General features: G+C 42.3%; 1 long non-coding RNA gene across 1 annotated transcript; it reads right to left on the reverse strand.

Moving 5' to 3' along the window:
• Nucleotides 1–20,343: 20,343 nt before the first annotated feature.
• Nucleotides 20,344–50,103, reverse strand: LOC126456787 (uncharacterized). The gene is made up of 2 exons (XR_007585389.1): nucleotides 49,938–50,103; nucleotides 20,344–26,761 (listed from the first exon to the last, which is right to left on the reverse strand). It is a non-coding gene; the product is annotated as an uncharacterized LOC126456787 (long non-coding RNA).
• Between the last annotated feature and the right edge of the window lie 21,986 nt (nucleotides 50,104–72,089).

The following is a 72,089-nucleotide window of genomic DNA, read 5'->3' on the forward strand; positions in this document are numbered from 1 at the left end:
AGAAAGAGATAATCCAAAAGTAAAGCAAACAGGTGCACTTTCACACAATCTTCGTTATCTTTTTTTTATTTAATAAGATAACTTTTAGGGTGTTGTGTCCGTTCGGTGGGCGAGAGAACACTACTTTAGGAGAGGTGGGAAGGATCCTGGGTGGGATGTCCCTCACTTAAAGGTATGGTGAGAGATGATAAAAACTCTATCGATGAATTTGGTTACAGTCAGTTCAGTTCTTACAGTCGAGGATGATACTGTGTGATGAGTGGAGCACTTGTTTGTAGCTGATACTTGCAAATGATGGGAGGATTGGGTATGTGTAATGATACGGCATGGGAAATCTGTTTGTGGAATAGTTTTGGGGAGGGTGGTACTGCCTGTCTGCGAAGGCCTTCGTGAGACCTTCTGCATATTGGAGAGGGGAGTTTCGTCTGAGCTCGTTAGAAGGCTCGTGCCTCTGGCTGTTTCTTGCCGGCGCGGCAGCCTCGCTGCTTTCTGTTTCCCGTATCTGCATCCTCGGGCTGCGGAGCCGCCTCATCCAGCTTTAATCCGGGCGGCCACCCCCGTAGGCACAGCCCCCGCCGCTACTCGTCGTCCCGCCCGGTCTCTTGTCGCCGCTGTGAAGAGCGAGGGCTGAGAGCGGGCGGCGCCCGGGGGCGCGCGCTGACAATGTCCCGCATCCCCTCGTGGCAGCCGTAGCGCCGCCGCGGCGGCCATTGTTGAGAAACTCGTCCTCCAGGAGAGCTGCTCCTCTTTGTCTGTGAACGCGCCCTTATCACCCGCCGCCTGGGCACGTCGCGCGTGCGGACAGCCGGCGGTGGCGCGCTAATCACTGTCCTCTCCCCCCCCCCCCCCCTCCCCCGACCAGTCACAGGATCTCTAGTCCAGTTATACTGCATTTATTTTATAATGGACTTCAGTTATGAATGAAAATAAGGAACAAAGCCTAGCAGATGCATCTGAATTTAACAGAGCTTTGAAAGACTTCAAATCAAATAAGGAAAATACGACAGACAACATGTAATATTTCTGGCTTATTCAGCCATCATATTAGGCTCCAGGAAGCTATTCCCAGGGCAGTCGAGATGCAGGAAGCATAGAGATGACGCAATGTGGGGTGAGGTACCGGTGACAGATTCAGTACCATTCCCATGAGAAAGACAGCCTGCATGATGCTGCTGCTCTGTGATTGGCTGCTGTGTTCGGCGGTAGGGCGCCAAAACGTTAAACTTTAGTTGCTATTATTAATTAAACCTGTTGTGTACATAGTTCCGCATAGTCAGCGCGTACAAAACTTTCCCAGTAGAGCGCGCCCCGCTAAGCACAACAGCGCAGGCGCAGCGCTCATCCGTCTCCGCACTACGAGATGGCGCTGTCTTAGAGACGGACCAAATTCTGCTTCCGCCGATCCGCGTATTAATATGTAACGCAGCCAATGAGATTGCTGCTAACGTAGAACGTTTTCTCCTCGCGGATCACACTTGCGCAGTGATACCTGAACGCGCGAGGTATTATAACGAGTGTACAGACCTCTGATTAGTCAGTCTGCATTAGTCTGCATTAGTCTATAGTCAAGTTTCAGTCTGCGCCTAATAAGATTATCATATTCCTGCACGTAGCCATGAAGATAAATGAATAGACACTTTGTCAAGTATCAGAGATATGTGAGAATAAGATTAACGTACCAAGACCAAAGGAACTTCAGATTGTCAATTGTAAACAGCATCTAGAATCAAGTTAAGTAATGTTCATGATTGTTATTATTTTAATAAATGTGTGTGAAAATTAATCAAGTTCTGTTTAAAGTTGGTCACCGTCAATCTGCTACTCTAAGCGTGCAAGTGGCATTTCTATCGTCTGACTTAACGGCAGAAGATAAACACGCCACAATAGGACCACGAGACATATTGCTGACACTCGTTAGAGCGACAAGTCAAATAATCTGATGGTGTGTGTACCGAAGGTCTTACAGTACACACACCACAAAACCTGTCATCCAAATTACTTCATTTTTTAAAATAAACATCTCTCAACAACCAGCTATCAATGAGTCATTTCCAAATTATTAAAGTATTACTAAAACAAAAGACTGAGGATATTACTGCCGATGCACTTCGATGGCGTTCGGGTCACGCCTTGCTGGCTTGGCACGCGAAGTGTCTCGGGCGGTCCAGCTCTCCAGTTCTGACCGTTCCAGTAAACAGACATGTTGTCTGTTATAGCAGTATTTGTTTCATGCAATTTTATTTACTACAGTTCCGACCGTCGCTAGGTACAGACATCTTGTCTGTAATAGAAGTATTTGATTCATGTAATTTTATTCTACAGTTCTGACAGTTCCAGTAGATAGACATGTTGTCTGTGGCAGGATGTATTTCATGTTATTTTAGCCAGATATAATGACTGTGGAAAGATATGTTCAATATGTTGTGATCAAGAATAGTTTCTCGTGTCTATATCAATAAAAACGCGAGTGGCATCCCAAATGAGTTATAGTTTATTCGTAGCAGCAGTTCCTTCTGAAGTTAATTTCAGCCTGAAGAAAAAGAATCCACGACCTGCGTGCTGTTTTCTGCGCTGGCGACATCATCATCATGAAGGCAGCAGATTAGTGAAGTGTACAAGAACTTATGTATTCCACACAGGGCGGTGGAAACAACTAGGCACCTCACGTGTACTGCATGCACAATACAAATGTGCTCAGTGACACGTTATCTGCAGTAATGCAGAGGAGGTAAAGAAGGATGAAAGTATTAACACTATCTCACTTTTATTCCTTTTTCCTTGCCGTAAACATCCAGCGGAATTCGTAAAATCATTGGGGAAAGTGGCAACAAAACGATTATTCATGTTGGCCCGTAGGATGTATGACACTGGCTATATGGTATCATCCACACATTTCCCAAGATTGCTAGGGACGACAGCTTAACAGCTCACGCATCCAAGTTTCCGAGAAGAATAATATACAGATGAATGAAAAATAAAATTGGGGATGTGTTAGGTAAAGGCACAGAGAGGCAATTCTGATGTTGTGGTTGATAATGGAAGCAAGATTGAAGAAAAATCAAGCCACATTCATAAGATTTGTCGACCTAGGAAAAACGTTCGACAATGCAAAATTGCGTAAGATGTTCGAAATTTTGAGAAAAATAGCGGAGAGCTGTAGGGAAAGACGGATAATATACAACATGAACTAGAGCCAAGAGAGAACAATAAGAGTGGAAGACCAAGAATGAAGTACTCGGATTAAAAAGGGTTTAAGACACGGATGTAATCTTTCGCCCCTAGTGTTCAATTTATACGTCGAAGAAGCGACGATGGAAACAAAAGAAAGATTCAAGAGTGGGACTAAAATTCAGGGTGAAAGAATAGAAAAGATAAGATTCGCTGATGACATTCCTATCCTTAGTGCAAGTGAAAAAGAATTACAAGATGTGTTGAATGAACAGGCTAATGAGTGCAGAATATGGACTAAGAGTAAATAGGAGAAACATGGAAGTGATGAGAAATAACGGTTCAAATGGCTCTGAGCACTATGGGACTTAACATCTGAGGCGATCAGTCCCCTAGAACTTAGAACTACTTAAACCTAACTAACCTAAGGACATTACACACATCCACGCCCGAGGCAGGATTCGAACCTGGGACCGGAGCGCTCGTGCGCCTAGAAGTAACGGAAATGAGAACAGTGGGAAGCATTATATCATAACCGATGAAATTAAGGAATTCTGCTATCTAGGCGGCAAAATAATCCATGACAGACGGAGCAAAGAGAACGTAAAAGGCAGACCAGCAGTGGAAGAAAGGGCACACCTGCCCAAGACAACCCAGATAGCAACAAACGGAGGTCATAATTTGAGGAAGAATTTTCTAAGAATGTACATTTGGACTTTTTGAAAACCGGAACAGAAGATAATCGAAGCATTTGAGATGTGGCGGTACAAAATAATGTTGAAAATTAGCTGGACTGTTAAGGTAAGGAGTGGGATGGTACTCTCCACAATCGGCGAAGAAAGGACTATATGGAATACTCTGACGAGAAGAACGGTCAGGGTGATAGGACATCAGTTAAAACATCACGGAACAACTTTCATGGTATTAGAGGGTGCTGTAGAAGGTAAAAACTCTAGAGGAAGACAGAGATTGGGATACATCCAACAAATAATTGAAGATGTAGATTGCAAAGGGCTACTCTCAGATGAAAAGGTTGGTACAGGAGAGGAATTCGTGTCGAGCCGCATAAGACCTGTCAAAAGACAGCAGACTCAAAAATATGCTCTTCAAGTTCTTTGCTTTCTGTGCTTTTAGAGGAGGTATAAAAAAAAAGGTCAGTATACATGGTCTCTAAAATGCATACGTTAAGACCAAAGACCACTTCAGTCGAAGAGGTATGGTTTCACACTAGTGAAGATGAACAAATTATGGATTTTAAATTATGGATTTTAAATTATGGATTTTAGACCCCATGTTATTGGACTCTTTCTTTCTTGGTTTGACCCATGCCACATCCTCCCAAAATATGGAAAGCAAAATCTTTGCAATAGTATCGAAGATGGACAAGTGTTCATAGCTCTTAAGGTATGCATTTCAGAGCCCATGTTTACTAGACGTTATTTTCTTGTTTTGGTGTAAGGAACCTGTCTCTAACGCTTGTCGCTGTTTTTTTGCGGCACCCGTGAGTATCTGGCTACTTATTAATTTCCGATGCCTGACGTCCCTAATTAGCCAGACTACTGCAAATATTAATTTCCTATAGGCATCTGTAAAAAAAGGGGGGATGGGCGTCTTACAAGCAGTGCAAGTGAATCGTCTGGAAGAGAGAGCCGAGAGCACAGAGAAAACAAAACTTTGGGCTAATATCTGCTTTAGAGGAAGGGATACAAAAAGAAACTACAGCAAAAAGTGCTTATACTGTTTAAAAAGCTTATAACAAAGCAGTATAACAAAAGTAGCGAAACCAGAAGCCAGTAAGCTAGGGAATTGCTAGTATTAAATTACAAATTGTAAATATTAGAAAAAAATCTCCATTTTCTTCTTTTTGCTTAGCGTTTGTCCTGCTTACCGGCGGGGTATGCTGTTTTGACTCTCTGTCGCCATTTTTTTTCGATGTTGTGCCAAATCAGGCTGCAGACCTGAGATCCTCAACCAGCCGTTTACCTTTTACTCTCAGACTAAAACCAGTCTCTGCCGCTGTTGTTGCGTCTGCTCTAAGAACATGTCCATACCGTAGTAGACAGCTTTCTGTCATCTTGTCTACTATTGGTGCTAACTCCACATAACTTACAAATTTCATCATTTCTCACATGACAGCGCAGTGTTAATCCAGATGACCACTGTGACACGTCTTTTAGAATCGTTACACAATTTAAGAAAGGACACTTCCTGGCAGATTAAAACTGCGTACCGAATCGAGACTCGAATTCGGGACCTTTGCCTTTCGGGGGCAAGTGCTCTAGCAACTGAGCTACCCAAGAACGACGTAGGCCCCGTCCCCACAGCTTTAATTCCGCCAGTACCTCGTCTCCTACCTTCCTCCTTTCATTCTGGAATTTAAGAAAGATTCTCATTTGTCAAGTCATTTTCCGTTCATATGAACAAAATAAATGTAAAACTTCCTGGCAGATTAAAACTGTGTGCCGGACCGAGACTCGAACTCGGGACCTTTGCCTTTCGCGGGCAAGTGCTCTACAATCTGAGTTACCCAAGCACGACCCGCGCCCCGTCTTCACGGCTTCACTTCCGTCCGTAACTCGTCTCCTACTTACCAAACTTCACAGAAGCTCTCCGAACCAGGTTTACAGATGGCGGTAATATCGCATACACTAACAATAAAAGGGCGGCGCACTGACGGAGCTGTCATTTGTTCTCAGATGATTCATGTGGAAAAGTTTCCGACGTGATTGCGGCCGCACGACGCGAATTAACAGACTTCGGATGCGTAATGGTAGTTGGAACTACACGTATGAGACATTCCATTTCGGAAATCGTTAGGGAATTCAATATTCCACAACCCACAGTGTCAAGGGTGTGCCAAGAATACCGAATTTCATGCATTATCTCTCACCGCGGACAACACAGTCGACGACGGCGTTCACTTAACGACCGAGAGCAGCGGCGTTTGCGTAGAGTTGTCAGAAGTAAAGCTGGCAGAAGTAAAGCTGTGAGTACCGGGCGTGAGTCGTGCTTCGATAGCTCAGATGTTAGAGCACTTGCCCGCGAAAGGCAAAGGTCCCGAGTTCGAGTCTCGGTCGGGCACACAGTTTTAATCTGCCAGGAAGTTTCATATCAGCGCACACTCCGCTGCAGAGTGAAAATCTCATTCTGGAGAGTTGTCAGTGCTAACAGACAAGCAACATTACTTGAAACAACTGCAGAAATCGATGCGGGATGTACGAAGAACCTATCTGTTAGGACAGTGAGGCGTTATTTGGCGTTTATGGGCTATGGCAGCAGACGACTGTCAAAGGTGCCTTTGGTAACAGCATGAGATCACCTGCAATGCCTCTCCTGGGCTCGTGACGACATCGGTTGGACTCTTAGACGACTGAAAGCCGTGGTCCGATCAGATAAGCCCAGATTTCAGTTGGTAAGAGCTGACAGTAGGGTTCGGGCGTGGCGCATATCCGACGAAGCCATGGACACAAGTTGTCAACAATCACTGTACAAGCTGATGTGGCTCCATAATGGAGTGGGCTCTATTTACATGGAATGGACTGGGTTCTCTGGTCAATCTGGACCAGTCATTGACTGGAAATGGTTACATTCGGCTACTTGGGAGATCATTTGCAGCCATCCATGTACTTCATGTTCCCTAACACGTCACCAGACCACAATTGTTCATGACTTGTTTGATGAAGATTCTGGACAGTTGGAGCAAATGGTCTGACCACCAAGATCGCCTGACTTGAAACCCATCGAATATTTAAGGAACACAGTGGAGAGGTCAGTTCATGCATAATCTGCTGCACTGGCGACGCTTTCGCAATATGGACGGCTGTAGAAGAACATTGGCTCAATATTTCTGAGGGTACTTTCAATGACTTGTGGAGTCCAGGCCGTGTCGAGCTGCTGCACTACACGTGGCAAAAGGAGATCCTAAACGGCATAAGGACGTATCCCACGACGCCACCTCAGCGAATATCAGCATGTATTCTAGACAAGCAGATGTACGGTGCACTGCAGTCATGGACTGTGCGGCTGGTCCCGGCGGAGGTTCGAGTCCTCCCTCGGGCATGGGTGTGTGTGTTTGTCCTTAGGATAATTTAGGTTAAGTAGTGTGTAAGCTTAGGGACTGATGACCTTAGCAGTTGAGTCCCATAAGATTTCACACACATTTTTGAGATGTGCGGTACATGGTAAAGGATGCTTAGAATCAATAACAACTATTCCCCGTTCCATTCCATTTGCGCATGGAGCACTTCGTACGACCACACCCGATGTTACTTTATTTTCAAATTTTTCATCGTTCAGTAGAACGTATTATGTTCTGCAGTCAAAATTGCCTAAGTTCTCCTTATGACCGTACCTTCGTTCCACGTCTACATTTGATAGTTCATGAGACACCTTTTGGAAATCTAAAAAGAGTTACGAGGGTAAGTCAATTATTATCGGCAATTTAGTTATATTTCTGTTTATTTTTGTAGTACTGTCGTTTTACGTCGATGACGCATGCTTTGTTTATTTGTTGTTATATCTTTGCAATTTTCAAGCTGATAGGTTAGTTTCGTTATCGCTGCCGTGGTGTTAATCATTGCTGCTCCGCTGTCTATTTGCACCAAAGAAGAGCAACGTTCAGTGATCCGTTTTTTGTGGTCAGGAGGCGTATCAGGAGCCGGAATTCATCAAAGACTTTCGGTACAGTACGGGAACAGTGTTTTTCCACAACGGAGTGTCTACGAATGGATTGAAAAATTCCGAAACGTTCACCCAAGCGTTACTCACGGTGAAGGAGCCGGACGACAGTTTACCGCCACAAATGAAGAAACCATTGAGAATTCACGTGAAATGATTCTCTTAGACAGACGATAACTATTGACGAAGTGGCGCATCGTCTGCAAATTAGTCACGGTTCTGCCTACGAAATAATCCACAACAGACTTGGGTTTCATGACGTTTGTGCAAGATGGGTCCCAAAACAACTCAAACAGTTGCATAAACATACACATTTGGATCGCTATGGTAATAAAGGGGACAACTTCTTAGACAGGATCATTAATGGTGACGAAACGTGGATCCATCATCACGACCCGGAAAGTAAACGGCAGAGTATGGAAAGGAAACACCCAAATTCGCCATGCAAGAAAAAGTTCAAGACCCAACCGTCCGCAGGAAAACTGATGCTTACGGTTTTTTGGGACGCACGATCTCCAGTGCTGGAACATTATGGGGAAAGGGGCATAACAATGAACAGTGTACATTACAGTGAGATGCTTACTGCCAGGTTGAGGCCTGCAATTTGAAGCAAACGCCGAGGATTGCTGTCAAAAGGTGTTGTGTTGTTGCACGAAAATGCCCGTGCGTATACTGCTGCCCACACTACTGAAACGCCCCAGAAACTCAAATATGGAGTGCTGGATCATTCTCCATATAGTTCCGATATTGCCCCTTCTGACTATCACTTGTTTGGCCCACTCAAACAGGCATTAAGGGGCCGTCGATTTGCCTCGGACGAAGCAGTGAAAGAAGCGATTGCGATTTGGACTACAAGTTAAAATGTAATACACAGCAAAATTAACCAAACTCAAACTGAAATCATTACATTTGCTTGACATCTGCTTCTACTCCACGTAATTTTTTTAAATGTGTGTAGTGCCTGTATGTGAGTGTGTTTGACTACAGTTCAATGTAAGTCACTGTGCATAAAAGAAAATTACTGGCAGCAAAGACTGATGCAAAAGGCTATGGTAAAAATTATCAGTACGTTATAATATTTTTCGGTGTTATCAGAATTATCCCAGAATCTTTTCCTATGGGAACTTTAAAACTGCTAGTACCATCATTTATTTTCCAGCAGGTATTCGTGGAATGATTCTGATTCACACTGGTTACAACCATGTAACACACTGTTGAACCATCTCCTTCTCTTCTCTTATAAGGGATGTGGTTTGTGCTGCACTTACGACACTTCCTTCAATTAAAATCTATCTCATTAACAATGTCTTTTTAAATTCTTTGCATTGTCGAAGCATTACCTCTGACGTCAATTTGTTTATACATTATTGTAACTAGTTTTTGTGATGTCGGGTGTTTCCTATTCATACATATTTCAAACACAGAGCACTTTAAAATATTGTTGTCAAAACCATCCATTTGTATTACACGTTTCTAGTGAAAACGTATTTTTCTGAGGTTTCCACAGGTCTCACAATTTAGTTTATTATTCTCTATACAGATCTCTTGCCTACGCCTACTTCTGTAGTCCGTCCTTGAGTCTTCAGAATGTCAAAGCAGTTTAGCTTTCTGGTTCACATTTTAAAAAGTTGTAAATGCGGTACATAAACCTCCTCGTCTGCTTGTGTAGCATCTACATATACACAATTACTCTTCAGTTCCAATTAAGTGCTTGGCGGAGGGTTAATCACACCATCTTCAAGCTATTTCTCTACCGTTCCGCTCTCGAACAGTGCACAGCAGAAACGAACACTTAAATCTTTCCTTGCGACCTCAGATTTCAATTGTTTTATTATGATGACCATTCCTCCATTTGTGGCTAGGTGTCAACAACATATTTTCAAACTCTGTGGAGAAAGTTCGTGATTGAAATTTCATGACAAGAGCCTGCCGCAACGAAAACCGACTTTTTTGTAATGGCTGCCACCCCAATTCACGTATCCTATCCTTGGCACTCTTTCTATTTTCCGCGATAGTGCAAAACGAGCTGCCCTTCTTTGAACTTTTTCGATGTCCTCCGTCAAAGGATCCCACACCGGACAGCAGTACTCCAGAAGAGGACTGACGAGTGTAGTGTAACTCCTTAGTAGAGCTATTGCGTTTTCTAAGTATTCTGCAGATTAAGTAGTCTTTGCTTTACTTTCCTCACACCATTTTCTCTGTGATCGTTTCAATTTAAGTTTTTCATAGTTGTAATCCCTAAGTATTTAGTTGAATTTACGGCCTTTAGATTTGTGTGTTTTACCCAGTAACCGAAATTTAGCGGATTCATTTTAGTACTCACGACAATGACTTCACACGCTTCATTATTTACAGTCAATTTCCACCTTTTGCGTGAAACAGATACCTTGTGCGATTCGTTTTGTTCATCAGATGACTTTATAAGACGATAACTCACAGCATCATCTGCAAACAGTCTAAGAGGACTGCTCAGATTGTCTCTTAAATCGTTCGTGTACATCAGAAATAGCAGGGCATGTACCGCATTCTTGGGGAACGCCAGATATCACTTCCGTTTTACTCGATGATTTTGCGTCAAATACTAGGTACTGTAACATTTCTGACAGGAGATCATGAAACTAGTCGCACAACTGAAAAAACACTCCATGGGCACACAAATTGATTAGAAGTTCCTTGTGAGGAACTTCATGTTTATTGCTGTTGCCTGACATATTTATTTGAAATCATACTAAAACTACAATCGATTGCTAATGACTGGAAACATGTTGCCTGGTCGGACGAGTCTCGTTTCAAATTGTATCGAGCGGACAGACGTGTACGGCTATGGAGACAATGGTTCAAAATGGCTCTGAGCTCTATGGGACTCAACTGCTGTGGTCATAAGTCCCCTAGAACTTAGAACTACTTAAACCTAACTAACCTAAGGACAGCACACAACACCCAGCCATCACGAGGTAGAGAAAATCCCTGACCCCGCCGGGAATCGAACCCGGGAACCCGGGCGTGGGAAGCTATGGAGACAACCTCATGGATCCATGGATCCTGCATGTCAGCAAGGGACTGTTCAAGCTGGTGGAGGCTCTGTAATGGTGTGGGGCGTGTGCAATTGGAGCGATATAGGACCCCTGATACGTCTAGGTGTGAGTCTGAAAGGTAACGTAAGCATCTTGCCTGATCACCGGCATCCATTCATGTCCATTATGCATTCCGACGGACTTGGGCGGGCAATTCCAGCAGGACAATGGGACACCCCAATGGTCCATAATTGCTAGAGAGTGGCTCCAGGAACACTCTTCCGAGTTTAAACACTTCCGCTGGGTACCAAACTCGCCAGACTTGAACATTATTGGGCGTATCTGGAATGCCTTGCGACTTGCTGCTCGGAAGAGATCTCCGCCCCCTCGTATTCTTACGAATTTATGGACAGCCCTGCAGGATTAATGGCCTCAGCTCCCTCCAGCACTACTTCAGATATTGGTCGAGTCCATGTCATGCCGTTTTGCGGCATTTCTGCGTGCTCGAGGGGGCCCTACACGATATTAGGCAGGTTAACCAGTTTCTTTGGCTCTTCAGTGTATAAAAGCTACCATTCTACTATCCAAACTCCTCTTGATAGTTTTGAACATCCGGCTCTCCAAACTAGAACTGCGCCAAATCTTTAATTGACGTCTCTATTAAATTGTAAACAGCCTGCTAAAATTTACTACGAACCTTTTTTTTTATTGATGAGTCCAAAATAGGCGACATAATGTTTCAATGCAGATAGCACTGAAATACTATTTTAATTCACTTCTTTAACTCCCTTTGAAACTCTTATTGTCTTCTTCGTGTTTTGTGGTGGCGGTGTTGCAGAACTATTTATTAACAAACTGGCCACCTTAGGAAGTTGCAGACTCATTGTGTGTGAGTTAAATAATTTATTGCTTGTTTCTGGTAGACATTTTAAGTAATGCACGACAGTCAAATTATAACTGCAGTTACAAAAAACACATATTTGCAAACTTTTATGCCTCTATATAATTTCGAGATCTGTGATCTAGTTAAGTGTATGTAAATAGACTTACTTTGCATTTTTGTAACCTAATTGAGCCCACCATACCCCGACAGAGACGTGATAGAAACATTACAGGAGTTGAGGGTGTGTTGACTGCAAAACTTTTTCGTGTACTATGCAGCTAACAGAATAACACTAACTTGGTACTGGCGAGTGTTCCTTTATAACTTGCAAAATTATGACAGAAAGGTTTGTAACATTTTACATTTTTAAACACGCTCCGACAATTCGTCACCAGGCGACTGGAATGTCAGATTTCTCAGCGCCCAACTACCTGACCACCTGCTTGTGGTTTACTGCATTTCAAAGAAACGGAATACGTATAACATGGCTGACTAAATCCTCATGTTGTGGATGTGATGCGACAGCACTTGGAGATTTAAACCATTTGTTTATTTCCTTGTGTGTATGTTTGTGTGTGCCTGTATGTATGTATGTGTATGTGTGAGTTTGTGTGTGTGTGTGTGTGTGTGTGTGTGTGTGTGAATTTCTCGGAAATACTTTATGTTTTTATTTACACTTCCCCTTTTAATAATTTTGCGACCTTTATCCACACTCATTTAAATTTTAGCACCCTCCCAACCATATCATAATGACAGAAAGGTTTGTAACATTTTACATTTTTAAACACGCTCCGACAATTCGTCACGAGGCGACTGGAATATCAGATTTCTCAGCGCGCAACTACCTGACCACCTGCTTGTGGTTTACTGCATTTCAAAGAAATGGAATACGTATAACATGGCTGACTAAATCCTCATGTTGTGGATGTGATGCGACAGCACTTGGAGATTTAAACCATTTGTTTATTTCCTTGTGTGTATGTTTGTGTGTGTCTGTATGTATGTGTATGTGTGTGTGTGTGTGTGTGTGTGTGTGTGTGTGTGTGTGTGTGTGAATTTCTCGGAAGTACTTTATGTTTTTATTTACACTTCCCCTTTTAATAATTTTGCGACCTTTATCTACACTCATTAAATTTTAGTACCCTCACAACCATATCATAATCATCATCGTCATATGCTGACCCTTTTATTAAAATTTGCCCGACAGTTACCAACCGCTGTCGACCATACCGACGGAAAAAAGTCGCAACACCAAGAAGGATTTGTGTGACATAAACGAAGGTTGGTATGCGTTTTTCTACATGTGAAATATGGTGTCTATTCAAATTTCACTCCAGTCGCGTAAGAGTGGCGTTAATAGCCCAGACTATGAGTACGCAAAACAAGTTTGCTTTAAATACACGCTGTAACGGTCGTAGTGTTAGTTACCTTTGATACTGAATGTGGTGAGATGATGTTGGTCAAATATATCTTTAAGGCGACGAAGGCGCCCTTATCAACCGGTCACTGAGTTTGAACGAGGTCACGTAATACGGCTACGAGAAGCAGGGTGTTCCTTCTGCGATACTGCATAAATACTTGTTAAGAATGTAGACACTGTGCATGGATGGTCACGAGGATGTATGGTCGCAAGAAGACCGAGCTTTGGACGGCCACGCGGCAATACCGAGACGGAAGACCGTCGTATTGGGCGTAAGGCTCTGTCGCACCGTACTGCGTCTGCAACAGCAGCAGCTGGCCCACAGTGACGAACAGTTACAAATCGGTCACTTCCTGGACAGTCTTGAGCCAGACGCCCAAACTTCAGTGGTGTCAAGCGAGAGCATATTAGAGGGCAGGGTGGAGGTCTGTTGTGTTTTCTGGTGAGAGCTGGTTCTGTCTCGGTGCCAGTGATGGCCGTCTGCTGGTTAGAGGGAGGCCAGTTGAGAACCTGCACCCACCGTGTCTGCACCTAACACGCTAGACCAACTCCTCGAGTTTTTGTCTGGGGTGCTATTTTGAATGACAGCAGGAGCACTCTCTTGGTTATCCCATGCACCCTGAATGCATAATTGTACGTCAGTCTGGTGATTCAACCAGTTTTGCTACCATTCATGAACAGCATCCCAGGGGGTATTTTCCAACAGGATAATGCACGCCAACATACTGCTGTTGTAACCCAATACGCTTTACAGCGTTTTGGCATGTTGCCTTGGCCTACTCGATCAACAGACCTGTCTCCGACTGAGCACGAATGGGGCATCATCAGACGACAAGTTCAGATTGTTCTCATGTTGACCAACCAAGTGCAACAGGCGTAATTTCTGTCCCACAAATTGACATTTGGTACCTGTACAACACAATGCATGCAAGTCTGCATGCTTGCATTTCCATTCTAGCTTATCTCGCTCTTACATTAACGTGTGATTCTGCAGTGTTAATCACTTATATACGTACGTTACCTATGCAAATGTATTAACGAAATTTCATTAATCTACATTAATTTTTTTTGGTGTTGCGATTTTTTTCCATCAGTGTATTTGTAAGAGAAAGATATATGAGGGTGTGTAAGGCGATGTATTTATTTGATCACAGCTGTAGCATAAACATTAAAGACAACCTTAAGAAACCTTGCAATATTTAGAAGGCTGTATGACCAGCATAATCAAATGCCACATGAAATAAATAAGTTATGACACACATATATCATTCGCCCAGTTATTACCACAGAGAGGTCGCTGCTGTGAAAATCTATAACAAAGAGAGCCGCATGGATCATGCATGGCCTGAATAAAGTCTCCTTGCTGGTCTCAGGTCATTTAGTCTCTGGCTGCAGAAGATAAAGCTTGAATTACACATGACCTCTTAGTAGATGGATAGTTAGCAGTGTTATGAATCAGGATATCTTGGTTTCATGTTTAAAATGTAATTGTATACTGTTTGAAAATAGACTAACACTTCACTATTTGAGATACATAGGTTAAAAATAGTTTGATTCATTGCAGCAATGAGAGACACGGGTGGGTGGTTCCAGTGCACAATATTATACAGTAGTTCCAGTCATATTCGACCAATTGGACTCTGCCATTTTCTTTAGCCTATAGAAGTATACCAAGGGTAGTGGAATGTGGTTGAACTACATCAGGTGATGTTGATGGAATTAGCCTAGAAACTAACTAAACTCTGTCTGAACAGGCCTTGGAAGGCCCAACGGCACCGACCGGCCGCCATGTCATCCTCAGCTCACAGGTGTCACTGGATGCGGATATGGAGGTGCATGTGGTCAGCAAACCGCTCTCCCGGCCATATGTCAGTTTAAGAGACAGGAGCCGCTGCTTCTTAATCAAGTAGCTCCTCAGTTTGCCTCACAAGGGCTGAGTGCACCCTGCTTGCCAACAGCACTCGGCAGACTAGATGTTTACCCATCCAAATGCTAACCCAGCCCAACAGCACCGAACTTCAGTGATCCGACGGGAACTGGTGTTACCATTGCAGCAAGGCCATTACCAGGTTAGAAACTGAGGCACTAAAACTAGTAAACGGTTTTTGCTATGTGGGCAGCAAAGCGACGATAATACACGAAAGGAGGAACTAAAATGCAAAAAAAATGGTTCAAATGGCTCTGAGCACTATGGGACTCAACTGCTGAGGTCATTAGTCCCCTAGAACTCAGAACTAGTTAAGCCTAACTAACCTAAGGACATCACAAACATCCATGCCCGAGGCAGGATTCGAACCTGCGACCGTAGCGGTCTTGCAGTTCCAGACTGCAGCGCCTTTAACCGCACGGCCACTTCGGCCGGCGAACTAAAATGCAGAGTGATGACAATAAGAAAAGCTTAATTATCTAATATAAATTAAAGACTTTTCTGGTAGTATTTATCTGGCGTAGGACATTAGATGGAAGTGTAATGTGAGCAATAAACTAAACTGTCAAGCAGAGAACAGAAACATTAGAATTATGGAGTTATAGAAGAGAGCTGATTAGAAGAGTTCAATGGATATTTAATGATGAGTACTGAGTCCAAACGAGGAGGACCAAATGTTCTGTGTTATTGCCAAGAGATGACAGTGTCACACCAGAGTCGGCAATGTGAATCAGTGCCAGACGTTAGTGAGGGCTCTTTGTCATTTGCAACAACTAATGGTAGTCACTCTAGAAGACGCACCCCCTCTCTCAGTATAGCAGCACCCTCACACTGAGTTCAATATAGTGTCAAGCATGCAGTTTATCACATCCAAAGGAGTCAACATCACAGTGTAGTTTCTGATGAACTTGCATTTTAGAAAATGTTGAACACTGCATCTTAACAGTTCGTTTAGTAGTGAATCATGTAATATTTTGGTAGTCCATAACAGTCGTAAATTACTAGTACTCATATATCAAAGAAGTGTGCCAAAAATTAAGTAAATGTTTTTCATTGATGTAACAAAGTGAAATAATATTTCATGCATTTTAGTTTGATGAGCCTCCTCCCAAAGCAATAAAAGAACACACATTCATACTGGACGAAAGTAGTTTCTTCTGGACATAACATTGAAGAGCATAGCACAATACGAGTGGAAGAAGAAACAGAATGGTAGGACATATCCAGAGGCATAAAGGACATTAATTTGTTAATAAGAGGCCGTGAGGAGTGTAAACATTAGAGAAAGATCAAGGTTTGAAAACTGTAAGCAGGTTCATGTTGTTATTCTGAAATTAAGAGATGTGAATTGGGTTAGACAAGAATAGAGAGCTGCATCAGATCAGTCTTTGGACTGAAGCATACCCCTGCAAGAAAAATACATACTCAAAAGTTTTGTTCGTGCTACAAGAGATTATAACGAAACTGAACTTAGAGTGTCCAGATACATTACTAAGCGACAGGATTTATAACAGACATTAATCGAAGTCAGTTTTTAAATTAGATAAAGGAATAATAACCGAAAGGCAAAGCCACCGTAAAACGATGAATAAAAGGTGCAGAAGACAGAATGGCTACTGTCGAAATCTTGTTTCAGAAGCCCTGGAGTTGAACATGGTACTGAAAAACAGGCTTTCAGTTCTGACTGACTCCAAGTAATCATTTCCCCCACATATCCCAATACTTTAAGATGTAGCCTCGAATGCTACAAGACATTTGGAAGTGGTACTTTCGCTTTCCGCTTTCTGTGATACATGAATACGATGGCCAGTTCAAACCATCTTAGTCTACATCAAGAATTGTGGGAAACAGCACTCATTCGTATTTTTAGCAAAATACTAATATAAACTGAAATATGAACGTTGGAAGTTGATACTACGACCATTACATGTGGGAAAATTGACATACCACCATCAAACAATAATAGCAAAAATCATCATCACAAATTCCTACTGCACTTGACCAAACACAGGTGTTCCACAAAACACCTGCAGTTCGTTCCCTTTTCTGTGATGCCCTTTATTTATCTTTCTACTTTTCCCTTCTTCTAACAATCCCCTTTCAGTCCAGGTTTGTAGGTGTTCAGTACTTTTTCTAGCTGTTAACATCCAGCTGAACACCAAAACTTTAACGACACATCTTATGTTTCTTAGCGAATTCTGTAAATGCTTCAATTTTTCTTTTCTTTGTTTCTAGACTGACTGTAGATTAATCTATGGAGCACACCATATAAAAAGGTTACCCATATGATCAAGTTAACCTCGTTCTATCAGTGTGAAGAAATAATGATCAACTACTACTAGTTGACAGTACTTCACCAAAGTACTTTTGACAGTACCAGCAAATGACAGGCACGTTGAGGACACTGACAATCATGAGATGATGAGGAAACAGCTGACTCAAAGGTCAGACACTTTCGTGTTGTCAATCCAATTGATCATAAAGAGGTTCTAGAGATCCTCAGCACATTGAAAATTATTATGAAATCATATTGCGACGACATTAACTTAGCTAATGACTGCTTTGCCCAAGGAAAATTCCCAAACACATCAATATCAGCAGGGCTCATAACCCTCAAGGATGAGGAGAATGAAGAACCTACCCAGGCAAAATATTATTATAGACCCATCTGCCTACTAAATGTTCTTCAAAAACATTTGGGCAAAATACCAAACAAGAGGCTTTCCATTCACGGGAGCGAAACTGGAATGAATGTCACTCTGTACAGTTTCAGAAAGGACAAACCTACTGAGAATGCTATTGATCGTGCTGTAGAGCTGGTACTGAATTCATAGTCCCCGTATTTCGTCATTACTATTTTTCACATATGCTGTGCCTTTGATGCCTCTGACGCATTTTAACTATCCAGAGGCAACTTTCCAAAAAGCTTATAGACTACTGTATGCACAGCAAGGTTGCTGTGTTGGATCCCAAGAGAAATATGACAAAAATAATCACTGAAGGCTGTCCTCAGTTCTCAGTCTTTGAGCCCATAATTTAGGACATTACTCACAAACCCTTTTTGAATAGCCTACAAGAAAATCCTGAAGCTTTGGTTGTAGTGGCATATTATGACGATCTCCTGATATTAGCCCAAAGTAACACCAGAGTACAACTAGAAAAAATGAGGTAGTTCTTTTAGACACAGTTCAGCAGTAGCGCAGAGTATTGAACTTCTTGAGACCATTCAGAAGTCATGTTAAAAGTCTGATTAAGTAACAACCTTTAATCTGCATAAGTCTGATCTGTATCTCAGGGTACAGTTACATGGTAATTGCACAACAAAAATTATGTCTGCCTCCAAACTGTTTCCATCTCTGTCATGAGGTGATACTAGTGGCCATAGTGAGCTGTAGAATAAGCATACAGTGCACATAGGCTGGTGACTGAGAAATATCGGTGGTGTGGGTGCAGCAGTCAGTTCTAATGTGTTGCTGAGGTGCTTTTGGCACAACGTTAACTGACTTGGCACAATGTCAACTGATGCTTTGAAAGCAGTGTTTGGTGTCCTGCGTCTTGATTTGTGTATCACAGAAAGAGCTGACATGTGCTGAATAATGTAAAAATGGCTACATACTGTAGTAAATGAAATACTTTGGACTCAAAAAGGTAATCACATCTCCCACAGAGATTATGTTATGGATTTGTAGCAAAAGAGATGGGTTTCATCTGTCACTGGAAGGTGGACACATCATATCTTCCCAAACAGGTCACGTTCAGCCAACTAGTGGTCTTGTAAACTGTTGATCAGGACATAGTCTATCCTCTTCATACATAGAATCTACAAAAAAAAAGGGCACCCCGGCTGTGATCGTGTAGGTACACCACTGGAGGTACAACTGAACATCTTAGTCCAGATTATGAGCCATTGATAGCATATGCACTTTCAGGGCGTATGTATCTACAAAGCAGTGTATTATGAGCTGAAATTTGGCTTGTTCACTGAAGGAACGTTGTTCTCACAGACATCCTAAACTGTCATTTGCTCAGGGCATAAGGACGTGATATCTGTGAAGGAGGGACTGGAATGGAGTCATAGATAGTCAGCTTGCCAACAAGGTTGCCTTCAGGTCTAAAGTAGAGTCTGAATGGGACATCTGACTTCATTGCCTCACCTATCATATGGGAAGAGAAATTCAAGATACTCCAGTACACCACCAACTATCTTTGGATCTGTGTGGCTCCTAAAGCTAGTGTGAAAAGGAAACTGGATGTACAATATCCTACCCAACGTCATAGTACTTATCACCACTCCCATATATTCTTGACTTAGCGACAGATTCCTTTCTTTCACTCTCCTATCTGTTTCCTCTCTATCACTTTTTATTGGTATTTCTTCTCTTCCATTATTTACTTTAGTTTTCTTCAGTAAAATAAGCTGGAATGTAGTTTTGCTGGTAGTTACCATGAATATATCAGAAGCAGCTTATAACTAGCTCTTATGATAAGTTTAAAGGAATACACACAGTCAAAAGAATGACCGGCAGTTGTCAGGATTACTTACTCTAATAAATGACAAGAAAATGTGTGTTACTCGTACAATTTGTCTCAAAAAGTAATGTACAAAAAATTACCCACTTAATAGAAATAAGTGGCTGGTCTGTCCCTTGTAGTCTTTAACAAGCATTTTCTGGAAGTCGCTTCTGCTTACTTGACATCAATAATTTGCCAAAGACAATTGGTTATGTGTATTTTTAGTTGGTTGGCTATAACATTTGGTGATCTTCCATGTTTTAAACCCACAGGGGATAGAAATTACATTTCTGCTGATGATTTTGAGCTTCTCTTTTTCACTGTGATAACAATAATGATACTCATAATTTTCTAGAACACTTTGCTGTGTCATTTACATAAAAGTGCAACTTGTATGATTTGTGTACCATATTCTATGACGCTACAGGGCAACTACTAATGTAAAAACCATTCAGCATCAAGCTAAGGTGCTTCTCTATAATTCTTTCACAAGCTATTATCTTCTGTGTGTAGTATAGCATAAATGTTTTGCGTGAGTTGTTTATTAAAATGTGACTCTTGGCACTGACTCCATACATACACCAGTACATTGTCAAATGTCCAACATCAGCACAACAAATGCAATTTTCCACACCACCTATGAACTAAAGCATCTTCAGAGAACTCTGTCCTACAATACATGTTAATATTCTCTACACTAAACACTACAGCAGGAAACCATCATCCATTAAAATTACAGATATCCCAGATAAGTATCTTTATTTCTGAAAATGTACAGCAGAAAATTTACATAGATCCATTACTGTTAAAATACATCATTATTGTTTTTCTTATGTTTTATCAACATTGTACTTCGCAGGTATTGGAACAGGCTGCTTCTCCTTGATACTGTCATTGATGGACTTCACAGATGAATATTAGATATAATGTTAGAATAAAAACAATAATTCATTAACACAAACATAGAGCTTTATTCATTGTTCTACCCTTCAAATTCTAAATGTAAATTTCGCCGATAAAGGTACTGCCGTTATCTGTTTAATGCATACTGATACGACTGCACATGAATATAAAACATAAGGACTTATCTGATGTATGGAGCTGTACACACAACGTGAATGCACAGAGTAGCTACATCACTATACTGTCACTTTTTTCGACAAAATCTGCTGTCCAAATACAGATTTTGTTTACTATGTCAGTGAACAGTAATTCGAGTATCATTGGGCCAAATTATTCTGGAAGACACCATTCAGAAACTTAATGTTCCATCATTAGTTACAAAAATATATTCGACTCTTAAATTTACTTTGAAAGACACGGTACTACCATTCTCACAAGCAATCTTCGATTCTTTCCTCATGACGTCATTCATTCTGAAAACGAAACCAAAACTTCCTACTAATAATGAGATCGGGGCACATTAATCAGGTGTACTAACTCACTTGCCCATTTTTAAAAAAATTACATTCGTTTACGACATAAAGCCAAATATCGAGCCATTGGCATTTTTTTACAGGTTCTTAAGTCTACAATACACATAAAGTTATTTCTTAATCTAGTATGTCAGTATTCGAAAACACAATGCAAGCAATGATGAAAAGCAGTAGCGAAATGTTACACAAAAAAATCAATTTATCACTTTATGACACATGTATGACGAAATGATGTTGTTTCTATTTTATTACAACAGGTACAAGATTGCTTATTCTATAGTCCGCTCGACCTGAGGAATTTGCAACTCAAAGTAGATAAACAAAAGTTAGTAAGTGATATCGTAAATGATGAATATATGATGGCATTCTCTTACTTAAAGCACCTATGCAGCTAAATTCAGCTTATCCATTACAATATTCTATACACTACATACTTCATAACATCGTTCTCAGATATGCTTCAAATTAAACTTAACTAAACTTTTAAAAATCACAAAAAAACAACAAAATTTATTATATCACAATCATAACCATCATCTCATATGACCTGCTTCAGTACTGAAATGTAAATAAATGGAGCTTGTGACTGTACAAATATTATTCTTACTTGCGCGAAAATCAACAGCACTACAATTCTACTATTACACAAACCATTTTGTACCAAAGGAAATGATCTAATTTTGCACTTTCGGTGTTAATCAGTCTTCGTTCTCGTTTACGCATCATGTAATCACTGCCGGCCACCATCAAAACAAAGAAAGATGATTATGTTTGTATACAAACAATGAATGTAAAGATAGCAACATTACACAGTAGTATATTGAAAATAAATAAGCTAATTCATCATATAATGTGGAAGAGAATTTCGACAGTAGCCAGTGCAGAAATAGGTGAGGTGTGAAGAAAGATTTTCCAACCTTGAAAAAAACAAATAGACTGTGACAGTCTCAGTCTTATCATTTTTTCTGATTCTATCAGGTCATGGAACAATTAAATCAAAAAGTAGAAATCTTCAAAAGATAATTACACAAACAGTTTAGGAAATGCACTGAAAATATTTCTACATACCTCACCTCTTCTGGATGTTTGCTGAGGATGAACCACAAGAACCATTCTGAGAAGAGTGCCCACATTTTCTACAATGTGCTTCAAGCTTGTAATAAAAAGCCTAATAATTTAGTGATGCTTGCAAGGAAGCAAAGTATTTAAAATGTCGTTAAAAGAAAGAACTTTTGATGTATCACTTTATATTCCAAACAACTACTAATGTGACACATTTATTACAACTACATACAATTCGTTATATTGCTCATTTGAGAATTCATCATGATACTGCAGTGCATATCGACCTGAGGAACTGACAAGATGAGTACGATCTTTGATATGAAAGTCTAGACAGAACCACTACTCAAGCCACTCATTTTTACATTGGTCATCAACAATTAGCATACTACCACTGATAAAGTTTTTTAACAACATAAGTCCAAAATTCAAACTTTAATGGAAGTACAGTTACAACAGCAAAATTTCTCCACACAATAAGGAAAAAACATACAAATTTACTGTGTTGTTTGATGATGTTATCAAAATACTGAGAAAATTGCAGTTTATTTTGTGACAGTTGAAAGTAATACTTTATAAGGTTTACTGTAAATTGTAAATGGAAACACGTGAAACACTAGCCTCTCTCTGGGAAATCTTCTGAAATAAACTCAGAAAACAAGGGAAGAGTAGATAGAAAATTGCTCACATAGAACACAATTTCTGTTTAACCCGTAAGCATATGATGAATTGATTCCATTCCTTAGCCAAGATCGATTTAGCTTTGTAGATGAAAAGGAAAATGCAAAGAGAAAATTTCTGCTTGAGTGATTCCATGATTTTCAACTTCTTTGCTCAATAATTATAAAGCTAAGGTCTGTTGGAGTAACTGTTTGGATAGACTTCATTTGTAAATAAAAATACATTACTTACACACAGAGAGCTCTGACAAAATGAAATGAGAAATGCCTCTGATATACATGGCGACTAATCACAGTTAGCTGAGTATGTCACAATATTGTTTTATAAATTGAATGACTCATACATAATGTAAATTGCAATGGTGTACAGTATGACATTCGTTGAAGAAATTCCTTCCATTGTCTTTGCAGTCATTTTATATTATAAGCAGAAGCAGGAAAGTGCCTCAAATAGGAGTAATGTAGGATGCAGAGCAGCGTAACATTTCCTCACTGCACTCTCAGAAATCATTCGCTGTTATTCCCAAGAAGAGCGATGTTATGCTAGATGTCTGCTCCATACTTCCTGCTTCTTTCGAAAGCTGCTCCAGTGATGCACTGCCAGTATTATGATGAGAAGAATCTATGGTAAAGTCGTCACTGTCCAAACTGAATTGACGACCCAAAAAGAATCTGACTGGGAAAAAATTGTGTCCACCTCACCACTGAAACAGTTGTTACATCTGCAGCTGTAACAGCTGGCACAGAGGTGAAGGGAGCAGAAAGCAATAAATTTCAGTTGTATAACTTAATGGCATGACACATCACAGAAAATGGGCCTACAGGACAGGGAGCAAGGGAAAAGTAGAAAGATTATAAAAACGTCTGGGTACTGAAATATTTGCTCGCAGCTCATTCCAGTGCTACTCTGTCGTTTTATGACCGTAGAGAACCTTCGTTTATACAAGCTAAAATTATTTAGTTACGTATTATTAGAGCGTGATCGATCACAAATATTACTTTAAAATTAATCTATGGTAGCTGTACAAGTATACGATGGGATGATGAAAAATACGTCTTAATTTAAACAGATTCTATCTTTGTACTGTTGGTGTGTTATTACAGTCTTTAAAGCTATCGGCACTAGACTCACAGAACATTATTATCACTATTTAAAAAAACATGGACTTGTTCCTAAATCGTTCTCAGTCTATATCATATGCGGTAGTTAATGAGGTGAGATAAATGAGTGCTGTGCTTAATGTGTGGTCTTGCAAAGTGAGCGAGTAAATTAAATTCTTACGCTTCTGTAAAATATAAGCTTTTTTTGTTTGTTTGAGAGTTTTCCTTTGTACTGATGACAGAAGCCATGCCACAGAAAAAATATGAAGAGTTGAGATTTTGCCAATTGTACGTGATTGTCCTATCAGATAGCCTTCTCTGATCTTCTCTTTCTGAGTTACAGGTACTTAAAGTGACGAGCAGTTCTACTATTACGTTTCTTTTCCATTGTTAAACATGCTCGTAATGAAAAATTCACTTTCTTTTGCGCCCACTATAGACTATGTTGTACAGACAACTCATTTTTACAAGAGTGTGGTAAAATTTCACTTCTGATAGTACAATTAGATATTTCCAGTTACATCTATTTTGAAAACACTACATTTTTCTCCTACATCGATGCTTTGCCTACATTGCTTAAGATGTTGCTTTTATTATTGAGCCTCAGTAAACCATTACAGAATCCACACTTGAGAAATGTTCCACTGAACACACATATAGAGTACAGTTTATACCACTTGCTGAAACAATCTTGCCTCAAAATAGCCTCTTCGTTGTGCAGAACAATAAGCGAACTTAAAGCTACTAATACGAGAAACTGACGAGTTTGGCACATTGAACATATCGCGTCACAAACACACAGTTAATGTTCTGTACATTAAAATTTCTGTTGCCCTGGCACTCATGAATCTTGAAGAAACATTTCTGCATCACAAACAGAAACAACGTTGGTCACAATTACTGGTTGATGCACTCAATCATGATGTCACCTGGACTGTTGGTGGGTAGTGAAGTAGCCTCTTATTACAATAGCCTCTCTCTTGATAGCCTCTTGATGTTGCGTATTATTAGATACTGAACTAATTTTCGTGTCATGTTGTAGCCTCTTCATAGTTTTGTCACCTGAATTCAAGTAGTAACTTACATATAATAAGATGGGTGTGGCAAGAGTGGCATATTGAACAGTCTCAGAAACAGAGGGTGTGGGTGACCTCATGTATTATCAGCAATGACGTTCCCTTTGGGTGATACAGAGCGTAAGACTTCAATTAAAATGCAATATTCTTGTCATTACTCTTGAGAGATGATATACACATATCAGAGCAGTGGCAATACCAGTGTGTTTGGGTGTAGCGTGATACAAGGGAAACTCTTCTTTAAAGGTCCTCTCCTTGCTGGCCCTGTTTAGCTTCTGAAGAAATTTCTCTTTACGTCATATGCTGCGGTAGTACCTACTTTGACGTATTTTAAATTAAAAACGAATTCACTCGGTTTTCTTTATCAGGCACAGTGTAGCATTTAAAGAAGTCATTTGAGTAGGATTAAAATGATATTACAGATGTAATTAACACTCTGAAGACTGAACCAACGAGCAGATCCACTTCAGCCCTGTCTACACCCATTACTTCGTCCATATCTTGCTTTCCTCGTCACGAATGGAGACTTGGATTTGTTCAATGGACAAGGGGTTGAACGCAGCACAAGCTGAGGAACGTGCATGAATACACAAACAGTCCCTGACCCTTTCCTGTAGCTACATGGATTCCTCAGTAAAGGTAAACTGTCTGCTATGTCGGTCTCTTATTGTTGTTATTGGGCCCATTCAAAGAGATCTCTATTTTTCTTCTTCTTCTTCTTCTTCTTCTGAGCCAATGTGCACTATGTAGCGAAGCCACTTTCAAGTGTAGAGATCGCATTTATATTCCACACACAGCCAAATCGTCTTATTGGTATCCTCATGCATTTCTCATTATGTGACTGTATAGGTGAATTATATGTCAAGTGCAGGTATTGATACTGGACACTACAACATCTGCAGTAGGGCGAAAATATGTCCCTTCTAGACTCTGACCTATGGTTGGCGAACGAACAGCAGAATTTGTATCTTTACTGTTCTCAGGTACTATATACAGGGCTATGAAGAGACAAGAATAAGGTCATTATGGCACTGATGTCTCACACTGCGTTCTTCTGTTGATCTTTTTTTTTTTAATTTTTAAATGTACATCAGCCTCTCTGTCTCTCATTGCTTCAGATGCAGAGCTCTTATACCACATTTAATGTTGTGAAGTTGTTTGTATCACTTCATATCAGCGTTCAATGCTGTGCCTTCTTCTTGTGGTTCAGTAACGTCTGGCTGATCAGTGGATTTACTCCCATATTGTTCCCAGTTAATGTGTTAGAAGACAAGAAAGTGGTAAATATGGCACGTAGAATTTTGGGTTGTCCTTATTGTCAAGAGTCTTCCTACCCTCACTCACGCTCTGTATTGTTCATTTCCGTGTTAGTTAATGAGTCCACGTCTCTTGCCAAATTCGGAGAATGAGGTCATTTTGCAGCACAGTTGACAGATTCTGTCCAGTCCAGCACAAGAAACTGTGCAACGCCATAACCTAGGGCGGTTGCTGATAAGTGGAGAAGAAGTCTTTTCACACTGAAAAATCGTGTCTACGGAGAAGCAGCCTGTTGTTGATACCATATTGCGAATACGGAGAAGCAGCTACTTGTTGATACCATGGCGTCATCATAGGGAAGCAGCCTGTTGTTGATACCATGTTGCGAGTACGGAGAAGCAGCTTGTTGACGATACCATTGTGCGATTATGGGGAAGTTGCCTGATGTTGGTACCAAGATGCAATTATGGGAAAGTAGCTCTGGCTGCTATGGGGAGGCGAGTCGTCACCTGGCCGGAACGCACACCATTCTTTTGCCAACAGCCATCCTGGAAAAGAAGAAAACTACTTTATTACCAGCAACAGAATCATCATCAACGTGCCGAGCTTCACTACTCATAAATCTCGTTAACTGATCGCAGTTTGCGAAGCTCAAAACTTATTAGGGTTAGGAAACACAGATAAAGGTGGGCGAACAAAGAGTGTGACCATAATGGTAGAGCTGATGTCAACCCAAAGACTGAACATCAAAATTCTTTACTATACATGGTCCTATTCTTTACTATGCATGTCCTATTCGAGGTAGCACACCACTGCCTTCTTCCAAGTTTTCAAATGACTTATCTGCTAAGTTGTTGACATACCAGCGGTTTAACGCTACTACGAACCACGGTGCATTTGGTTAATATTCACATACACAAATCATTGCCAGAGGTGGAAGAAGCGATAGATGGAAAACTGGAAAACCCTTACAGAGACCGAGGAGTGCATCGCAGATTTACAGATTTGTAGCCACCGAATCACATGAGGGTAACTACAATGGACAAAAAATTTTAGTGTGCAACATCTCACCTGGCAAGAGCTTTCACAAGATGTGATTAAACAACTATTATTCAAAAATTAGGGTATCGGACAAGACAGAGCACATCTTATAAAAATAATATTTTACTTCAGTCTTATGTTATACGCAGTATATCTTCCATTCACAATATACAGGGAAGACCCAAAGAAACTGGTACACCTGCCTAATATTGTAGGGCCCGTGCGAGCACGCAGAAGTGCCGCAACACGACGTGGCATGGACTCGACTAACGTCTGAAGTAGTGCTGGAGGGAACTGACACCATGAATCCTCCAAGACTGTCCATAAATCCGTAAGAGTACAAGGGGTTGGATATCTCTTCTGAACAGCACGTTGCAAGGCATCCCTGATATGCTCAATAATGTTCTTGTCTGCGGAGTTTGGTGGCCAGAGACAGAGTTTGTTGGTCAGAGACAGTGTTCAAACTCAGAAGAGTGCTCCTGGAGCTACTCTGTAGCACTCTGCAGTAATTCTGTATGTGTGGGGTGTCGAATGGTCCTGCTGGAATTGCCCAAGTCCTTCGGAATGCACAACGGACATGAATGGATGCAGATGATCAGATAGGATGTTTACATACGAGTCAGTTGTCAGAGTCGTATCTAGAAGCATCAGGGGTCCCAATCCCTCCAACTGTACACGCCACACACCATTACAGAGCCTCCGCCAGCTTGAACAGTCCCCTGCTAACATGCAGGGTGCATCGATTCATGAGGTTGTCTCCATCCTCGCACATGTCCATCCACTCGATACAGTTTGAAACGGGACTTCTCCAATCACCAACATATTTCCAGTCATCAGCAGTCGAATGTCAGTGTTGACACGCCCAGGCGAGGCGTGACGCTTTGGTTATGCAGTCGTCAAGAGTACATGAGTGGACCTGCGGCTCCGAAAGCCCATATCGATGATGTTTTGTTGAATGGTTTGCACGCTTAGACTTGTTGATGGTCCAGCATTGAAATCTGCAGCAATTTGCAAAAGGATTCTACTTCTGTCACGTTGAACGATTCTCTTGAGTCGTCGTTGGTCCCGTTCTTGTAGGATCTTTTTATGGCCGCACCGATGTCGGAGATTTTACCGGATTCCTGATATGCACAATCACTCGTGAATTGGTCGTACGGGAAAAATCCCCACTTCATCGCTACCTTGGTGATGCTGAGTCCCATCGCTCGTGCGCCGACTATAACCTTACGTTCACACTCACTTAGAACTTGATAACCTGTTATTGTAGTAGCAGTAACCGATGTAACAACTGCGTCTGACACTTGTTGTCTCATACAGCCGTTGCCGACAGCAGCGAGGTTTCTGTCTGTTTACATACTGTATCTCTGTATTTGAATACGCATGCCTACACCAGTTTCTTTGGCGCTTCAGTGTATTTTACAGTTGATGAGATACACGTGATAGGGTGACATTCATCTTACACACGTTACAAACGCTGCGTTTTTACAATCACATGGTTCTTTCACAGTTTCTATAGACAAACAGATTCGTTAACATTTATAAAAGACTCTCTCAAATCGCACAGTGTGGTTGCCAACTAATCATGAGACATCGTTTCGCCAAATATTGGTAAGGATAGCTGATGGCACGCAGTGGACTGTATCAAGATGCAGTCTTCTCGGGATGCGAGTTATTTTTCTCTCTCGATGAGATATGAGCATTTTTGAAGCTTTCTGGTCAATTTCTTTATCTTACGACAAAAACAGATATCGCGGGGTTGCCTAGCGGAGCGTATTTGGGGGAATCACTTTCAACATTGCATTCCCTCATCTTAAAAAATCTCGTCGTATAATTGCGGATTTGCTTGTCCCTCCATCCCCCTCCCCCTAGGAGTCAATTAACGGAAAACAAGTTGTTTTCCCGCATGAAGAACTTCATTTTCAATCTCAAATTCTCCTTTGGCTCTCCATTTCATGCCTTTTATGAAAACATTAATATTGCAAAGTAGTAACATAAAAATAAATAAAAAAAACACTTTCTGCACAGCGACTCCAGCCCGCGACCCTCAAGTTAATGTTCTGCGTTCTTTCCGCTGCGCCAATCACTGTATGGAAAGGTACGCCGACATTGATGGCCTCCATACCTCATATATCGGTGATGACGAGTAGGCGCGATCCCCTATTTAAAGTGAAGTCATTGCCTCTGTTCATCAGGCTAACAACCACTCGTATTTCAATAGCCTTCTTTAGAACACAGTCCCAGATACGCTAGGTCTGTCCTAACACTTCCGTTTCTTCATGTTTCATTGATGTAGGGAAGATGCTCATTCTACAGACATCACCTGAAGGCAACAGTACGGTATGCTGTCAAAAGATCGTTTCACGTAGACGACTGAACCATGGTAGACACCCGGCAGCAATAAAAATGGTCCGTAGTTCGTCACGCTGCTTCTATGCAAGTGTGGCTCATGTCAAAATAGTACTGTCTGAAAATAGCTGCACAGATATTCAGCCGGATCTTTGTAAGAGTTCAAAGTGCCACAAAAATTAGCAAAAACACTTTGTCCAGAGACTACAGTAGCAATGAGTCGCATCTGGAATCGGTCAACTCACACAAATACCTTCGCGTAACAATGTGTAGCGATACGAAATGGAACTGGACTCGCATTCGGGGGGACGATGGTTCAAACCCGCGCCCGGCCATACAGATTTCGGTTTTCCGTTGTTTCACTAAATCGCTCCTTTGAAAGGAGACGGCCCATTTCCCTCCCCATCCTTGACACAATCCGAGCTTGTGCTCCGTCTCTAATGACCTCAATGTCGACGGGACGTTAACCCCAGTCTTCCTTCCTTCCTTTTTACGAAACTGAACATTCACATAAGATTAATCGTACGTGAAGCAGGTGGGAGACTTCAGTTCTTTGGTGCAATACTAGGAAAATGCAATGTGTGTAAAGGAGATTGCTTAGAAAACAGAATATTGCTGAAACAGAATATTGCTGAAGTGTGTGGGATCCCTGCCAGTCAGAAATAACAGGGGATGTTGAACGTGAACAAGAGCAGCACGAATAGCCACCGGTTTGTTTAACTCAGAAGGTGTATTGGGATGCTGAAGAAACTGACTTGCAGAAACTCGAGGATAGACCCAAACTATTACGAGAAATCCAGCTTAGAATGTTTTAAGAACCAGTTTTAATTGAAGAATCTAGGAATATACCGTAACTCCTTACATACCTCAGAGATGTGATTTCACAAATTACGGAGCACACAGAGGAGTCTAAGCTATCATTCTCCTCATACTCCACACGTGAGTGAAATAGGAAGCACACCTAATAACTGGTACAATGTGAAGTAGCATCTGACATGCACTTCACAGGGGCTTACAAAGTACACAAGGTGATCAGCTGCCCCTGCTGCTGGGATCTGTGTAACCGGCAATGCCTTCAAATACCGCAACAAGATTTTCATATGCTCTCGCTCACTACTTGCAGGAAAAACTAATAGTACCTTTTTGTAAGAAATATACTGTAGTTCAATTTTGTACTGGAATGTGAACATGAAAATCTCGTTCGTGGTATTTGAAGGCGCTCTGGAATGCATTAAACGAACTGGTCGTAGCAGCTGAATCACACCATACATATATGCAAATGTAGATATCATGGGCACTACGCATTACAATATAGAAGCAGGTCTTACATGTCACAATTTGCTAGAAGTCACAGAAAGAGACAGCCCTTGCGGAACATAAGGTATGAGCACAAAATGTGCTTTCGATTGGTTGAAATGCTGTCAGGAGTGTAAGGAAACTGTTGTAAGCGTGCCATGAATCCAAGTCAACTGCCAGTAAATATGATGACAAAATCTAACGCAAGTGTGAGAGATACTTTTACAAAATAGGCGACTATAGCTGAAACTGATATTAGAGGAATTGTGGACTAGCAATGATACTATTAACGCCAGTGTACACAAGGATTTGGTTAAGTTCGAGATCTGTTGTCAATTTGTGTCACACAAACTGAACGACGAACAGAAGATAACATGGACGGTAGCCAACGGAGAGTTCAGAGATGCGAGAACCTGAAACATCTTCGCAGCAAATGAAATCAGTTCCTCCTGGTGAACGGGAGGAAACCAGTACTGCTACCCGCAAGACATAAAATTGTCATGGTGTTGAGTACAACTCAAGCTTCTGTAGGTGAACGTCGTTATCGTTTGATGACTGACTTGCAGAATCTGTATGTCCCGTTTTGTACCGTAGTGCTCTGACTTCGTCACTTTCAGGAAAGGACCAGGCGACTTAGCGCAGTATTAAGTCACATTCGCATTCTGGAAGACGGTGGTTCCAATCCCTATCGAGATATCCAAATTTAAGCATAATTGCAGGAGTTGGTGTTCCATAGCTCATATTATTTGCAAAAGTCATATCACCACCTCCAGCTTCTGGTAAAATACTTTATTTGTGCAACCAGTTTCAGTCGTCTGACCATCATCAAGTTCCTAAATATAATCGTCATCTTCACGTAATAAAACAAGAATAATAAACTGTCATCATATCATAACATGAATTACATCGTCAATCTATTGTATGATGACAGTGTATTATTCATGGTTCTATCACCTGTCGATAACGATTTTTTGTTACATCTAATATGATGCTCCAAATACTTTTATGAAACTGATGACTGTCAGACTACTGAAACTGGTAGTATAACTAAGCGGTAATATGACATTTTTCATCGAGATTTTAAGTTTTGCGTGGTTTTCCCAAATGTTCAAGGCAAATGGTACAGTTCGACTCAAACGGACATGGAGAATTTCATTCCACTTCCTTCCCGAATCCGAGCTTCAGCTCTGCCCCTACTGACCTCGTCATCAACGTGACAATAAAATCTCTACCTTCCTTCTTGGCGAGCGGGATTTCCACTCACAAATGCAGGAAACTGGCAACGGAGCGAGGGCAGCTCCCCCTGTGGGCTTGAATTATAAAGTGGCAGTCGAATGAACATGACGCCCAGCATCAACACTTTCTCTCCTCTTTATGGTTAAGCTTTTAGTTGTGTGTGCTTTGTGACTTCTATCTCTGGTGCTTCGTTACCCCTTTACGCTACATATTTTCGTCCAAATGTCGGCATCTGCACCGTACAGCCCGATGAATATAGTGTACTATGTCATAATGGTGTGACACTGTGACATATGGAGGTTTGGGGTGGTTCGGGGAGCGTGCAGGGTTAGCTGAAGCTGTCAAACCGACCGCTCGAATGGTTCAAATGGCTCTAAGCACTATGGGACTTAACATCTGAGGTAATCAGTCCCCTAGACTTAGAACTACTTAAACCTAACTAACCTAAGGATATCACACACATCCATGCCCGAGGCAGGATTCAAACCAGCGACCGTAGCAGCAGCGCGGTTCCAGACTGAAGCGCCTAGAACCGCTTGGCCACAAATCGAGCGCTCGTGATAAGCGGGTAATCCGGGTTCGAGTCCACTCTGGCACACATTTTCATGTCACGAACAAGCTGTACATCTATACTTAAAACAGCTTATGTGAAAGAATTCCCACTTAGCGAATAAATTTCAATCTATTTCGTACAGCTGTGGACCGTGAACAAAGTCTGCTCTTTTCAACATGCAAGTAAAATGCGAAGGTGCTCGTGCCCAAAGGTAGGTTTTGTGCCCGAAGTAACAACGCATAAATCCACGTTATTTCAGACACAAGGATTTCTTCCTCGTGTACTTGAATCTTGGATTGGACAGGCGACAGTGTTGTGTACCCGTTAAAGCCCGTTACTTTGCAGATTTGTAGCCCATCAGACAGATAGGAATAATGTTTACTACGTTACAGCAACTGGGACGGCATCCTCCTTGATGTATCTACGACCGCCACAGATGCATTTGGCACGTTATTCGGTGACCTTCGCAACATTTATAGCTTGCTAGTAGACGCAGAAACTAATACGCCGGGACTCAAAATTAGATTTGAGCTCTCACAGATAACGGACTACTGCTATCAGATTCGTACTTTTTTCGATGTTATTGTGTACTCACAAAAAAAGCAAAAAAAAGTATCGCGAAACGAACGCATTGAGGCGCACAGCTGGCAATGGCTGTGAAGAACGCTCTGCTGACGAGCCTTTTGAGAGGCGCCGGAAATAGCCGCGAGAGGGCAGGGTCGGCGCCCGCCTCTCTGCGAGACGATAGGTCGATATTGGGCGGGTCGACAGTGTCACAGGTTGTTCAATCAGGGCCCGCCTGTGATCCGCGGCTGACAGCGCATCGCTGCCTCTGGCGCGACTACAAAGAGCGAATTTCGGGAAATCCGGAAGCGAAGCAGAGGAGCGACGACTGGTCGCAGTCACTTTAATTAACGTTCCTTTTTTTTCTCTTCTGGGAGAAGGACAGTGGACTGAAAACAAATACGGGTGAAAATGGAAAGGTTCGCTGTTCAGTGTTTGTAAACATGAGCACGTCCAATTTCGACCCATAGTGATGCGTCGTTGTGAAGCACGTCTCCCTGTGACGCATGAGATACGTGACCACTTATTCGAAATACAACACGTTACGTTGTCTTGTAACTACGAACTGCTTTGTTTTGCACCAAAGGCTTCTTGCGCAATTACTATGCCAGGCGAGTGTTGCTTAAGGCACTGAATCGTAATTGGAAGGATGCGATTCGAATTCCTATGCAGATACAAGCATTTAGGTCTTTTTATCCTCAGTTACTTGTAGTCAGAGCAAGGACGGTTCCTTAATCAAAGCCAATGCCGATTTCCTTCGCTTTCCTTGTCGTTCTACTTCGCCGTCGACAGAGTTATCCCTTAAAGACGTCCGGTTGAAACGGCATTTTAAAAACGCCGTGCGACAGTGGCCCCAACTGTAATGAATATATCGTAAGGAATTTTTGGCTGGGAGATCCTAAAAAGGTTTTTCAACTCACCTAATTGGAAAGTTAACAAGATTCTCTTAAAAATAATCTAAAACCGACTGAAACCGTACGTAGACAGAGAGCTGTTGAGTGAGCAAGCAGAGTGTAGAACAGGTAGCGGCACCTGGGATCAAATAGCAAACATGAAGATGGATCATGGAAACTGCCATAGAATGCCTACAAGACCTTTTTATGTGATTCATAGACTGCACAAAACATCTGACTACGTTAAATCAACTTAAATTTATGGGGACTACTGGGATTCATGGTGTTATCACAACTCCTTATATATCTAATAAGAAATTTTACAAAAACCAAGGGGCCACAGCAAAAAATACAGCAACAATATACAAAAACTTTCGGGGTCCTTAAAGAGTCGCACAGAGATGGATTTGATCTCCATTTCTTTTCAATTTCTATGTTGAATACGTAATGAGAACTGTACGTCTAATAGAAAATGATTTAAAAGTCAGTATTACGCAGGTTGTTAACAGGGTCAGGAACTGAACCTCTTTACGGCTACTTATAAGTCGTCATTCGTCTTCCAAAATATTAAAAGTGCTCTATACACCAGGTCTAGACCCCCCTCCCCTTAGAAACTATCGCATAGACGCCATTGGTTTTGGATAACTTGTGCCACTGTCTGTCAGTGGTCAAGGTATACATACATACCGGAACAATACATACGCGTCCTAATAATTCACATAAATCCACCTGATGGAGGTGTAACCATCCGAAACGCATTGTGGAAATAGTTAATATTATACCTCGTTACAGTAATTTCTAAGTTAATTTTCAGTTCGCACTAGGATTAAGGTAAATAATACAATAAAACGTGCCCACTGCCATGCCAGTGAGACAGAATCGAAGTAATGCTGTAGATCACGGGTAGTCAACTGTTTCTAACTTCCGCCCACTTTTGTACCTCTGCCGCGCACTTGTTGCACAGCTATAGTGATTTATAAAGTTGGAATGTAACCTTATAAGCAGAGATAGCAAGTTCAAGCGTATAATAATAACATACCAAAACCAAATGAATATGTTTCTAAAATTATTACCACCTGCCGCCCACCATGAAAGCTGGAACGCCCACTTCTGGGCGGTAGTGACGGGGTTGAGTACCACTGCTGTACATCTACATCTACATGGATACTCTGCAAATCACATTTAAGTGCTTGGCAGAGGGTTGATCGAACCACCTTCACAATCTCTATTATTCCAATCTCGTATATCGCGCGTAAAGAACGAACACCTATATCTTTCCGTACGAGCTCTGATTTCCCTTATTTTATTGTGGTGATCGTTTCTTCCTATGTAGGTCGGTGTCAACAAAATATTTTCGCATTCGGAAGAGAAAGTTGGTGATTGGAATTTCGTGAGAAGATTCTGTCGCAACGAAAAACGCCTTTCTTTTAATGATGTCCAGCTAAAATCCTGTAAAATTTCAGTGACACTCTCTCCCATATTTCGCGATAATACAAAACTGTAGATAATGTACAGTTGATTCTTGTTAATTCGAATAATACATCGAATTTATCGATAGATCGAACTAGTTGTCCTAGTTTTGAAAATACGTCCGTAAATCGACGAATTTCTGTGTGCTTTGGTACAGACGACAAATCGAAGCGACTGTCATGACATACCGTCCACAAATACTCCATTACTCGGCGTCAGTGGCTACCTATCACTTCATAATTCGACTGTTTCATCAATAATTATTTCTGTACTACTCAGACACTCAATTCTTTGTGGCGCTCCTTTCTTTACTAAACAATGAATACCGTAGCCGAGTAGTACAAGCTTATGATTCTCGTAGGACCGTCCATCTTAGAACAAAAGACGGCATTAGATTATTTCTCACCTACCACGCTGGAAATCACTTATGTAGAAAACAATCTTAGGTTTTTTAAACTTTTTCTTGTGCCTGATGCCCTCGCGACTATTTCTTCGTTCCACCTTGACCACTCAGACTCTCTTTACAATTACGCTCAATTATTGAACTATTTATGAGGAACGTTGCACTTGGAGTTATCGAGTGTCGACGGTATAACACCGGCTCGCGCCTCCCTTTGTCTCCCGACGGCAGCTAGCAGACTGCTGCCATCTATTGGCCCTCGAGCGAGTTACGTTGCTGGTGCTGCCCTCTGGCGCGGCCTACGTGACGCGCGGCCCTTCCTCTCGACCTGTATGTCTCTGTCTCTGCTGTTTTTTGCCCCCGCCCACTGCAGCGTATCCCATCTCGCGCGGAATATTAATGCAAGGCGCGGCGTGTCGCGCATCAAAGCCTCTCAGCTAAATGAGCGCTGGCGCGATGAGACGCTGGGCGGAGCCCGTCTCCCGCCCCTAGCACGGACAAAGTGAATGGGGCCGGAGCGACGCTGTATGCGGGACCGCCCATCTGTCAACAGTAAACGGCTCTCCGGATTACAGGCGAGGACCGCCGACATCAACGCAGTCGAAACAGCAAATGGAGACAGTGGTTTGCTTGTACAAAACCCCTTTCCCTACAGCGCTTAGTAAAGGAAGTATAATTATGACAAAACCGCAGCAGGCAACCGCCATTTAGTCAAATGCGATGGTTAGTTTTGAGCCTAACCTAATCTTCAAATGGTGAAATATATTTTACATGAAATTTAAATGTTTGCAAAGCTAGTATTACACTATCAAAATTTCTTTGACAAAGAATGTCAAAGATATTACACTATCATAAAATATTTCGTCATAGTTCCTTCGTCACTATCAAATTTTCTTAGACGAAGTTTCTTTGTCAAATAAAATTTGATAGTGTAATAAGGAACTTTGTCAAAGTTAGACCTTAATCAAATTTTCTCTGATAAGATCTAGCATCTCGCCTTATATTTGTTTACTGCACTGAGCAATGTAACCGGTTGGAGCTGTTTGACGTTTAAAAATATAAACATGGCCGCAAAGTCCGTGATCCCGTATGACTTTGGCGAATGCGCAGTGAAGGAACTATGACGAAATATTTGATGAAAGTGTAATTAGACTGTGTGATACCCCCTTCTGCACGATGTCAAAGACCTCAGTCAAAGAAATATGATTAATATTTGATCAAATATCTTCGAAAAAGAAAAACTGACAGTGCAATACCACTCTAAACTAGAGATGGGTCGAACTCGTTCATTCCCGTGAAGTACTTCATTCATTTCACTCTTTGCCGTGAAGCGTTCAAATGAAGTAGTTCATTCATGAAGTACGGAAGCCTGGCGAAGTTGCCCAGTTCGCCGTTCAGCCGCGGCTACGCTCGCTCGTACAATAAAGCTTCGTAATACTTTATATTTTTACCAGTAGATGGACGAACTATGCAGTAACGTGCACGCAACGTTTTGCGTCTTACAGCGTCTGAGTTAACTTAAATACAGGATGGTCGAAGGGGACAAAGGAAAGAGAAACAGAGAAGCCTGTCACATATAAAGGAGGTATTACGTTTAATCTTGCTTGACATTTTCTCATGAAGCGCCAAAAAGAGTCTTCATCTGCCAAGTGAAACCTTATTTGTTATATTTATGGACTGAAAACTAGGGCTACCAACAAAATGCAGTCCAAGTTTATGTTCCTTTTAAAATTTAATCCAAAATAGAATGAGTATGTTTACCACTGTCACAAAGTCTATATACCTACGTTAAGTAATTATTCAGAAGTTTTCCTGGAGATTTTATTTTTATTGAGAATAATAACCCTCTAAATTCAAAACATAAACTGTCACCTGTAGTCATTGGTACGATTTCAGGTAAAATCCCTTTTTATTTTATTCGAAAGCAGTTTTTGTGTCTGTTCACGCTTATACAATGGCTAGCAACACGCGATCGCGTAAAAGTAGTGAAATTTGGGGTTTCTTCGCCGATTTAGGTTATGTGAAAGGAAAGTGCAACTGCTGTTCTAAGTGTATTTCACCGCGCGATTCGTCGACAGGCAGTACAGGGAGGATTGAAGTGAAGGGAGAATGAGTGACGTAGCGCCAATGTAGTGGGGGAGGGAGAGGGGAAGAGAGTGAGTGAACGAACTAGAAAAAAAGTGTGGAGTGTACTATCTGTGGAGAGTTTGAAGTACCAGTTCATTGACATTGAGTGGTTAGTTCACACTTCACTGGAGTGAAGCGTTCATTTCAACGACTCATTCACGAGCTCCCCATCACTAGTCTAAACGTAATCTCCAACGCAGAACAAGATGGTGGACTCAAAGAAATATTTAATCAGTGTTATTTTCGGTTAAAAAAACACTATGTAATCGCAAGGACAGGAACACAGCAATTACTCTCAATCCCATTAGTTTTCTTATTCTTGCGTATCGAGATTTCAGCTATACATAGCCATCTTCTGTGCTGAAATACAAGGAGATTACAGAATCAGAACTGACTTACATAAAATAGTAAGTAAAAGGCCACGTTATCCAATAGTCCATTCTAGTCAACATACCAAACGAGTGAGTTGCAATCCAATAAACTCGTGGCAGTACATTTCAAACTGATATGTAACTGTATTTTATCAAGACGCTTTCCAATTTTTTTTAACTTTTTTTTTTTAATTTCTATTTCTAACTTCTTGTAACAGTTCTGTTTATGGAAGTTGTACGGACCTATTAACGATGCTTTGCATAAGTTTTAGTGGATCATTTCACCACTGATGTGCGAACAAACACATTGTAAGTCGGCATTTATTGATGTATTTAAAATTATATGCAAATATACTTGATGATTTTATTTATAGAAAAGGGTTTTTAAAGTACGTGTAAAGCTGAGGCTGCTGTACGTGTAAAGAACCACAGCGGCTTCCTCCTGCCTGTACACCAGTAAGGTCATATGTTGAGATGAAATGTCGCGAGTTTGTTGGATTGTAGCGCATTCAAACGGTGTGTTGACTAGAATGGATCGTTGCTATTGGATAACGTGGTGTTTTACGTATTGTGTTGTGTAAATCAAATTCTGATTGTTTAATTTCCTTGTATTGTAGCACAAAAGATGGTTATTTACAGCTGGAATCTGGATATGAAAGAATAATAAAAGCTGCTGGGATTGCGACTAATCGCTGTGTTCCTATCTTTCTTTATAGTCTACGGTCGTAGTGCACAATGGCTCCTAATGGAATCAAAGGAACTATTTAATCGGAAGAAATATTAAAAATTGGGCACTAAAGTATGCAAACGTTTAAAAACCGCCTAGCTCCGAAACCAAGTTAAATGAAAATAAAGTGTTTCGTCCACAAAATGGCGGGTGGTAGCGCTCATTTCTTATTGTTACATTTCATTGCAACTGCGGGGTTCTCACGCTATCCTGCATAAAACAATTAGCAAAATAAAAGTGGTGTACAGAAAAAATTTCGCTCTTATGTCGCAAATCACAAACATAGTTGAGATATATAACAGAAAATATGTTATCGGACTTCCCTTGATTGTGAAAACTGTGCACCACATGGAAGAGCAAAAGAGTGTCACACAAAACAGAATGAAAAAACGAAACAACAAAATGGTACACCTAAACACACAAAACACTAACGAAGATAATCAAAAACAGATTGAACATGAGTACCGGTAATGCGTTCGCTATGGCTGCCTCAGGCATAACGTTACGAATCACTCAGGGCTAAGGCCGGTATTACACTATTTTTCTTTAACAAAGTTTCTTTGTGAAACAAAATTTGATGGCGAAATAAGGAACTCTGTCGAAGTTAGGCCTCGGTCAAATTTTCTTTGATCAACAATAGCGCCTCGGCTTAGATTCGATCAAGGCAAACGCGTTCGTCTTCTGGTTACTGCATGAAGAAATGTAACCGCTTAGAGCGCTAGAAACGTACGAGGCAGATGAAGCACTGTATAATTTTCGGATTCCGAATATAAAAATAGAGTAAGAAGAAGTTTAAACTGTGCCTGAGGTGCAAAATAAGACGTTTGAAACTATCATTTTGAACAGTATCTCATTTCCAGAACATACAAATAATAGTATGCTCCAAAACCCGACATTTCGTTTGTGTACACACTAATTTGTTAGCTACCGTAGTCACAGTAGATTGATAATTACACTCTACATTAGTACATTCGCCGGCCGAAGTGGCCGTGCGGTTCTAGGCGCTGCAGTCTGGAACCGCGAGACCGCTACGGTCGCAGGTTCGAATCCTGCCTCGGGCATGGATGTGTGTGATGTCCTTACGTTAGTTAGGTTTCAGTAGTTCTAAGTTCTAGGGGACTAATGACCTCAGAAGTTGAGTCCCATAGTGCTCAGAGCCATTTGAACCATTTGTATATTGGGGACACACGAACACCTAGTTTTTAATATTCGTTCTTCAACAGCGGAAACTGAACGTTGTTGCACAAAATTTCTCATTCAAAATCATACTTACTCATTCGCCGCTATAAGCCTTAAAAGTAATTAAAGAGATTTTAGAAATGGTTCAAATGGCTCTGAGCATTATGGGACTCAACTGCTGAGGTCATAAGTCCGCTAGAACTTAGAACTACTTAAACCTAACTAACCTAAGGACAACACACACATCCATGCCCGAGGCAGGATTCGAACCTGCGACCGTAGCGGTCGCGCGGTTCCAGACTGTAGCGTCAGAACCGCTCGGCCACCAGTGGCCGGCATTTTAGAAACAATTTTCCTTAATTATACCTTCATGGTAAGTGCGAGAGAAATTATACTGTGAGTAAGTGATATTTTATTAATTATCGAATTTATCGATAGATCGAACTAGTTGCCCTAGTTTTGAAAATACGTCCGTAAATCGACGAATTTCTGTGTGCTTTGCTACAGACGACAAATCACTGCTCAAAACGAAAATGGCCTATGTAACAGTTTTACGACGGGAAAGAATCTGAAGAGTCTTCAAAATGTCTGAGATCCCCTTAGTGTATCTGGACCCTTTCCAAAATCATGATTATAAAATCTTGTCTGGGTAACGAATACGCAACAAACAAGAGCATATTTAATACGCGGTAGGCCTACATGTTTCCGCGCTCTATGTGGCCGTTGTCTGATTAATAATCGCTGGAAAAAAAGAAAAAAAAGAATATCGGTCGCTTGCTGCAAACTGCAGGACTCTTCCCTCCCTCCCTCCCTCTCTCTCTCTCTCTCTCTCTCTCTCGCTCGCTCTCTCAGTTACTGTTACTAATGCAGCAAGAAGGTGTAGATGGCTACGACTGTATTTACTCTGCCTTCCGAAAGTGTCTAGCACTGACAACAACCAACCCAGGAAGTGCACGCTATTGAGGTAAAACGTTCGCGTGCAGTATTCTCGCCCGTATCTGCCTTGCACGAAACATACCATTGCAGAGCTCGCGTGACAGCACGACATGGCATGCAGCTGGTTAATTGTATGTCCCACGTGAATCAAGCCCCTCATGGGCGTTACCTGCTACAACGTTACCAGTCTAAAGGCTGAAAGGCACATGACAGCCGGCACGTATGCTACAATGTGGGCATTTATTTCTCAGCTTAGCGCTACATTGCAAGCGGCAGTATTTGCATAGCCTGCAGTACGAGAATTTCTTCTCGTGTTCGTTTGGATATCAGGTCATTCTTCGGCCGCGAGGCCTTTGAGGTAGTCATTAAAAGCAATACGGGGTCATAAGCACAAACAAAAATGTTACCGGTATATACTACGATTTGGAGTATATTTATTTGTTTTCTGATATTGGACGACATTTCTCCGCGAGATACACAGCAACTGTACATATCTGAAGAAAAAAGAATTTTTACAGTCTCTGTTGCATGACATACGCAATTAATGACTAGTTTCGACCATATAAATGAGCGCCTTTAGGTCTGAGTGGCTGACCAAACAAAATCTTCCGGTAAAAGTAATCAGCCTGGAACCACAAAATAATGAAATTCTAAAACACCATCACCAAACCCTTGTACGCAACATATTTTATCCCGTACCAATAGAAACGGTTATCAAGGCTTTGAAGCTGACGTGTTAGCATTTCTGTATTGTGTAACTCCAGGCCGATTACTTTTCCCAAAACATTTTCGCCTATCATCCACTCAAATCTGAAGATGCTCATCATATATGATTGAAGTTAGTGATCCAACTACTGTAAAAATAAACTTTTTTTTCCTTCATGTGAAATGTAGCTTGAACGCGAATATTTTTTGGTCAGCTTACCCGGAACCATTCTGAATATCTACTTTATTAAACAGATAACTGCAAGCAGTTTTTTTTCATGTTTTCATTACGTGTTCCGTTGTTCACGGTATGTGAAGCGCGTAATGCGGGGTGTAAGAAAAAGCATCCTGGATCACATGTAGACGATTTACTCGCAACAATATTATACAGGATTAATTCTACAAAATGTGTAGTGGAAACGAAAATATGAGTGACTGCTTACAGATAATTGTGTTATTTCAACCGAAATTATATGTTGTTTACCTATGTCAGGTCTCACTTTTCCGTAGCGTGCTGTTCGTACACATTATACGTAAAGTATGTCTGTTACACCACCACTAAACATTAAACAATAGCGCCGGGCTTAATTTGGCCCTCTTGACACCGAACGAGGTGGCGCAATGGTTAGTACATTCGATTCACATTAGGGTGGACAACGGTTCAAATCGGTGTAAGGTCGTCGAGATTTAGCTTTTCCGTGATTTCCCTAAATCGCCCGAGACAAATGTTAGGATGGTTGAAACATTTCGAGCTTGTGCGCCGTCTCTAATGACCTCGATGCAGACGGGACATTAAATCTTAAGCTTGCTTCCTTCCTTCCATCCTTGCCCTCCTCAGGCGCAATAAATGGAGCCACTCCCCTATGCAAAAGGGCATGCGGAGAAAACAGAAAATATTACCGAACCTTGTGGCACACTTGAATAGACATTCGACAAGTTTTCTAAAAGGGAGGAATTGTAGGTTTCACATACGTCAGCGGCAATACCTAAGGGTATAAGGCAAACTAAACGGAAGAGAGACAGGAAATGTAATCAGGCGAGTCCATTTCAAATGAACCATTCCGACATCTGGCATAGATTTTAGTGAAACCATGGCAATCCTTATCGGGGTGGATGCGGCGAACCGTCGTTCTCCTGAATGTGACTCCAAAGTCCTAATAAATCAGCCACCTAGCGCGTTTTTTTTTTTTTTTTTTTTTTTTTCTACAGGTGTGATGGCTGAAACCTAACATTCACCCAAATACGCAAGCAAATATCACCTGAATAATTCTCTTCACAACCAAGAGCGGTTTCTTTCTGTTGTAGCTACCATTGTTTTCACCCTTCCTAACATTATTATTTTTTAGATGTTAAAATTCCAAACTAAGCAATATTTTTTCTGGGTATTGTAAAATAACTATCACTCTATGAATAAAATTATCGTTTCGGCGACGCTTTTATTGATCTAGTGACAGATGTTTTGTTACATGACGCGGCTTTGTATCAAGAAAAACTTCCATGTCAGCTGATGCCGGCTGCGGAATCCTACGCACGTACAACAAGAGCTCTTGTTATTTGTGTGTCATAATAAATGCATGCATAAACTTACGAAAATTACGAATAAATAAATAAACAACCAGGAGAAATAATTGTTTACAGCCTGATTTGTAGCCTTTTTCATTTTTAAAACAGAGATGAACTTCCATGTTCTGATCTATTTTCACAGTGTCCATAGTTAACTCGACTGTGTACAATACGCCGGTGTAGCCCTTTGCTTCTCACGGACAGCACTGATGTAATATGCTATGGTACATGTAACAGCTGCGATTAGCGGCTGCTCTTTCATAATTACGGGAACTGCAAGTTCAGACTCTATTAAAAACAAGTGTTAACTAGTAAATTGCATCAACCGGAAAAGCAACTGGTATTATGCATTCAACAAGTAATCTTTCGAGCATGGAGGGGAAAAAAGTGAAACAAATAGAATCACAGCCCGTGTAATGTTATCGATAGCTGTGTAATGTAATGCTCAGAGCATGAAGATAATTTCTTCCGAGCCTCCAGTTATACTTGCCAGCTACCGACGGGCCGTCTTTCTCTCCACAGCGAGAGGAAATATCTGTGTTGGATTTTCCCCTGTCAACAGTGGCACGAGGAAATATTGATACAAGCGTCAGGGCTGCTGGAATCTGATTTCCAGCGGCTGTTTTTGTGAACGGACACAAGCTGTCCATTTATTTTAGTACACTGTCAACAGTGGGCTCGGTAGCCGCTGTCTTAAAATGGCAACACCACGTGTTTATTGTGTCACAAATCCTATCTTCCGCGGTAATTTACCTGACGTGGGGCATCTGTGTAAATTTAAACTCCGGTAGCCTGTCCGCAGTCCTAGCATATCATCATTATTTCTCAGCCTAACCTCAATTCGTAAATAGATGCCGGGCTTCCTCCGACGGAGAACTCAGTGGTGTTCGTGGGTATCTCGTGTGTGACGGATGCGCTTTGCTTCCCCCTTCCTCATCTCTGCTTTCGTTCGAGCCGACGCTTTGCTGCACGTTCTACAGTCGTCTCACTACTTCACCGGTAACAACAGAAACGATGTGCGTGCCATCTGTCAATGATTTGTGTAAGCAGTGTTCGGTTTGGTAAGACGGTTGCCCGCAAACGTGAAGTCCCAGTTCCAAATCCAGTTCGGCAGACAGTTCTAATCTATCAGAAACTTCCAATGGGCTTCGTACTCCCCGGTTTGTTTTACATATGTCTTCGTATTGCGTGTGTCTGGTGGAAAAATGGAAACGTATTTTCCCTGGTAGGCGAAGAAAACTCCCCGAAAGGACGCGTCCAACCTGGGCGGCTAAAATAAATACGGCGTAAGGATTCGATTTGAGACTTTACACTGAGATAATAACGAAAAACAATAATGGTAAAAAAGAAAACAGAACAGAACCTAGCTGAATGACTGGGGAGGCAAAACTTGGTTTTAGACTTCATCATTACGTCAGACATGAAGCGTAGACTTCATCGTACATCAGAAATGAGACCTCTCTCGTCGATTTAGACCTTTTGTCGAAGAACATTCCAAGCACTTTTATTGCCAACGAAATGCATTACAATTCACAGTCTGCGTAACTGACACAGATTCTAATTGTAACACACGATAGCGTACCCTTAACAAAGTAAGTGAACATTTAAGTTTCTCTACCGAGACAATGGTGCTGGATATACCAGCGAGAATCGCTTAAAAGCTCACAGTTGTCGCATATAAGACGGATACTGCAAGTGTCAGAAATACAGCCAGGAGTACTTAACTTTGCCACTTAACTGTCTTTTCTAATCGCAAAAAGTCTACCACCAGCCAGGACGATTAACAATATTAAGTATACGGCTGACTTGTTGATGTCGCTTTGTTTCAGGTGCTGCTGATATGTAAACACACCGTCTGTATTGAGATTACTTCCGTCTCGATGTCGCATGTTGCTCTTGCACGATCTGACATGGCAGCCTGACGTGATGCAAATTGGCGGCTAAGACTTTATAACCAGTTTGTCCTAGTAATTTAGAAAAATCAAATATCTCTTCATTCGTCCATCTATCTTCGTATGCAAGGTGCAAAAAACGGAGGTACAACAGATTACGGCAGGAGAGGGGATGGAGTGGCGAGCGGAGAGCCTGTTATTTACTCTTACAGACGAACCTCCGGTAGTAACAAGACAGAACAAAGGTCTCTTTACAGCGCTGTAACTTCACATACATTTTATGTATATAATTTATCGGTTACTAGTATTTGGTTTTAAATACAGTAGCTCTCTGCAAGATTGTCCAGTTTTTCGTACACGGACGTTTTGCCTCAACGCATAATTACGTCATAGGACACAGCAGAAACGGGGAAGAGAAATCGCTGCACTCATTTTTCACATAACACATCATTGGCAGAGGAGACAGGAGCGATAAGTCACAGGGGATCGAACCCGTAACCTTTCGATATGTAGTCTAGCACATCTCTTATTCCCCGTTCCGGAATAGACATGTCCCGTTTCGTGTTGTAGATTTCACAAAAGCGAATTCAAATTGTGTATCATTCTCAAGTGATAAATTATCACGAAGTGTGTAAAATGTGACGCTTTCTTGGTAGTTATCACTTGATAATAATAATTTCGTGTGTATCAACGTCTTTGAACGGGACGCCACTTCGGGAACGTGCGCGTCCACAATCTATCCGTTATCCAGTCGGGGAAAGGGAACCTACAGTCTGACGTGGAACCTGAACTGTACGTGTCGGTTCTAGCAACTCCCTACATTATTGAGAAACGGGTGGTAGATCAGTGACAGACTGAAAATTACCGTCGTCCGAGCGGTATGGGATCCGGCGTCCTATCGATTTCCACGCACGCGCTTTTCCACTAAACCTCCAGGCCAATGGCCAATGGCACACATCCAGGTATCGCAAACGTGAATCACACAAACCGAGTAACAGCCCTATCGACGTAGGTAAACAGAATGTATGTATGCGTTGTATGTATGTGTTGTATGCAAACACTCGTATGCGCACAGTACCGTTCATAATTTAACTATCAGATATAGGGATGTGCTAATCGTTCAAACGAAGCATTGGGATCCATAGAAACTCCCTAGCATAAATCACATGTGAGCTACAGCAACCGTAACTGTCGAGTGCACAGAGTATTTTCGGAATTTGAAGGTTTGGGCATAGCAGATATAACTTTATATTGTTTTAAATAGGAACTCATCTCTAGAAACCTAAAGTTCCCAATTTTATCACATTAACTACTCATGGCATGGAGATCCGGCCCATGATAGAGCATCGGTTCTTTACACCTAATTACAAAGTGTTCTCACAACGGGGCAGAGGGCCACACAATTAAGAAAAGATGGGAGGGAATTACCAGTTCCGGCATTTGCCCCACAATCAAGGTAAATCTCTCGAAAACTTTCTTCGAAACTGAGGATGGAACTATTTTTCAATTTACTTTTATCCATATTTTGCAGATGTGCTCGTGACTGTATTCATTACACTGGAAGTATGCATAGTAACGCGTTGAGTCACGAAGTTCCGTGTTTTATTGAATCACACCACGCATTTCAGACCTTGTGGGTCCATCATCAGGTGCAAATCGTTTTAATAGTCCATTTACTTCAGCTCTTGAGCGCAGATGCTAAGCTTCGAAATTCGCTAATCAAACAACGGAAAATATGATGAGAAACAGTGAAAAATTTACCGGAAGATCCACGAAAAACATTTTTAACGAATGTCATAAAACGATGATTTATGCATTCTGTAATTACACATAACATCACTCAAGGTGTATTGCCTTATTTAATGAAAATAACAGAACGAATAAATCAAAGTTTGCTGAGATTAAAGTGTAATACGATCTTCCTTGATCTTTCGATAAGTTTTTTTACTGTTTCTCATCATATTGTCTTATTTGATTCACGAATTTCGAACTTAAACATCTAATCTTCTCACAGCAGGAACATAGGCTTCGCGTCATCTCGCTCAGCAGCTAAGTCAGTAATGTATCAAAATGATTCCCACCAGTTGATGGACCCGTAGAGACCCAAACTCATTGTGTGACTAAATAAAACACGAAAATTTGAGACTGAAGACGTTATTATTCATACTTATTGTGTCTTTTCCTTTCTTTCTGGGACAGCGTTATCCATGGATAACATTGTCCTACACAAATAGCAAACTTTTGTGTGTGTGTGTGTGTGTGTGTATGAGTATACGGTAATACCACGCCTTATGAGTAACCATGTGAAGTAATATATCGCATTATCTGGCGATAAAGTGCGATTTAGTAATGATAATTACTACATTAATTTTGTATTCAACTGACTAATGTGGCAACAGTGCTCAGTGCAAACCGCTGTTGATAATCGTGGAGCAATATTAGTGGAAGAGGATTCGACTGTACACTTAACAATGAGATAAATGGATACCGCACGCTTCGTTCGTCACAAGTAACTACCATTATTTGCATTTCTGATTTCTTACACTCGGACATCATAGCCTCAATAATTTCCAAAAAAGACGTATTCATTTCCGTAAGGATTACTGAATTAAAATAATGTTTCTTTGTTTTATTCTGCATATCCGCTTTCGGCTTTTGCGCCATTGTCACATGAGCGCCTATAACGCGACAACGAGCTCATATTTCACAAAAATATAACACAAACACAACCAACTTGTCTGTAGCGCCATAATATCAATACAGTGAAGTACCAGACCTAGTTACTTCCATCAGAGAATCCTCAGATTAAAGTCGGCGCAAAAAATAAAATCATAAACTGTTTGCACATTTGTATATATTACCTAGAATACAATAGATATACGTGGCGATTATCTCTTTGTTTGTATTCCAAGTATACTACATATTGTGTTCATACCCTGGTATCTTGTATCTGTTTTATACTAGACTGTGGACACACTTGTTCAGTTTTTGATGTCAGTTTCGACGTGCAAGAGTAATATTGCTCAAATTCATTAAGTGCTTCACTGTTTTTTAGTTACTTATGACAGCAGACGCAGCTTAATTTGTATGGGTATTGTATTTTTTAATATGTATGGGTATTGTATTTTTTAACCAAGTCCTTCTAAGTTCTTTGTTAGTTGTACAGGCGCTTGGCAACAACTAAATGGCGGAATCGATCTGTAATGGAAAATAAAATATAAATAATTTTTGCTAACTGAAAATCCTTTATGTAGCCATTCTATATAATTGTGTGGGCCTATTAGTTGGTTGCGTATGTAGGAAGTTTTAAAGAGTCATTCTTTCACCTAGCGGAGTACGTTATGTTACAATTTTCGCTATAAAAGCATGCAACAGGAGTTTAGAAGCATCCTGTATATATCAAATTTATTTTTCGATCACCTAACGTCGTGGGATAACACATACTGCGTGTGTTCAAGGATTTAACTGTTTATTGGTAGTAGTATTAGAGGCGGCAGTTCGTGTTTACAAAACGTAAATAACATTTGGGTAAGTACAGCATGTTGAAACAACTATTTCGACGTAGAGCCATTCGCAGTTCAATCGTTAAATAAAACAACTAGTTTCGACATTACTCAGAAAATTTATTCCTCAGGAGCTCAGACTAAATTTCACAATTATATGATATGGCTATGGTCCAACAGGGCGACTAAAATAAACGCTAAGTCTTGCATTGATCACCACTCACAGAGAACAGAACACAACGCAACACTGAAGCGCAGGCAGCGTTATGGTTCCTACCACGATTACATACTTTTAAGTTTCCGCACTCTGGTTTCACCGTATACACAATAAACTGTTCATATTACCGTATGATACACATAAAATATCAGAATTACGACACAGTATGTGTAAGTAAAATACACAGTATCATGATTGGAGTTTCGATTTACACTTCTCGAACAAAGCAATATTCTTTCTTGCGTGACAAGAAGCTCGTGTTTAAGAATGATCAAAATTTGCAAGAAGCAGAGGTAATCGTACCATTATAACAGTGACAATTTGCTCAACGATTCAAGTTAATGTTTTGTACCGAAAATGTAGATATAATTGCATAATGCTGATTGCACTGTTCTTTATTATTATTTCAAAGTTAGCTGTCGCATTTCTTAAAATCGGAGTTAGTTCTGTTTCTGATCGGGCGGAACGGTAACTTAAAAGCACGCCAGCTGTTAGTGCGCAGCCGATTCCAGCAACACTAACGGAATCGCCAACTGCTTTGCCTGCAGAGAAACAAAATGAATTTCTTTTTCAACTGTTCTCTGTAGCCGTAGCAGTATTTTGATAGTGTGTGCTGTCAGACATTAAACTGGAAAGCGACAGGTCTCGCAACGAACGCCAGTCGACGACCGCTGCACCAGCAGCATGTCTGTAGCAGCTACGTACCTGTTGTGGCCGTTGGCGTGGCGCAGCGACGCGCGGCGGACGACTGCCGAACTAGTCGCGCGTAGAGGCCAGTAATATTGGCCGGCGGCCGCCCCCACCCCCTACGCCGCCGCTGGAGGCCTGCCTACGTGACCCGCGCTGCAGGAGGCTCAAGGCCAGCGCGCCGCGCTGGCGGCTCGGCTCGGGCCCTTCGTTTGTTTATGCTGGGGCTCCGCTGCGTGGATCCAGCCTCCCACTCCCCACACCCCTGCCACCACCATACCGCCACCACCCCCCCTCCCGCCGAGCCGTGCTGCGCTGTTCTTTTTTCGTTGACGTCCCAGAACTGGCTCCCCCCTCCTTCCCTCCAGCGGACACGCAGACCGGGCCTATTCGTTACGTCGTAAATAAGGTTTTTATTGTCACTAGCGCTACTGACGCAGTTGTCGGTGGCGTGGGAGTCCTGTTTAGTGTTTACATATGTAACGGCCCTTTGTTGAAGTCCTACCGGGCGCAAGGGAGATGTGACAGGAGTATTACTGGGTCACTTGTTACGGGACGCCTGCAAACGTGCGTAGTAAGAAATAGTAATGCAGCGACTCGCTCTTTCAAGGTCTCCAGCGGTACACATTAGTTATCTTCTACCGCTCTACGGCGTAAATGTGAAGCAAACCTGAACGACTTCCGTCGCCACCCATAAGCTGACCAACAACTTTAGTCTTGATTGCCGTAACATGACGTAACAGAGTTGCTTATCAAAATACTGGAAGCTTCACACTGTTAAATCTAGTGTTTCACCACTGGCCACAAACACAGTTATTATTCTCCGAATAATTATTGCGAACGATTTGCCAGTTGTTTTCAAATGAGAACTTCGTCATTTTAAAGGCTTTCATAGCATTACAAATGATCGGCCGATTTGATGACGTCATTTTTATGTACGACTGAGTGAAGGCAGTCCATGCCGCAAGCACAGTAATACCGTCTCACGCAGTGCCTAAGGAAATACGGATAACATCGTTTTTGGCGTTAACGTCGCCTCATTCTGTAAATATAGACAGAATCTGTAAAACAAAAATCGAACTCTTGACCGATTGGCGGTGGCCCTCTTCAGGGCGACGAAACTCTTTAACTATTGGATGAGCATTTAAAATGGGCAGAAAACAACTGCCGCCGCATACAGGAATATTTCCGCTCGCCTCTATTATATCAAAAAGTTTCGGAGCATACTTCCGCAAGATGTGAAACGTAAATTTATGCAATCACTCCTTCTACCGAAGCTCCACTATATTATCTAAAAAGAAAAATGTGTGCGTTAATTCCTAAGGGACTAAACTGCTTACGTCATCGGTCCCTAGACTAACACACTACTTAAACTAACTTATGCTAAGAACAACACACGTAACCATGCCCGAGGGAGGACTCGAACCTCCAACGGGAGGGTATCTAACAAGACATGAGAACATTGTGCACTAGTTGTCAAATTGCGGCCCGACTCAAGCAATTCTGTGACCCGCGGTTCTCATCTGTATTTTGTAAAAATATGCATCTAGCAACCAACAGCAGAATCCAAAAATGTCAACTAACGTTAAGAGATTCTCAAAAGTGCAGTTTTCCTGATCAGAACCAAACAAAAATACTTACAGAACAGTAATATTTTAAAATCTGCTTAATTTTAACTCCTACTTGACACACTTCTAAGGAGTGACATAGTTGACACATTGGGGTAGATCGCACCCCAGCGACAATAATTGTTATAACAAATAATCTACTGAATATTTATACTTGTAAATTTTTTATAACTTCTCAAAAGCTTATAAGGGTCATAACCAAAAAATAAGGTTAAAAAAATTCAAATATTGGAAAAAGTGAAAAACATTACTGCTTAAAAAACCATAACGTTTTAGGTTTTCGTGTAACTGGCTTCAGATTTTAATGAATTTGCTCATGATTTAGAACTATAAGAAAAAATACACTACTGGCCGTTAAAATTGCGACACCAAGAAGAAATGCAGATGATAAACGGGTATTCATTGGACAAATATATTATACTGCAACTGACATGTGGTTACATTTTCACGCAATTTGGGTTCATAGATCCTGAGAAATCAGTACCCAGAACAACCAACTGGCCGTAATAAGCCGATCGGAGTGGCCGTGCGGTTCTAGGCGCTACAGTCTGCAGCCGAGCGACCGCTGCGGTCGCAGGTTCGAATCCTGCCTCGGGCATGGATGCGTGTGATGTCCTTAGTTAGGTTTAATTAGTTCTGAGTTCTAGGCGACTGATGACCTCAGAAGTTGAGTCGCATAGTGCTCAGAGCCAATTTGGCCGCCATAACGGCATTGATACGCCTGGGCATTGAGTCAAACAGAGCTTGGGTGGCGTGTACAGGTACAGCTGCCCATGCAGCTTCAACACGATACCACAGTTCATCAACAATAGTGACTGGCGTATTGTGACGAGCCAGTTGCTCGGCCACCATTGACCAGACGTATTCAATTGGTGAGAGATCTGGAGAATGTGCTGACCAGGGCAGCAGGCGAACATTTTCTGTATCCAGAAAGGCCCGTACAGGACCTGCAACATGCGGTCGGCATTATCCTGCTGAAATGTAGGGTTTCGCAGGGATCGAATGAAGGGTAGAGCCACGGGTCGTAACACATCTGAAATGTAGCGTCCACTGTTCAAAGTGCCGTCAATGCGAACAGGAGGTGACCGAGACACGTAACCAATGGCACCCCATACCATCACGCCGGGTGATACTCCAGTATGGCGATGACGAATACACGCTTCCAATGTGCGTTCACCGCGATGTCGCCAAACACGGATGCGACCATCATGATGCTGTAAACAGAACCTGGATTCATCAGAAAAAATGACATTTTGCCATTCGAGCACCCAGGTTCGCCGTTGAGTACAGCATCGCAGGCGCTCCCGTCTGTGATGCAGCGTCAAGAGTAACCGCAGCCATGGTCTTCGAGATGCTGCTGCAAACGTCGTCGAACTGGTCGTGCAGATGGTTGTTGTCTTGCAAACGTCCCCATCTGTTGACTCAGGGATCGAGACGTGGCTGCACGACCCGTTACAGCCATGCGGATAAGATGCCTGTCATATCCACTGCTGGTGAAACGAGGCCGTTGGGATCCAGTACGGCGTTCCATTTGAATAAAATATCATCTGTCATACAAAACCAAATTAGACATGATAAAGAATAGTATAATCAGTTGGTTTTTCGCTCTGATGCCAAAATACACTTGAAACAAAATGCGCTTAAATTTCACACCGTGTACCTCACTTAACACACTGGGGTGGACGGCTGCCTTAGACGGACTTACGCTTCCAGCGTGATGCCACTGACTTTATTGGCAGTCGTACAATCTAATTCAGTAACACGTGGCGTCAAAGGCCCGATTTTCTCAGGTTTACATTCTCAAAACGAAAAGTGGGCTTGAGGTGTACTAGACTCCAGTGTGCCAAACAGCGGTTAACTGACATGGCTGCATTCGGCAGTGAGCTAAGAAAATTGGCTGTTTATCTTTGGCCCAGTGGGGCGGTGGCGTGGCCACTGCTAAGACAGATGATGTGAGAGGGAGAACGTTTTAGTGTTTTTCTTCCAGTACTGACGACGCAAGAGTGTTAGTGCTTCATGGAGAGATTTGCTATTGAAATTTCGAGAGAGCGCTTTCCGGAAAGAGCCGTACAGCATATTGCTTTCCCCAATCTACGTCTCGCGTAATGACCATGAGGAGAAAATGGCGGAGTTTTGAGAGCGGATGATCTGGACGTGTGTCCATCAGAGACAGTAAATTTGTAAGACTGGATGTCATGAAGTGCTATATATATTATGACTTTTGAACACTATTAAGGTAAATACATTGTTTGTTCTCTATCAAAATCTTTCATTTGCTAACTATGCCTATCAGTAGTTAGTGCCTTCAGTAGTTAAATCTTCACGTGTTTGTTCTAGCGTGGTGTCTAACTTTTGAAGATTTTGTTCCATTGTGTCTAACTTTTGAAGATTTTGTTCCATTGTGTCTAACTTTCGAAGATTTTGTTCCATTGTGTCTAACATTTGAAGCTTTTGCTGTGTTTGTCTCTGATTTTGTTCCATTGTGTCTAACTTTTGAAGCTTTTGTCCCATTTGTTGAATTAATTGTAATAACAATGCACTGGTGTCTGAAATATGTTCCATTGGCAACATTCACAGTTTGACAAGCAGAAAATGGGTCTTGACTTATTTGAGAAAACGGTGAGGACCCAAAACCTGAATCTACAGTATTTGCGAGATTGTGTCCTGTCATTTCGGATTCCTGAGGCGAGCTGTTGCCGACCGATCGATCGATAATGCTACCCTGTTCACTAACTATTTCACTGTCTACACCATTATTTGCAGCCCGCTCCATTTCCCCATGCACAATTACCAAATTACTACTTTGAACATTAGTTAATTCATTACATGGTGGCGCTAACACACTGCTTTCGTCTTCACTGTCATTTCTCAGTTTACTTTGGAGCCTAGTATTACGTTTTTCACACGCCAATATTGTCACAATATTTCACACGATAACACAGAAAAGCACAATTTGAAGAGCAACATAAGAAAACACATTAACATAGCATTGCAAATAATATTTCGTTAATTGCAAGCGCAGCTGCGAAATACTTGCTGCAAATCTACATGCATGCCACAACTGTTTTACTGTACAACAATGAAAAACTACAACTACAAAGGAAATTCTCTCTACAATTATGCACTAGCAATAAACAATAGCTACACTAATTACAGAAACTACAAGAAAAAATCAGAAGATTACAGTGAGGTATCCTGGCAGGGTCACCATTTGTAATGTCCCCTTAAAAAAATTAATGAATTACTGTGCTGATAAACCACTTACGTTATTTGATTTTCAAATAGCTGAGCAGAACTAAACATACTGAGACATTTCGCTCTTTACCTATTCTGATCAACACTAAACTGACACACAATATTTTTAGCACAACACAATGTGACTTTCAATAATCCCTACAAAAGAATGGCCCTGACTTACATTAACCTATACCTTTCACAAATCACTTATCTCACAAAAATCTTCGTTACTCGAACTACTGCAATAAGCGAGTGCCACTACTGCCAGCTAAATAAAAGATTCAAACTACTGCAGGCACTAACTACTAATAGGCATAGTTATCAAATGAATATGATAGAGAACAAATGATGTATTTACCTTAATAGTGTTCAAAAGTCATAGTATATATATATAGCAGTTCATGACATCCAGTCTTACAAATTTACTGTTTCTGATGGACACACGTCCAGATCATCCGCTCTCAAAACTCCGCCATTTATCCCCCAATATCCACCACTGCTGGCAGCTCATCTCCAACTGCGCAACACTACGCGTTGTTAACAGTCAACTGCCCAACACTACAACAGCATATACTCCAACAATGCAAACCAGTCACAGCCTTCACAGAGCACAGTCAGTGATTTTCATATAGAGCGCCACGTGGTGTTACCAACACAAAAACCTAAACAGCCTACTTACATAGAACATTGTATCAATAAGTGTGTGCATTTGATATCTTTGTTATCGTAATTATGAAAATTTTTTCAAATCTGCATTGGCCACTGCCCAAAACAATTTGTAAAATTTTTTGTGGGGAGCATTGTGGCTATGTAAGTAGGCTGTTTAGGTTTTTTTATTGGTAACCCCACGTAGCGCTCTATATGAAAATCACTGACTGCTGAGTGAAGGCTGTGGTTGGTTTGCATTGTTGGAGTATATGCTATTGTAGTGTTGGGAAGTTGGCTGTTAACAGCGCGTAGTGTTGCGCAGTTGGAGGTGAGCCGCCAGCAGTGGTGGATGTTGGGGGATAAATGGCGGAGTTTTGAGAGCGGATGATCTGGACGTGTGTCCATCAGAGACAGTAAATTTGTAAGAATGGATGTCATGAACTGCTATATATATAATGACTATTAAGGTAAATACATTGTTTGTTCTCTATCAAAATCTTTCATTTGCTAACCATGCCTGTCAGTAGTGTGCCTTCAAAAGTTAAAATCTTTAATTTAGCTGGCAGTAATGGCCCTCGCTGTATTGCAGTAGTTCGAGTAACGAAGATTTTTGTGAGGTAAGTGATTCATGAAAGGTATAGGTTATTGTTAGTCAGGGCCATTCTTTTGTAGGGATTTTTGAAAGTCAGATTGCGTTGCGCTAAAAATATTGTGTGTCAGTTTAGTGTTGATCAGAATAGGTATGTCTGAGTACGTTCAGTTTTGCACAGCTGTTTGAAAAGCAAATAACGTAGAAGTTTATCAGCACAGTAATTTATTAATTTTTCTAAGGGGACCTTTCAATGCCTATACCAGTTTCTTTAGCGCTTCGGTGTAAATCTGCCTTCCTGCAACTTGTCACTGTTGTATTAGCGTTTATTTTTTCTCTTTGCGCACGATAGTAATTGCTAAATATTTTGTAATACTGTATGTTACACTGTGCAACAAAATTATAGGATTACTGTTTGGAAAGCCTGTTATTGTCTTCCATCCCGACGCAGTGCTTTGAAATTTGGTTCAAAGGAGACTACAACCTTCCTTTGTAATTGTGCAAAAGTTTGACGCCCTGGACGTCAGCTTCGGGCTGGATGACGCATCAAATACCAAGGTGTCGAGACACCCTAAAAAAATGCCAGAGCTCTGAAGTTCAGATGACTTGTAACGCTGGTTGATGACGTCACAGTGACAGCAAATTTCACCACAATTTTGCCGAACTCCACCCAGTCTTAACCACATGTCACCTCTGCTTTGGTGTCTCGGCGGTGAAGATCCGGCGACACCCAGCGTTGAAATCATGCGGTGTTGTTATGGGTGGCCGAGAAAAACGTTCCATACCGACCGTCGCTCGGAATCGACACGAAAAGGCCTCGGTGGCATAAAGGGTATCAATGAAACCACGCATTTTCTTGGAGCGTTAATTCCCCCCCACATTTGTCGATCGAAAACGACAGTTCTCAGTGCGACGAACAACAGAACGACGCTCTTGACAATCTTTGACGTTCCAGCACCTCTCTAATGATAGGGGGTGCACCCCCACTGAACATTATCGCACCCCTTTGGAATGCAGCGTGACCACAATTTTTGCTTTCCTGTACAGGCTGGAACCAGCAGCGACCGTTCAAAATCATCCCGTCGAATGGCTGAGGTGGACCTGTAGTCACTGGCAGTAGCAATCTCTCTCGGATTTGAAACTGTCATTGACATTCGTCAGCGGTCAATGTCAGTTTGGACCGTTTTACAACCATTGTTGTTACACGGTGTTACGAGGCTGTGATTAATATACCACGCCTAGTGAACAAGTTGGGCAGTCCGTGTTGATACACCAACAAACGTCATAATTCTATGAAACTGTTCGTGGGCGACTCGCTGGTAGAACATTGCTGTGCAGTTTGGTAAGACCTGTAGATAGTCAGTACCTTCTTCAATGAAGCTCCAAAGAAACGTGTACGCATCCGTATTCAAATACAGATATGTGTAAACAGGCAGAATACGGCGCTGCTGTCTGCAACGCCTAAATAAGACAGCAAGTGTCTGACACAGTTGTTAGATCGGTTACTGCTGCTACAATTACAGGTTATCAAGGTGTAAGTGAGTTCGAACGTGGTGTTGTAGTCGAAGCACGAGCGTTGGGACACAACATCTCGGAGATAGCGACGAAGTGGAGATTTTTCCGTACGACCATTTCACGAGTGTATAATGAATATCAGGAATCCGGTAAAACATCAAATCTCTGACATAGCTGCGGCCATAAAAAGATCCTGCAACAACGGGACCAACGACGACTGAAGAGAATCGTTCAGCGTAACAGAAGTGCATCCCTTCCGCAAACTGCTGCAGATTTCGATGCCGGGCCATCAACAAGTGTCATCGTGCGAACCATTCAACGAAACATCATCAATATGGGCTTTCGGAGCCGAAGGCCCATTCGTGTACGCTTGACGACTGCGTGACACAAAACTTTACGCGTCGCCTGGTCCCGTCAACACCAACATTGGACTGTTGATGACTGGAAACATGTTGCCTGGTCGGACGAGTCTCGTTTCAAATAGTACTGACAGAATGGACGTGTATGGGTATGGAGACAACCTCGTGAATCCATGGATCCTGCATATCAGCAGGGGACTGTTCAAGCTGGTGGAAGCTCTCTGTAATGGTGCGGGGCGTGTGCAGCTGGAGTGAGTGATACGGGACCCCTGATACGTCTACATACGACTCTGACAGGTGACACATACGTAAGCATTCTGTCTGATCGCCTGCATCGATTCCAGCGGACAAGGGCAATTCCAACAGGATAATGCGACACCCCACACATCCAGAATTGCTACAGAGTGGCTTGAGGTACACTCTTTTGGGTTTAAACACTTACACTGGTCACCAAATTCCCAAAACATGAATATTACTGAGCATATCTGCGATGCCTTGCAACGTGCTGTTCAGAAGAGATTTCCACACCCTTGTACTCTTGCGGATTTATGGCTAGTCCTGCAACAGCCATAGTGTCAATTCCCTCCAGCACTACTTCAAACATTAGTCGAATCCATGCCACGTCGTGTTGTGCCACTTCTGCGTGCTCGCAGGGTCCTACACGATATTAGGCCTATGGACCAGTCCCTTTGGCTCATGTATAAGGAGTGCAATGTGAGCACCATTTTAAAAATTTAATGCTGTGCTAGTAAATGGGCGAAATGATACTGTATTGTTTGATTACACCACCACCAAGAAATCACTGAAATCATTCACAGCCTTTAAACATCTAGAATTACCTATCTGTGGCAATGCTGTTGTGACGAAGACAGTTATCAGTCTGAGATTCGACAGAAAAATACAGAAAGAAAATACAGGTTATCTACAACAGAGATCGCATACCGAATATTCGCCTTGTAATGATCCCGTAGGAGTGAAAAGAAGGATGGAAGTATATGATACTGATTTTTCAGTAAATTAAACTCAAATTAGTTAAATTTCGTATGGGTGCAATTATGATGCAATGTTTTTCAATGTCATTAATATATAATATTTCGATCCAAAAGAGATTGCAAAAGCAAGGTACATTTATTTAAACTGTTTTACCACGAATATTTCATTAGGAACTGTTATATTTTGCTCACATAGGCTTATTCAAAGTGTCAACATATGAGACTACGAAATTGCTCGTTATAAAATTTGGCCAGGAAAACCTGATTATTCACTACACTTAGTATGAAAAACAAATGCGCTTAATAATACTTTTGTACTGTATACTCACGTAATTTACAGATTTGCACTTTTTAACCCCAATATTATGCAAATGAGAAAGGTCATATTCAACACTTTGTAATCCAGCTATTTCACTTGGTTAACACTTGTAATTATTTGCAAAATGCTCCATTTATGTTTTTAATCTAAACACCTGAGCACCAAAATCATTCGTGACTATTTCATGTAAATAATTCATTTAATAACAATTTAATTGACTCTAAAAAAAAGAGATAATTTGTTGATCTCTTTGGAAGGTTATAAATACGAGCACTGTCAAAGACCGGCAGGCAGTTGGCTCAGTGTAGTTGTGAAAGTCGCGTCGGTCAGTGTGCTTAGTGCCGGCTAATTCTATTGTATGTAATCGCAGAACCAAAGATATTGATGCACAAGATGTAACTTTTTTGTCAGAGACGCCATGTAAACTCTACGTGTGTTTTTTTAAAGAGGAATAAAAACGTGTGATGACTTTTATAAAACTATTAGATGTCTCCAGCGTTACCTTTTTAAAAAATCCGGACCTCTTATAAAGATATAATACCCTAGACAACAAAAGTGAAGAGCCATAAACTTTATCTTTGAAACAATATTATTCAGCGTTCTGACGACTACCCTGCGAACATCTTTAAAATGTTTTGATGAGAAGTTATATTCTCCTAAAGCATGTGACATTTTATTTACTAACATAAAAGCGAATTTTCATCATATTAAGGCAGGGGGCCGTTATAGCCTGTATTAAAAGAGGACATCTAGAGATAAGTCGAAAATTCAAAGGACATCCGCTATTTTTCTCGTGCTTGATTAGTTTGCGTGAGAATGTTAAAGAGATGTTCAACGATTTCCGGTGACTAGAGCTACGGGGCAGACGTAGTGCATCACGTAATAGCTCGCTGTTGAAACTTCGAGAGCACAAGTTCCAAACTGAGTGAATAAATGTTTTGTTTCCTCTTTCGCACATGTCAAGCAATGATCGAGACGGCACAATTCGACCGACAGTTGTTCTTCCTGTTCACCCATCGGTGAGTAAAAAATAAATAATACTGGAACAACATGTACCTCCGCCCCATGCCATATGTAGATAGCATAAGGTGTAGACAGCATGCATTTCGTCAGGTAACCCAGTATGTTCTAATTACGTCACTGGGCTGGTTGAAGAATTTTATCGAACGGTACCTGAACTTTACTAATTGGCTCAAGTCAGACACAACTCTCGCTATAATCTTCTCTCTTCTATACCACAGCGAACCACAGTCACACAAAATATCCATGTAATCTCTGACGTTAATAATAGTGTCGGGAATAACATGAAGTGGTGCGTATTCGTTCTGAACGGTAAGAACTAAGCAGTCCGTTTCACCTTTGGACGTTTGCCATTCATATGTCCAATCTCATGTTAAAAACAAAATGAAGGCTCCCATAAGCCATAGGACGTGTTCAAAGTGTTACGTTTACGATTGCTCACACAATAACCCACCAGTAACCCCTGACCATTCTTTAAACAGTCGAACATCAATGTAGAAAACGGCTAGATTTACACGCACTTTAATGTTTATGACGTCATATCTCAAGAATTGTGTGTCGAACAATGATGTAATTTTGCAATCACTGTCAGTGGGCTATGAAAATACTGTCTCAAAAATGTTTTGCGAATAGAGTTAGTAGTAGAGAAAAGATAAATTAAAGCATCGGGCCTCATGTTGAAGTTTTACAACATGAAAAGCGAAAATCCAGTAAGCAATAAACTTGCTGCCTTTCATAATTTTGTTGAGGGTGTTAACCTGAAAAAATTTGGTAAGGGTTTGAAATCATGTGTGAAGTTCGTTGGAAGTAGCTAATTTTCATATACTGGATGAATATAGTCTGGGCAATTTGTGCGCCGTGAGTTTACGCTGCCTCGACATAATACACGCAGTTCATAACTTAGAGTTACTGTGTGAAATCTTTAACGTAAGATTACATCTCTTAATGAAGTTAGGTCGTCCTATGTTCAATGAACCATTTGTACTATTAATCGTAATGATGTGGACTGAGCCGTTTTAGATTCATATTGCACGTTCATATGGAAATATCACTACAAGCTGACCATTTATAATGTTTCTTTTAATACAGATATAAATGGAGAAACTTTTTCAGTTCGTTCGCAGATTTAACCTTTCTCTCTGTCAAACTAGGGTTTTTTAATTGTGTCTGTCTGCAACTTGACGTGTCTTATTTAGGGAAAGTAGCAACCTGCCTTTTCCTACATTGTTGGTATTACTACATTGAGTTTCCATTGCTTGAATCTACATATATTTTAGCTCAAATAATAAAAATTTTTTTGGCAGCATTGTTCACCTCTTTTTGTGCTGAAAACGACCTTAACGTGGAGTAACGAACTAGGTATTTTTCTTCTAATGTTATAATTATATACGCCATTGTTCTTTTGAACTGTAGTGAGTTATTTTTAAGAAAATTCATGGGTAAATAGATATACTAAAAAGCAAAAGTAAAAAACATTATTTTCAATAAAATTTCTGCTGTTTGACTGTGTACTTTAATATTCATTTATTTCACACTATTGCAGTCTCAGCTTTATAGCCATTATCAAGTGCAAAGTTAAAATACAACAAAATATCCGACATGCCTGCACGGCACTTCATCATCGAAATATTACATTTGTTAATCCAGCCAATAGGAGTTCAGAACAGTAGTTTTTGCAACAAAATTGCGGAAGTACTTTTCACAGCAATTCTGTAGGTTTTTTGGGGTTCTGAATTCGAATTTCAAGTTTGCTGTCTTGTGGCAAGTCGGCTTCCCAACGGAAAACGCAAAAAAAACTTAAAATTTTTGCTCTTTTTTCCAGTTTTTCGTTTTATTTCGAAAACTAAGCGTTTCTCGCAGTCCATCCAAAATTAAAGTACACAGTAGTTCCTACAAAATGAACTAGTCAGGTCTTATTTTCTGACAAAAGATTTCGGCGATAAAGGACACTGATTAAACTGTGACTTTCTGACCCTTGTGCAGAAAACATTAAAAACGTCCCCTCACAACATCTCGAAAAATACATGTTATCAACAAAAACCACTATACCACGGGAAAGTACATTCAATTTCCTACAACATACAGTCAGTCTTTTATACGAGGGCGGAAGGGGGTGGTGGAGTAAAGCGAAAATTACGACAAATGCCTTCTGCATCGTCCCACCTTATTATCTTACACCAGCGCTGTACTTCCAGTGTAATACGCTTGAAAGAGGTTTTTTTTCTATGAACTGAGGAAAGTATATTTGCAGAAAACGTTAACAAATTATATTTACAACATATTAGGTACGTGGCGTTGTACAGATAGCTGAATGTGAAATCTGTGTGTTGTAACGTACATGCATCATAAAATGAGTGAATGTCGAGCCCAGGATTGGCTCATCACTTCGAGTAGGTTGTCCTTCCTGAAAACAAGTAAGGCATTTAGTGATAGATCATGGATACCGTAAACATATAAGTTGTATCGTGAACTATCGATGTATGAAGAAATATCTGAACTGACGACGTGTCCACAGTTTTTCACTCGTCTCTGTTTGGCATTTGGTGACCCAGCCGAAGTTTCGTGGGCACTAGAAAGTCCAGGTGAAGGGTCTTGAGCAATGGGATGTTCAGGCAAAGCGTCTGGGACTATGGAAGGTCCAGGTTGAACAGAGAGTTGTTGCTATTCTTCAACTGAATAAATTGTAATTGCATGAGTAATAATAGAGTAAAACTGGGTAATATAAACGCATAACGCTCCAAAATATTGCATGAATTAATACTTTCTCTCGCCTCAGCTGCTTCAGAGAGTGGTAGTGCAAGGAGCTCGTCCAGGCCATCTGCGTCTTCTACATTAAAACCGCTGTCGACATTGGAGAATGACCCTTTACATTGCTGGCACAGTTTCATTCAGACCCGTCCTGCTCGCCTGCATCCACACTTACCATGGCAATCTGTCTTGCATTTGCAAGATACAAGCCGAAGAAGCCTTTCAGGAGCCGGATGTTCCAGTTTGATAAGGTGAACCAACCCATTTTTTTGTCAGCTTCTGCTCCCACTGCTCTGGATTCAGTTGTGAAGTACATATGATTGATGGAGTGCTTTTGTTTCTCAGATTCGTATGGTCGAGTGAGCTTACCATTGAATACATTTTCGACTCATATATCCATCATGTACAATGTGTAACAATTGTGTTTGATGGATATTCGGATGGGTAGATAAATAGAAAGTCCATGGATTGCTTGAGGCTTGAAAAAGTCGACCAAAAAGCAGTCCGTGGAGCACCACTGGAATCGCCTCCAAGCAGGTAGTGGCTGATGCAGACACACTGATGATGCAGGCTCGCAAGTGTGCCGCAGTAGTGGGGGCAGATATTGACCTTGTTATCGCAATGTTTGGTCTCCAAAATCATCCCAATGCATGTTTTCTCAAGACAGGAAGAGGTACAGCCGCTCAGCTTTTCTACCACCTGCACTGGAGAAGACTATTGCCAGCCACATGACCTTCCCCCTTTGCACTGAGTGGTTGCGACTCTACATCCACGTTATTCAATCAAGACAAAGCTAAATTTCTTAAGGCCCTCTGAAAAATTCGGATCTGGAATCATACATTACCAAATTAACTGATCTTTCAGCCCATCCAAAGGAAATAGCAGCTGCTGGTGAGATATTTCAGATTGTTCTCTCCATGGTAACAACTCAACCACAACACTCAGCTTGAGTAGGTAAGCAATCGAGACATGAGTCTACAAAGCATCAGCAAACACAGCTTCCACACATCTCACTGAAGCTGCAACTCAACAACACACCTTCAGAGTTTTCCACCAGGTGCAGCAGTGGACTGGTAAGTGCTTGGATCCAGAGCAGTGGGGGTTGGATGTTGACAAAAAGTTGGATGGCACCCATAAGCGCTCTGAGACCCCCAGTTCCTGAAAGGATTTTTAGTTTTTGATAGTTTAACTATGGCAGCCCAGGAGCGGTCGGTAACTGGGTGGCACATGGCCCGACTCTGCTCAGTTTCTTATGCCTGTGCAGACATTGCAACGGCGAGTAGTTACCACAGAGGTTGACGGATAAGGACATTGGCGGTGGAAGGGGATGTGGCATTTGCAGAGGACCCTCCAGTGTGGTCTTTGTTCGAACAAAGACACTTTTGCACCTATCCTGCTCCTCCTACACACCACATAGTTTTAAACTTAATAAGAACAAGTCAGCTCAAACTTAGGGTGAGAATCATGCAAACTACAGTGTGTCAGTGATGTCAGAGGGATAGGAGAATTTTTTAAAATTTCGGTTAGCAGGGTAGCAACATTTTAAACTTACGACAAGTGGACTGGAATGTCAGGGAGAAACCACAGATTTTTTTTTTTTTAATTTCTCATCATTTTATTCTTAGAGCAGAATTCTAACCTTAGAACACACGAAATGTGACAACCATGTGAGCTGCACCACTATACAAGTGTCTACTGTCTTAAATTTTAATGTCATAGAACTGTACCAATATCCCAGGACAGCCATCTTGAATCGGCACCTGGAATTTTGACATCATAGAACTGTACCAGTACCACAAGTCAATCGTCTCGGATCGCCATCTTGAATTCTGACACCATAGAGCCGCACCATTATTCCAGGTCAACCATCTTGGATCGCCATCCTGGACTCGGATGTCGTACACACTGTCCTAGTATGTTCAGGTTACCATCTTTCATCGCCATCTTGGGTTTTGAAGTCATACAGAGTGACCTTGAATTTCATTGCAACAGAACATTGCGCCATCTAGAATTTCCTGCCAATTTATACCTGAGACAACATACCTACTTCCACAGTGATGTCACAAAACTGGGGAAAAAGCCTGTATCACAATTGTGTTATTTTGAATTTCCCAATATTTTATACATAGAGCAGTTGACCTATTAGGAGTAATGTGGCAACAATGCATGATGGCACCTATGACATCATAGGGAGAGAGGAAAATCTGGCAACAATGCGGACTACACCATATCCCTCACAGTTATACTACCTGTATTACAGGGAATTAGTGTGAGCTGGCCGGAATGGCCGAGCGGTTCTAGGCGCTACACTCTGGAACCGCGCGACCGCTACGGTCGCAGGTTCGAATCCTGCCTCAGGCATGGACGTGTGTGATGTTCTTAGGTTAGTTAGGTTTAAGTAGTTCTAAGATCTAGGGGACTGATGACTAAAGAAGTTAAGTCGCATAGTGCTCAGAGCCATTAGTGTGATGTCTCCTGGTGTTATTAACTTTTGTTCAGTGTGCTAATTTTTCCTGCATATCAATCTTAAATACTTGTGTTCGTAATAGGCTTTAGAGCAAGAGGTGGGGACAGTATTCCTTGTAAATATGCCGATATCCACACAGAACAGACCATTAGAACTGTGCTTTATGGAATATTTTTACCATATACTACATGAACCAGCCACTACACTTAAAACACCTCTCAAGTGTATGTTTTGGATTAAGCCCCCAGATAAATAAATTTCAGCAGCATTCGAAGACTGGTCAACAGAATACTCTCACGTCTCCATCAGTTTCAGCAGAATCATGCACAGTGGTTTTTTCTTGCCTACACGATATGTAATTATGCAGCTAAACAACTTGAGATCATGTAGTAAATCTGTGGATAGTATGATGTGTAAAGTTTTCATTTGATACATTTTTCGTGTTTCCTGAAAAATTAGCAGCGGTGATAATGTCGCAATTCGATTTGAATGTTTTAACTGTAAACTGAAGATTTTAAACAACATACCTTCTGTTAAGTTGATGGTATTCTTAATAATAAAAATAAGACTCTTCACTACATGCTATGAACTGTCAGGAATGAGTAGCACGTGATGACAGTTTTTCTTATGAGAAAGTTTGAGAAAGGTTGTGGGATAGGAAAGCTGGGTATGATAACCTCGAACCAAGATATTGGAAAGGCAGGGAGAAGGCTGGAGAGATCCCGTATAATGAGAGAGGTATTCTGTGAAAGTTGAAAGGATGGGTAGAACTCTGTGAGGATTTCGTGATCAGTTACAGGAAGAGATAATTAAAATTCCTTTGAGGTGGTAGTTTAGAGTGCATAGATAGAAGGATGGGTGATCCAGGCTTTGAATATGGGGATGGAGCAGGTTGGGCAAACTGATTTTTTCGGTTTCTCCCATCATCCCTCACTTCAATATAGCTTGCCTCCACCCACAGTTGCCACAGCTGCCTAGGTCTTTAGAAATAATGAAACAAACAAAATTCTTTAATATAATCATAATAAACTGTTTGCGTCAGTGTATCCAGTGATTTTGCCCTTTTCTACATCTACACAGATACTATGCAAGCCCCTGTGCAGCGCATGGTGAAGGGTACCCTGTACCACTACTAGACATTTCCTTTCCTCTTCCACCCACTAATAGAACGAGGGAAAAACAGCTATCTATATGTCTATGTATGAGCCCTAATTTCTCGTGTCTTCATTGTACTTATGCACATAGGGGGTGGGGGGGGGGCGCTGGCAGCAGCACAATACGCAGCCTACAGAAAAGTTAAAAAACAGAATCAGGAGAAATGAAAAACAAACAAAAGCAGGCGATATAACGGTGACTTTAACAACTGAAACATGGAGGAAAAGATACAAAGAAAATATAAAGAAACTGTCGGTGATGCTGATTAAAACACGTAGTAAATAGACAGGCATAATTAAAAAACCTGGCGACAGTCTGGTTTTTGTTCGCAGAAGATAAAAAAACACAACTCCGACAGTATGGTGGCTGTTTGCAACACACAGTGGAGGCACAACACTGAACACTTACTTAAAACAGCACTCTACAGGCGACACGGAGGCAGATGGGAGGGAGGACCCAGACCGATGAGGGGGAAAAGGGGAAGGAGGAGAGGAAAGGAAAAAGGGGGGCAGCCGACAGAGGGAGGGGACATATAAAAAGGGGGGCTGGGTGGACGCGAGAAGGAGTGGGAAAGGCAGTGGAGGGGAGAGAAAAAAGGACTAAGGGGAGAGAAGGGGGCAGAGGGAGGGTAGGGGGGAGAAAAACAGTATGGAAGGGGGGGGGGTAGAGGGAGCCCAGGAAAAGGACAGAGGAAGGGAGGGGGAGATGAGGATCAGAGTTGGTAGGAGGGATAAATGGAGGGAAAGAGGGTATCATGTGGGAGGGAGAGTCGACAGAAGCCACCTTTGGAAAGGAGATGAAGGGTATAGAGGTGGGGGGTATGGGGGACACAATGGTGAAGGAGTGGCAGAGGGCAGAGGTTGGAGAGCAGAGAGGAGCAACCAGAGGATGAGGGGGATCAAGGCTGCGGGAGGTGTAGAGGACGTGGATATGTTCGAGGAAAAGGAGCAGATGTGGGAAAGGAATCAGGTTGTAGAGGATCCATGTGGAGGCATATACGGAAGACGAGGCAGAGTGCATGGCACTCGAGGATCTGGAGGTACTTACAGAATTTCGGGGGGGGGGGGGGGGGGGGAGTATCCAAGTGGGACTGGCATGACAGAGGATGGGACAGATTAAGGATTTGTAGGTGTGGAGGATGGTAGAGAAGTCCAACCCCCATGTCCGGCCAGAGAGGATTTTGAGAAGTTGGGCGTGGTAGTGGGCTTTGGACTGGATAGATCAGAGATGAGGGATCCAGGTGAGGTGGCGGTCAATGGTGAGGCCAAGGTAGGTGAGGGTGGGGGAGAGGCGGACATGATGGGTGCAGCTGGTAAGGGAGAAGTCAAGGATCCGGAAAGAGTGAGTGGTATGACCTACGATGATTGCCTGGGTCTTGGAAGGATTGAGTTTCAGGAACCACTGGTTACACCATGTGGCAAAAAGGTCAAGGTGATTCTGGAGAAGGCTTTGGGACCCTTGAAGGGTAGGAGCGAGGGCAAGGAAGGCGGTGTCATCAGCATACTGCAGGAAGTGTACTGGAGTGGGGGGTTGGGGCATATCTGCTGTGTACAGGACATAGAGGAGAGGGGAAAGGACAGAGCCCTGGGGCACACCCATGGAGGGGTAGAAGGTGTGGAAATTGGCATTCTGGAAGGTAACATAGGAGTGGTGGTGGGAGAGGAAGGAGGCAATGATCCGGACATAACTGACAGGAAGTGCGTAGGTCTGGAGTTTAAACGGAGACCGGGATGCCAGGCACAGTCATCGGCCTTTTCAAGATCAAGTGAGAGAAAAATGGCCGAGCGACAGGAGTTAAGCTGGAGGCAGAGGAGATCAGTGAGGCGTAGGAATTGGTCATTGGCAGACAAGGAAGGTCGAAAGACACATTGTGTGTTGGGGAGGAGGTGGTGTCAGAGGAGGTGGTGATGGATGCGCTGGGTAAGGATGGATTCCAAGAGCTTGCTGAACACTGAGGTGAGACATATAGGGCGATAGGAAAAGGCATCAGATGGAGACTAGTTGGATTTGGAGAACATCAGAATGTGTGAGGTTTTCCACAGGTCGGGGTAGAAGCCAGTGGCAAGGATTACATGGAGGAGGGTGGAAAGGGCTGCAAGGAAGGAGGGAGGTGGCAGTGGCAGTAGCTAACTGTGTCATGGCCCGGAGCAATGTCGCATTTAGTGCGGAGTGTGAGGCTGTTGTCCTGTGTAGTGATGGGAGTGTCAACTTCAGATGGTGGTGTGTGGCCCAAGTACTGGAAGCTAGGAGCAAGGGGAGGAACAGAGGTATCTGTACGGTTGATGACGTCAAGGAAGAGGGAATAATCAAATTGGGGATCATCTGGGATAGAAAAAACATTGGATAGGCGGGAGGTAAAGTGGTTGGCCTTACTGAGGTTGTCAGGAAAGGGATGGTCATCAAGGAGGAGAGGGTACTGGGAGGTAGGGCAGTTCCCAGTAAGGCGGTGGGAAGCAGACCAATGCTTGGAAGAGTTTATTGGGAGCGTAGTGTTGAGTTGTGTACATGTCTGTCACCAAACACAGCAATTCTTTGCAGTAAGCATGTTGCAGATGTGTCGTAATTGACGGTCATTGGTGAGTGTGTCCCGGTCACAAGTGCAGAGAAAAGAGTGGAAGAGGCAGTGGGATTCACAAAGGAGAAGGACGGCCTGTGCGGGCAGGGCTGATCGATGAGGAGGGATGGCTTTGGTAGGGATATGGGTGCCGACAGCATCAGACAAGATCTGGTTCAGGAAGGCAGCAGTGAGGGAGTTGTCATCAGGAGATGAGGGAGTAATCGTGGACAAGCTTAGGAGGGATGTCTAGGTGAGGAGCGGGGCTGGAATAGCGACCAGTAGAGATGGTGAGGATGGGAGCATGGTCACTGCCAATGAGGTCAAGGACATCTGCAGAGATGCACCCAAGGAGGTTGGGAGAGGAGAGGATCACGTTGGGAGAGGTGTGCTGGGGGAGGAGAACCAGGTCTCCCTGGAGGGTGGTGATAAACTGATGCCACCACTGGAGTTCAGCAAGAGCACGGCTGTGAGTACTGAGGTCAGTAGCAATCACGTAGGTGGAGAAGGTGCGGTCATTGTGGGCCAGGAAATCGTACGGGATGGAGGTACAAGGGTGGACATAAATCGTGGTACAGGTGACGGTAAGGGTGGGGAAGAAGAGGCTGAGGGTGAGATGCTCGGCAGGATTTTTGAGTAGATGTTGGGGCCAAACAGGGAGGTGATTAAAGTGGCCAACAGCAACCCACCCTCGCAACAGAGGGTACGGGTTATTGGTGTGATGAAGGGTGTATGGAGCTATGGAGATGGAGATATGGGGTTGAAGTAAGGTTTCCTTTAAGATGAAGGATTACACACAGTGCTGCTGGAGGGTGTGGAGGAAGAGGAGTTTGTGGGTGGGCAGATATTATGATAAAGGATACTGTAATGTTGTCACGCCATGGGAGGGAAGATTTAGACGATGGTGGTGAGGGGGTTGAAGGTGAAGTGGGCATGGTTGTGGGAGTAGGTGGCATAGGTGATGAAACGGATGATGTACTCTGCAGTAGGGGGAGGCAGAGCGAGTTGTTGGGGTGGATAGGGTTATCAATGGGATGGACAGAGACGGTGAGCTCGGGGCTGACAGGAGGAGGTTTCGCTTTACGGTTTGAGGAGTAGGTAGGATGGGGTTTGTTAGAGGTGTTGCAGGAGGGGGGAGAGGTGAGGTTGGGGCAGTTCTTTAAGAAGTGGGAAGCTTTGCAGTGGGGACAGGTAGGAGGGCTCTTGCAGGCAGCAGTAACATGGACATTGTACTTCAGGCAGCATTGGCAGCCATAGGATTGGTCTGGGGAATGGGAGGGGTTCACTTTATAACGGTGACTGTATATAAGGGCTCCCTCTGTAAGGAGGAGGCCAATGGGGGAGGATTTGGTGAATGTCTGCACTAGCTAAGTCGGCCCGGCATCATTAAAGATGCAATGGGCCAAGCGCATTTCGACGTTGGGATGGGAGTTGAGTTGGTCCAACACCTCAGCCTCTATGACCACAGGACTAAGCTTTGTGATCACGGTAGTGAAGGTCAGTGGACATCGGGTGGTTGACGCTGTCGGGGAGGGGACGGGGTGTGGTGGTAAGTGAGGGTGGCTTGTTGGCTAAATTGGATACATGGGATTCTGGAGAGGAGATTGGTGTGGAAGGAAGCATTGGGTAATTTAATGAGGACTGAGTCCTTGCAAGGAATGAGATGGGGGTATTGGGGAAGTATTTCTGGATGGCCAGGGTGAGGATGTGGGCATCAAGGAATTGAGGGTCAGGATTGGAGAGGACAAAGGTCTGGGCTTCAGGTGTGGCAGGGGTGTGGGTCGGTTGTCGCGTCCGTGGGGGTGGGTGGGTTGCGGGGATCAGAATTTTTCTTTGTGGAGATGGCAGGGGAAGGGTCAACATTAGGGCGTTTGGAAGGTTTCTTGGATGGGACAGGGTGGAGAGGGGGCTTCGGGATGGGTTGCAGGGGGAGATGGCGGGGGCAGGTCCTCCCTGAGGGGCAGGTGATGCAGGGGGTGGGGGCGTGGGTGTCGCAGAGACCATGGCATGGCGAGAGGAAATCAGTACCGGTTTGGAGAGTGTCGGAGGTGATGCAGGAAGCAGTGGGAAGTCTGCAGATGGCGATGGGGCGATAGCTACAGGTGAGGGAGAGTCGGGGGTAGTGACTGGCGAAAGCGGCGCCGAGTGGGGTGGACAGGGAGGGAAGGAAAGACGGGGATGGGAGCAGCGGGTGAGTTCCATGTGATGGTGGCTGGAGCAGCTGAGGGGGAGGTGAAAATGATGGAGGTGGGAAATGGTGGTGGTGTGCAAGAGGGGGATGAAGACAGCGGCGGCGGTGGAGGACGGCGACGGCGGCGGCGAAGGACGCGGCGGCGGGGAAGGAGCCGTCAACGAGAGGGGACGGCAACCCTTCCGGCAGGCGATGAAAGCGTCTGGCGAATTCCTCCGGGCAGCGGCTGGACGACGACGGCAAGAAGGGACGGCCCAGGATCCTCGGGCGGCGGTGGCGGCGAACAGGCAGGCTGGCAGGCGAGCGGACAGACAAATGGACGGACGAACGGCTACAGCGGCAGGCGGCGTCGAGCACCGGGCGACGGCTCTGGCGGACGGACGACGAGGGCCGGAAAGCAAACAAACAGACAGACAGACAGACAGACGAACAGCAAGAGCAACAGCAACAGGCGATTCGAAAACGGAGATTTCACCCTGAGGGTAGGCCAGGCTCTGCAATCTGTCTTCTTCGAAGGAGGAGATCCAACCCCCAAGATGAGGTTATTGTCCAACGATCTTGCTTTATGTCTCTGTAGTTCGCGTGAATAACTTCAAGCCAATGTCTGGATACTTCCATAACTAAGGACATGTCCTTTCACAAGTGAGCTAATGCTCCCTCTCCATATCGACGGAAGTTAAACTCCCAAGTTCCTCCCTTTATCTGTATTTCATAAGGGGGTATTACACGACGATCCGCCGCGAACGAT

Source organism: Schistocerca serialis, chromosome 2 (assembly GCF_023864345.2).
Source record: "Schistocerca serialis cubense isolate TAMUIC-IGC-003099 chromosome 2, iqSchSeri2.2, whole genome shotgun sequence".
NCBI lineage: Eukaryota > Metazoa > Arthropoda > Insecta > Orthoptera > Acrididae > Schistocerca > Schistocerca serialis.